The sequence below is a fragment of the Triticum urartu genome, chromosome 7A, assembly GCF_056163025.1.
Source record: "Triticum urartu cultivar PI428250 chromosome 7A, HENAU_Tu73, whole genome shotgun sequence".
In the NCBI taxonomy this organism is placed as follows: Eukaryota; Viridiplantae; Streptophyta; class Magnoliopsida; order Poales; family Poaceae; genus Triticum; species Triticum urartu.
In genome coordinates, this window is record NC_141879.1 from 490069552 (window position 1) to 490141640 (window position 72089).

At 47.6% G+C, this 72089-nt stretch overlaps 1 protein-coding gene across 1 annotated transcript; it reads right to left on the reverse strand.

Annotated features, from left to right (window-relative positions):
* Window positions 1–26032: 26032 nt before the first annotated feature.
* On the reverse strand, window positions 26033–35167 carry LOC125520422 (uncharacterized). Its single transcript, XM_048685337.2, has 2 exons — window positions 34759–35167; window positions 26033–27678 (listed from the first exon to the last, which is right to left on the reverse strand). The coding sequence occupies exons 1-2, from the start codon at window positions 35044–35046 to the stop codon at window positions 26266–26268; spliced, it is 1701 nt and encodes a 566-aa protein (XP_048541294.1). The 5' UTR covers window positions 35047–35167; the 3' UTR covers window positions 26033–26265.
* Window positions 35168–72089: the final 36922 nt, after the last annotated feature.

A 72089-nucleotide genomic window follows, 5' to 3' on the forward strand; every position in this document is an offset into this window, starting at 1 on the left:
AACGTACTTCCGTGATCACGCTTTCATGGAACACACTTTCCAGAGGGGAAGACATACTTTGAGGAATACACCTCCACTTAAAACGAGCTGGCACAGCGCTGGGTCACTGACAGTGGGCCCACTGGTCAGGCTTGACCAGTCCACGCGCGCGCCATCTCCTCCGGCCGAACAAAGGCGGCACTCCGGCAATGCTCGCCGGCGAACAGCGGCACCCCTCGGGGATCTGAGCACATGGGTGTGCTCAGGACGTCGAGGCGAACCCGTGGGTACCCGCAATGGTCGCTGAAGTGGACGGAGCCGCCGACGGCGAGCTCTCGGGCGGATGGCGGTGTCAGGTGAGATGGGGCTTTTGCTTACGATGAATCCCGATCAAAATCGAGCATGGTGATGGATTCGTGGGTGCTCCAGGGTGCTGTTGGTGAAGAGAGTGGAGAGGGGGAGGCCCTAGTGGCGTGGGAATGAACGAGACAGAAGCGGCGGCCATGCTTGCCAGAGTTGGGGAAGACGACCTCCTCTGGTCGTTCTACTGCTATGGGTGGGTCAGTGAGGGAGGGAGAGAGGTGGTGATGGACCGAGAGGGCTCGGGGGAAGCTTAAATAGGCGGGGAAGGGCGGTGCCGCAGCTTCCAGAGGGTGGACACGGCGGCGATCTCCATTAGTGAGGTAGAGAGGGTGGTTAGGGGTGGTGCTCGTGGCTGGTATGGACGGCAGCTCCCCGCAGTGATGACAGGGCTCGCTGGTTGGCTCGGAGACGTGCCAGGCACCCTGGACGGTGCCGTCCCGAGCTGAATGCGGCGGCGGCCATTGATGGCAGGCGAGGGCGGTGGCGAGTGAAGGAAATATGCCCTAGAGGCAATAATAAAGTTATTATTTATTTCCTTATATCATGATAAATGTTTATTATTCACTGACTGCTGTCTCTCCGACTCCTCCGGCCGTTCTGGATCATGCTGCTGCTGAGCTGGACTGGCTGCGGCAGGATCTTCTTGGCGCCGACCCTCACTTGGTTGCCGGGCGCTTGGAGCTGGCTTCAGGATGGATTCGCTCAGACGCTTCGATTCGGGCGGCGCTGGTCTAGGCCTCGTCGGCTTGCGATGAGGAGAGGTAGACCGTCCTCGAGGCGAAGGCTGCTCGTGACGTAGCCCTGGGGGAGGTGGTCGACGTCCATGGTCGCTGCAAGGCGCTGGAGGATGAACTGCAAGGCCTGCGGGACCAGCTCGTGGAAGAGGCCCGCCTTCGCCAAGAGCAGGAAGAAGGCGTGAAGGCTCGCGAGGCGGCCGTCAAGGAGAGGGAGGTCAAGCTCAGGAGGCGCCGTGACCGCCTAGGCGCGCTGGAGCAGGAGTTGGAGGCGAGGAAGGTCGAGCTGGACGACAAGGCCAAGGTTCTTGCCGAGGACCGCGTGGCCTTCGCGGGGATGGAGGCGAAGGCTCGCTCCTCGCTGAGGACGCTTTATGACAGCGGCCTGGAGAGCCCGCTCGCTGGCGCCGAGGATGGCCCCGCCAAGCTGCTTCCCTTCCTGGTTCGCGCTCTTGAAGATGTCGCCCTTGGCCTTGGCCCCACGGCCGAGGCTGAGGCGTGTGTCCTGTCTTTTGCAGCGCTGACGCGGGTCCTCACCCACATCTACCTTCGTGATCCCGGTGTCGACCTCGACAGCCTGTTGGAGCCAGTAAGCGGCGAGCGTGCCGCTGCCGCTGCCGAGGCCGTGAAGGGTCACGCGGAGGCTCTGCTGGGGAAGTTCTGGGCCTTCAGCACCAAGCCGAAGCAGGGCGCTGCCGACCCCGCTGCTCCATGAGGCGAACCCACTCCGCGCTGCTCCACCGCCGACAAGTGACTCCGTTGTGGCTCCTGTCCTGCCTTTAATTCCTGCACATGTATCATGCCTCGGGGAGGCGTTTAAACTTCCGTTTGGCATTGAGATAGCAGTGTGGACTGTAATATTTGCTTTTGAATTCCTTGAAATTTACACTTTTCCTTCCTACTTGCTTATGTTCTACGCCGGCAGAGCCCAGCCCCGCGCATACCTCAGCCGCCGTTAGCCCCGACCGGAAACCAGGATGGGACCAAGGAGTGAGGGGCTACGTGACAAGTTAGGCTCCTGAGTCACGATGCTCAGGAGTCCCCCTTGGCGCACGAACAGCAAGTAGGGAAGTGTGATGTGGGTGGATCTACCGTTCTACGTCTGCAGAGCCCGGCTGCACGCATACCTCAACCGCCTCTAGCCTTTTGGAACTAAGGAGTGAGGGGCTACGTGACCAGTTAGGCTCTTGAGTCGCGATGCTCAGGAGTCCCCCTTGACGCTCAAACGGCCTTCGTACCTTGGCTCCGCTCGGGGAGAGACGCGCGGCGAACCAGGCCTGGGGGGGGGGGGGCTGGCTGGGTGGCGTGCGTCTGGGCGTGACCCAGGCGCAACCCCCATGCCCAGCCCCCTCACGCGGCACTCCCGAGGGGAGGCGTTACGATGAGGCTAGACACTGAGCTCTGGGCTCCCTGAGGTTGATGTGGCCCGGGGGCCACCATCAGTTGTTTATCACCAGCGCGGAGCATAGCGCTTCCGTATGTGTACGGGCATAGCCGCTCCTCGGCAGTGTCGTCAGCCAGCGCGGAGCATGGTGCTTCCACTGGTACGTGGGAGGGGGATCCCCTCCGAGAGGAGCCCCCGGGGCATGTACAGCCCCGCCCTGACACGTGGCTGGCACGGTAGGGCCTGGCGAGGTGTATCTGGGCACCCGTGAGCCAGCGCGGGACTCACGGGGCCCTACCTCTAGGCGGGTTGCGCCTGGCACTGGGCCTTATCTTGTGATGTGTCCCTGCAAATTTGGTTAGATGCCGGCACTCTACGTCCTCGGGTCCCGGCCCTCGAGCTGGTCTTAGCCGTCGCTGGTATGCCAGGTCGCAATGCCGTGGACAAGGCCAGAGGGTGAGGGCTGGAGAGCCAGTAAGAGCCCTGAGTCGCGATGCTCAGGTACCCCCCCTTTAACGTGCAAGTCGTTGGCATGGAGAAGAAGAGGTGTCGTGGACAGGCATCAAATAATCAAGCATGGTGGGTCGAACGCATAGCCGGAAATAAACGCAAAAGGGATACATGCCGCTGGGTCTGGTCCGAGCGACTTGGGGATGATGCAGCCCGTGGAGCGCCCCCAACAAAGCAAGCTAACAACATGAAATAAAAGGGATACATGCCGCAAGGACGGACCCACGCGGCCTGGGAATAATGCGGCCCTGGGGGGCCCTCCTAGCTGGAAATGAAACTTGAAAGATGTCACCTGATGATGTTGAGGACGAAGGAGTGCTGGTGTAGCAGGCTCGGTGGGCTGCGGAAGCCGATCCTCACGAGCCCCCAGGCCCAGGGGCCTCGGGAGGCTCCGGAGGCGCTGGTGGCTCCTCATGGACCATCTCCATCTCCGCCAGGGCTGCGAAACGCCTGGCCTCTTGAGCCTCCATGATACCCCTCATGAGGCGCTGGTACGTGGCAGCCGCGTTCGGCAAGCTGTAAGGCATGCGAACGTAGCTGTGGGGTGGACCTTCGCAGCGCCCCACTCGCGAGGGCCAGAGGCGCTCCAGAGAGGCGACCCGATTGAGCCCTGGTATGTCGATGCAGATGCGCAGCCCACCATCCTCGCCTGGATGGGGAGCCACAGCTGGTAGGCGTTGGCCGCCTTTCATGACTCTTGACTCCTGTACCTCCTGAATGGCCTTGCTGACGAACTCCTGAGGGTCTGGCTCTCCTTGCCTTACTCCTTCTTGAGGGAAACGTGCTTCGAAGCACGCCTCCATGTGGTGCCCAAGCGCCTCCCTCGTGACCTTAGCCAGGTCGGTGGCCCTCCAGGGGAGAGCCCCCGAGCCCTGCCTGAGGAGGGCGCCGGGCGCGCTTTCCTATGCAATGGAAGGAGGTTCCCCTGGGCAGGCGCGGGCCCCGAGGGGCCTGCCTCCTGAGGGGCCGGGCCGGACGATGTCTTCTTCTTCTTGGGGGTGGTCTCGGGAAGCCTCCTGCTTCCGTGATCCGGGTCTTCCAGTGATGCGGCCTGAAAGGCTCGTTCTAGGGAACACACCGTGTCCTTCTCTTCACAGGGCACCGTGATGACTCCGCCACTTCCTGGCATCTTGAGGACGTTGTAGCCGTGGTGAGTTACGGCCATGAACTTGGCCAGCGCTGGGTACCCAAGGATGGCATTGTACGGCAGGCGAATGTGAGCGACGTCAAAGTCGATGGGCTCGGTGCGGTAGTTGTCGCATGCCCCGAAGGTGACAGGGAGGCGGACCTGCCCAATCGGGACCGTGGAGCCATCGGTGACTCCGAAGAAAGGCTTGGTTGGCTGAAGCTGGTTGTAGGGCACTTGGAGATTGTTGGTTGTTTCCACGGACAGGACGTTGAGCCCTTCCCCGCCATCGATGAGGGTCCTGGTGACCACCATGTTGCTGATGATTGGGGAACAAAGCATCGGGAGGACTCCGGCTGTAGCCGCACACTTGAGCTGATCTGCTGAGCTGAACGTGATGGCGCACGCCGACCACCTGAGAGGGCGCGTGGCTTCCAGCTTGGGGAGGACTGCATTCACTTCACGGGCGAACTGCTTGAAGATGCATTGGGAGGCTGGGGCTTGAGCCCCTCCCAGGATGCATGCGATCGCGCGCGGCTCCTGGAAGCCCCCAGCCCCCTCGTCCTGATGGCGGTCCTTGTTTCTTCTTGGCTGCGGCGGCAGCGGAGGGAGGCCTGCGTTGCCTTGCGGGCGATACTCGCGAGGCTAATCTCCAGTTTCCCTCGCGAGGCAGGTCTTGCCAGCGACCCTCGCGAGGTTGATCGCGCCACCCTTGGCGCGGGCAGTGGTCTTCCCAGCGTCCTGCGTCGGCCGATCCTTCCTTCTCGCACGGCTTAGAGCTCTTGACATTCGTTGGTGTTGTGGATGTGGTGGTCATGGTACACACAGTACCGACTGCCCTTGGAAGGTTCGGGCTGATCTCTGCCCCGCTTGGTGTCTGGTTCTGCGGCGAGCACGGCAGCCCCCTTGCGCTTCACATCCTTGGCCTTGGGCTTCTTCTCTTCTGGGTCTGCGGCAGGCAGCCCGTGGAGGGAGAGACGCCCTTCCTCAGCCCTAGCGCACTTGGTTGCCAAGTTGAACAACTCCAAGGAAGTGCACAGGTCTTCATGCATCACCAGCTCCTCCTTCATCTTGACATCGCGCACGCCGTCGGAGAAGGCTGAGATGATGGCCTCCTCAGTCACCTTGGGAATCTTGAGGCGTGCGTTGTTGAAGCGCTGGATGTACTTCTGCAGGGTCTCTCCGGGTTGTTGCTTGATGCGGTGCATGTCGCTCACGGCAGGTGGCCGGTCGCGAGTACCTTGGAAGTTGGTGATGAAGCGGGTGTTCCAGGAGGAGATCGTGCCTGGAGCCAGGTTCAGGAGCCAGGTGCGGGCCCCGTCCTTGAGCACCATGGGAAACTAGTTCGCCGTGACCTTCTCGTCTCCGTTGGCAGCTTCGATGCCCAGCTCATAGAGCTGGAGGAACTCCGCAGGGTCGGCCGTGTCATCGTAACGAGGAGGCAGGTCTGGCTTGAACTTGCCAGGCCATGCGACGCTGCGTAGCTCGGTGGTGAAGGCACGGCAGCCTGCCGTGGCCACGGGAGGCCTTGGGTGACGGAGAGCTTGGTCTTGCATGTCCCCACGCGCTGCAGCTGGGAGCAGCGCGGGGTCTTGACGTGCGGGAGCAGGAGCATGGTCGCGACGTGCTAGAGCAGGGAGCGCCCGGGCAGCTTCTTGCGGGCGAGGGACTTCTTGGCAGCTCTGCTCTTGACGCGCTGGCACCTGACGGAGCGGGTTCCGCCCAGGGGCCACGCGCCTTGGAGCCATGGCGCCTTCTTGAGGAGGAGGCGGCCGGGGAGCCGCCGGAGCTTCGTCGCCCGCGCGGGGCGGGGTGCGGTGCAGTAGAACGGACGGCGCAGGAGAGACCCCTGTGGCGCGGACGAGCTTGGCGACGCGGTCGAGCCATTCTTCGTAGACGTCATCGACGGGACGATAGCGCAGGAGCTCGTTTGCCGCGATGAGCGCAGCTCGAGCCTCCATGGGTGCGCGGAGCGCGCGGGACGAAGAACCAGCTGGGGTGAGCGAGGGAGTAGCGGTGCGGCCGTCTTGCCGCACGGACAGATGCTGAGACGACGCTTGCTGCTCGTCCCCCGCCGGGCCGGTGGCGGCGTTGACGGCAGGTGACGGGGAACGGCGAGGACACCCGCCGACAGGAGCCGTCTGGGCGACGCGGGAAGTGAGAGCGGCCCGGCGCTCGGCGTGGGCCCGACGAGCGTCAGACATGGACGCGATGGTCGGAGGAGAACGGGGTGGTGGAAGACGAATTCCGGCACACCCCTACCTGGCGCGCCAAATGTTGGATTCCGGGTTCCGGCAGACCGTTGAGGTTCGAACACTGGGGTACGCGCGGAGATTTCGCCTTCTACCTACCTGCGCCCCACCGCCACGCTAAGATCTAAGCTAAGGAAAGAACAGCACAAGAGACACAGGATTTATACTGGTTCGGGCCACCGTTGTGGTGTAATACCCTACTCCAGTGTGTGGTGTGGTGGACTGCCTCTTGGGCTGATGATGATGAGCAATACAAGGAAGAACAGCCTCGCGAGGGTCTGTTCTTGGCTAGGGCGATGAACTGCTGGGAGGAGTTCAATCACCCTTCTCTCTCTCTCTCTCTCTCTCTCTCTCTTCTCGGTTCTCTCTCCGATTTCGATCCCGGTCCTATCTCTTGATCGCCCTCCTATCTCTTGAATACCATCCTCCCTTCTCTGTGGGTGGCTAGTCCTATTTATAGGCAAAGGCCCTGGGCCTCTTCCCAAATATTGAGTGGGAAGGGCGCCAACAATTGGCCATTTCAAAGGGGAACATCTGGTACACTTATCCTGACTAAAGTTGGTCCTCGCATGCCAAAGACTCTGGTGGTGACGCTGGCTTGGGCTCCACAATGACTTCCTCCCTGCCGTTGGACTGGTCTTGGTCTCGTTGCACCAAAACGGGTGCCTTTGCTTGATGCTCTCGCCTGCGCTTGCTCCCTTTGCACCAAAGAGGAAAGGAGGACACTGTGTGGCTGGCGCCCGCCTGGCGCCTTCGGTCGTCATGGCTTGCGTCACGGGCACCTCGTGAGGTACCCCGCCTTGATCTCTCCGCCTCCTCGCGAGCCAGCCTGATGAGGCCGTGCCTGAGGAAGCTCCGTGTCGTCCGCCCCGTGAGGCTTGGCCCCTCGCGAGGGTCTTGGGTCTGCGTTGAAGAAGATGGGCCGCGCTGGGCCCCCTTTTGAGCCACGCCGCAGGCCGCAGGCAGGCAAGTCTGGGGACCCCCGTTCCCAGAACGCCAACACACTTTGGGTGTTAATCACATAGTGATGTGAACTAGATTATTGACTCTAGTAAACCCTTTGGGTGTTGGTCACATGTCGATGCGAACTATGGGTGTTAATCACATGGTGATGTGAACTATTGGTATTAAGTCACATGTCGATGTGAACTAGATTATTGACTCTAGTGCAAGTGGGAGACTGAAGGAAATATGCCCTGGAGGCAATAATAAAGTTCTTATTTATTTCCTTATATCATGATAAATGTTTATTATTCATGCTAGAATTGTATTAACCGGAAACATAATACATGTGTGAATACATAGACAAACAAAGTGTCACTAGTACGCCTCTACTTGACTAGCTCGTTGATCAAAGATGGTTATGTTTCCTAACCATAGACATGAGTTGTCATTTGATTAACGGGATCACATCATTAGGAGAATGATGTGATTGACTTGACCCATTCCGTTAGCATAGCACTTGATCGTTTAGTTTGTTGTTGTTGCTTTCTTCATGACTTATACATGTTCCTATGACTATGAGATTATGCAACTCCTGTTTACCGGAGGAACACTTTGTGTGCTACCAAACGTCACAACGTAACTGGGTGATTATAAAGGTGCTCTACAGGTGTCTCCAAAGGTACTTGTTGGGTTGGCGTATTTCAAGATTAGGATTTGTCACTCCGATTGTCGGAGAGGTATCTCTGGGCCCTCTCGATAATGCACATCACTTAAGCCTTGCAAGCAATGCAACTAATGAGTTAGTTGCGAGATGATGTATTACGGAACGAGTAAAGAGACTTGCCAGTAACGAGATTGAACTAGGTATTAAGATACCGACGATCGAATCTTGGGCAAGTAACATACCGATGACAAAGGGAACAACGTATGTTGTTATGCGGTTTGACCGATAAAGATCTTCGTAGAATATGTGGGAGCCAATATGAGCATCCAGGTTCCGCTATTGGTTATTGACCGGAGACGTGTCTCGGTCATGTCTACATTGTTCTCAAACCCGTAGGGTTCGCACGCTTAAGGTTTCAATGACAGTTATATTATGAGTTTATGAGTTTTGATGTACCGAAGGACTTCGTAGTCCCGGATGAGATCGGGGACATGACGAGGAGTCTCGAAATGGTTGAGACGTAAAGATCGATATATTGGACGACTATTCGGACATTGGAAAGGTTCCGAGTGATTCGGGTATTTTTCGGAGTACCGGAGAGTTACGGGAATTCGCCGGGGAGTATATGAGCCTTACTGGGCCATACGGGAATAGAGGAGAGAGGCCAAAAGGAAGGAGGCGCGCGCCCCCCCTCTGGTCCGAATTGGACAAGGGGTGCAGCCCACTTTTCCTTGTTCCTCTCCCCCTCTTTCCTTCTCTCCTACTCCAATAAGGGAAGGAGGAGTCCTACTCCCGGTGGGAGTAGGACTCCCCCCTTGGTGCGCCCTCCTCCTAGGCCGGCCACCTCCCCCCTTGCTCCTTTATATACGGGGGCAGGGGGCACCCCATGGAGACAACAATTGAACTCTTGATCTCTTAGCCGTGTGCGGTGCCCCCTTCCACCATAGTCCACCTCGATAATACTGTAGCGGTGCTTAGGCGAAGCCCTGCGTCGGTAGAACATCAACATCGTCACCACGCCGTCGTGCTGACGAAACTCTCCCTCGACACTCGGCTGGATCGGAGTTAGAGGGACGTCATCGAGCTGAACGTGTGCTGAACTCGGAGGTGCCGTGCATTCGGTACTTGATCGGTCGAATCGTGAAGACGTACGACTACATCAACCGCGTTGTGCTAACGCTTCCGCTTTCGGTCTACGAGGGTACGTAGACAACACTCTCCCCTCTCGTTGCTATGCATCACCATGATCTTGCGTGTGCGTAGGAAATTTTTTGAAATTACTACATTCCCCAACAGCGAGGACGTGGTGTGTCCGGTGTGTCGTTTGTGTGGTCGGTGAGCTGTGGATGAGCTCGAGCCGTTGGCATTCAAGCGAGAGGGGGCAGTATAGAGACTGGCCGTGTGGGACTCGTCGGGTGGCGGTCTTGGCCGTCGTGGATGGCGGTGGACGGTGCTAGGGGCCAAGTGAGGGTGTCGGTGAGCTTCCAGGCGGTCGAGCTGATCCAGAGGAGGATCGGGATGAGAGGGGGAGGCAACAGAGCGGTGGCAGCAGCTCGGTGCCGACGCGTGCCAAACGCGCGCTCTGGACGCGCTCCGGACGTGCACGTAACATGCTCGATAAAATGCTACAGTGGTCTACGATGCTCTAATGGAGTTGATATTTGACAGGATGATCAGTCCCAGTGTGGAAAGGGTGATGGACATGTTGGTTTGGCCAAATGACCAAGTGTCTGTTGAAGTTCAGAAAGCTTTGCCAAATCCTGTCATGAGCTGAAGGTGTTCGACAGAATGCTAGGGCAAGCTAGAGGACTTTCATGGATTTGAAACTTGGTAGGATGGGGTCTCTTTAGATGATAGAGATGGCGGTGGAGTTAGTTTGGCAAGGAGAGAAACTTGATAGTGCAAGTTTTACTAGAATTCAGTTTTGGACAAAACCTTCAGTGGCATGTTTGGTGGACTAAAAAGATTCCAATGGAGCTAATCTTCTGGAGTTAAGGTTTTGGTTGGAAGGACTAGAAGATGGCAGAGTTTCAGAATTAATGGAGCTAGGAAGATTAGGGTTGTAGTTGTAACTCAAAAATGGGACAGAACTGAAAAGAGTATGTTTCTCTCAAAATTTTCAAAAGACATAGTTAGGTTTTTGCTCAAAAGTGATTTTATAGGCATCATCTGACCTCTCATAATTTTTGTGGGATTTTGAAACAATTATTTAAAATACTTGTAGTGCAACAGAAGCATTCTAAGTATTGAAAATGCTTTTAAAAGAATTACTTGTGGCAAGTTTTATTATGAAAACATTTCCTTGAAATGATTTACACAACAAACAAGGACCACAACATTTCACAAAAATAATCTTCTATGGAGGGAAGAATTTTGTAAAACAGAAAATAGAAAAGCTCTGAAATTAATAACTGAGCTCATATAGCTCAAAAAATTTATTTCTGACCAAATTTTACTTACTGAAAATATGATTAAATTTTTGGGGTGTTACAAATGTTCCATCTCCTGTAAAAGGATTAGCTAGAAGTTTCTCTATCATACCCGAAGGAATTTCAAAGTAAACATTTTCAATAGTTCAGTAGGTTGAGGAACAACTCTTTGCTCTACTGGTCGGTGTAAAGATACCCTGAACAAGCCCCTCAAAGGATTACTTTCCATAGTAACAAGTGACAGTAAATTTCAGCACACTATATAAATTTTTCCTTACCAAATTCCACCTACCAAAGGCGCTTCCCTCCCCGGCAACGGCGCCAGAAAAGAGTCTTGATGACTGATACGTCTCCAACGTATCTATAATTTTTGATTGCTCCATGCTATATTATCTACTGTTTTGGACATTATTGGGCTTTATTATCCACTTTTATATTATTTTTTGGGACTAACCTATTAACCGGAGGCCTAGCCCAGAATTGCTGTTTTTTGCCTGTTTTAGGGTTTCAAAGAAACGGAATATCAAACGGAGTACAAACGGAATGAAACCTTCGAGAACGTGATTTTCTCACCGAATACAACTCAGGAGAGTTGGACCCTATGTCAAGCCACGTAACAGGAGCCCACGAGGTAGGGGGCGTGCCTACCCCCCCCCCCCCCAGGCGCGCCCTCCACCCTCGTGGGCCCCCTGTTGCTCCACCGACGTACTTCTTCCTCCTATATATACCCACGTACCCCCAAACGATCAGAACATGAGCCAAAACCCTAATTCCACCGCCGTAACTTTCTGTATCCACGAGATCCCATCTTGGGGCCTGTTCCGGAGCTCCGCCGGAGGGGGCATCGATCACGGAGGGCTTCTACATCAACACCATAGCCTCTCCGATGAAGTGTGAGTAGTTTACTTCAGACCTATGGGTCCATAGTTAGTAGCTAGATGGCTTCTTCTCTCTTTTTGGATCTCAATACAATGTTCTCCCCCTCTCTTGTGGAGATCTATTCGATGTAATCTTCTTTTTGCGGTGTGTTTGTTGAGACCGATGAATTTTGGGTTTATGATCAAGTCTATCTATGAATAATATTTGAATCTTCTCTGAATTCTTTTATGTATGATTGGTTATCTTTGAATTATCAGTTTGGTTTGGCCTACTAGATTGATCTTTCTTGCAATGGGAGAAGTGCTTAGCTTTGGGTTCAATCTTGCGGTGTCCTTTCCGGTGACAGTAAGGGCAGCAAGGCACGTATTGTATTGTTTCCATCGAGGATAACAATATGGGGTTTTCTTCATATTGCATGAGTCTATCCCTCTACATCATGTCATCTTGCTTAAGGCGTTACTCTGTTTTTAACTTAATACTCTAGATGCATGCTGGATAGCGGTCGATGAGTGGAGTAATAGTAGTAGATGCAGGCAGGAGTCGGTCTACTTGTCTCGGACGTGATGCCTATATACATGATCATACCTAGATATTCTCATAACTATGCTCAATTCTGTCAATTGCCCAACAGTAATTTGTTCACCCATCATAGAATACTTATGCTCTCGAGAGAAGCCACTAGTGAAACCTATGGCCCCCGGGTCTATCTTTATCATATTAATCTCCTACTACTTAGTTATTTACTTTTCTATTTACTTTGCCTTTATTTTACTTTGCATCTTTATCATAAAAATACCAAAAAATATTATCTTATCATATCTATCAGATCTCACTCTCGTAAGTGGCCCTATAGGGATTTACAACCATCTTTGCGTTGGTTGCGAGGATTTATTTGTTTTGTGCAGGTACGAGGGACTCGCGCGTAGCCTCCTACTAGATTGATACCTTGGTTCTCAAAAACTGAGGGAAATACTTACGCTACTTTGCTGCATCATCCCTTCCTCTTCGGGGAAAACCAACGCGGTGCTAAAAGAGGTAGCAAGAAGGATTTCTGGCGCCATTGCCGGGAAGGTCTACGCAAAAGTCAACGTACCAAGTACCCATCACATACCCTTATCTCCCGCATTACATTATTTGCAATTTTCCTCTTGTTTTCCTCTCCCCCCAATTCACCCTTGCCGTTTTATTCGCCCTCTCTCTCTCTATCCTCCCTCTCTTTCTCTATTTGCCCCTTTTTGTCTGCTTGCCTTTTTGTTTGCATGTGTGTTAGTTTGCTTGTTTGTCGCGATGGCTCAAGATAATACTAAATTGTGTGACTTCACCAATACCAACAACAATGATTTTATTAGCACTCCAATTGCTCCTCTTACCGATGCTGAATCTTGTGAAATTAATACTGCTTTGCTGAATCTTGTGATGAAAGATCCGTTTTCCGTCCTTCCTGGTGAAGATGCTGCTACCCATCTAAATAGATTCATTGATTTGTGTGACATGCAGAAGAAGAAAGATGTGGATAATGATATGGTTAAATTGAATCTATTTCATTTTTCGCTTAGAGATCGTGCTAAAGCTTGGTTTTCGTCTTTGCCTAAAAATAGTATTGATTCATGGAACAAGTGCAAAGATGCTTTTATCTCTAAGTATTTTCCTCCCGCTAAGATCATCTCTCTTAGAAACGATATTATGAACTTTAAGCAACTTGATCATGAACATGTTGCACAAGCTTGGGAGAGAATGAAATTAATGATACATAATTGCCCTACTCATGGTTTAAATTTGTGGATGATTATACAATTTTTTTATGCCGGATTGAATTTTGCTTCTAGAAATCTTTTAGATTCGGCCGCGGGAGGCACTTTTATGGAAATCACTTTAGGAGAAGCTACTAAACTCCTAGATGATATTATGGTTAATTATTCTCAATGGCATACTGAAAGATCTACTAATAAAAAGGTGCATGCGATAGAAGAAATTAATGTTTTGAGTGGAAAGATGGATGAACTTATGAAATTATTTGCTAATAAGAGTGTTTCTTCTGATCCTAATGATATGCCCTTGTCTACTTTGATTGAGAATAATAATGAATCTATGGATGTGAATTTTGTTGGTAGGAACAATTTTGGTAATAATGCGTATAGAGGAAATTTCAATCCTAGGCCTAATCCTAGTAATCCCTCTAATAATTATGGTAATTCCTACAACAATTCTTATGGAAATTATAATAAGATTCCATCTGATTTTGATTCTAATATTAAAGAATTGATTACTTCGCAAAAGAATTTTAATGCTATGATTGAAGAAAAATTGCTTAAGATTGATGATTTGGCTAGGAACGTTGATAGAATTGCTCTTGATGTTGATTCTTTAAAACTTAGATCTATTCCACATAAGCATTATATCAATGAGTCTCTCAAAGCCATGAAAATTTCCATTGACGAGTGCAAAGAAAGAACCGCTAGGATGTGTGCTAAAAAAGATGCCTTTATAAAAGCGTGTTCTTCTAGTTCCTATGAAAATAATGATGAAGATCTAAACGTTATTGATGTGTCCCCTATTAAATCTTTGTTTTGCAATATGAATCTTGATAATGACGGGACTGAATATGATCCACCTTTACCTAGAAGGCGTTCCAAGAATTCTTAATCTTTTGATCTTGATGCTAAATTTGATAAAAGTGGGGTTGAAGAAATTAAAACCCTAGATGTTGCTAAACCCACTATTATGGATTTCAAGGAATTTAACTATGAAAATTTCTCTTTGATTGATTGTATTTCCTTGTTGCAATCCGTACTAAATTCTCCTCACGCTTATAGTCAAAATAAAGCGTTTACTAAACATATCGTTGATGCCTTGATGCAATCTTATGAAGAAAAACTTGAATTGGAAGTTTCTATCCCTAGAAAACTTTATGATGAGTGGTAACCAACTATTAAAATTAAAATTAAAGATCATGAATTCTATGCTTTATGTGATTTGTGTGCTAGTGTTTCCACGATTCCAAAGACTTTGTGTGATTTGTTAGGTTTCCGTGATTTTGATGATTGCTCTCTAAACTTGCACCTTGCGGATTCCACTATTAAGAAACCTATGGGAATAGTTAATGATGTTCTTATTGTTGCAAATAGAAATTATGTGCCCGTAGATTTTATTGTTCTTGACATAGATTCCAATCCTTCATGTCCTATTATTCTTGGTAGACCTTTCCTTAGAACGATTGGTGCAATTATTGATATGAAGGAAGGAAATATTAGATTCCAATTTCCATTAAAGAAAGTCATGGAACACTTTCCTAGAAAGAAAATTAAATTACCTTATGAATATATTATGAGAGACACTTATGGATTGCCTATGAAAGATGGCAATACCTAGATCTATTCTTGCTTGTTATGCCTAGCTAGGGGCGTTAAACGATAGCGCTTGTTGGGAGGCAACCCAATTTTATTTTTATTCCTTGCTTTTTCCTCCTGCTTAGTAATAAATAAATTATTTAGCCTCTGTTTTGTTTGTGTTTTTTTTGTGTTTAATTAGTGTTCGTGCCAAGTAGAACCGTTGGGAAGACTTGGGGAAAGTCTTGTTGAACTTGCTGTAAAAAACAGAAACTTTAGCTCTCACGAGAACTTCTGTCATTTTTATTTGGAAAGTGATATTTAGTTAATTCTTTTTGAATATGATTAATAGATAAATTACTCATGTCCATCAATTTATTTTAGAATTTTGGTGGTTCCAGATCTTGCGCTAGCTACAGATTACTAAAGACTGTTCTGTTTTTGACAGATTCTGTTTTGCGTGTGTTGTTTGCTTATTTTGATGAATATATGGCTAGTAAATTAGTTTATAAACCATATAGAAGTTGGAATACAGTAGGTATAACACCCATATAAATAAATAATGAGTTCATTACAGTACCTTGAAGTGGTCTTTTGTTTTCTTTCGCTAACGGAGCTCACGAGATTTTCTACTTTAAGTTTTGTGTTGTGAAGTTTTCAAGTTTTGGGTAAAGATTTGATGGATTATGAAACAAGGAGTGGCAAGAACCTAAGCTTGGGGATTCCCATGGCACCCCCAAGATAATCTAAGGACACCTAAAAGCCAAAGCTTGGGGATGCCCCGAAAGGCATCCCCTTTTTCGTCTACTTCTATCGGTAACTTTACTTGGAGCTATATTTTTATTTACCACATGATATGTGTTTTGCTTGGAGCGTCTTGTATGATTTGAGTCTTTGCTTGTTAGTCTACCACAATCATCCTTTCTATACACACCTTTTGAGAGAGCCATACATGATTTGGAATTTGTTAGAATACTCTATGTGCTTCGCTTATATCTTTTGAGCTATATAATTTTGCTCTAGTGCTTCACTTATATCTTTTAGAGCACGATGGTGGATTTGTTTTATAGAAACTATTGATCTCTCATGCTTCACTTATATTATTTTGAGAGTCTTAATAGCATGGTAATTTGCTTAAAATCCTAATATGCTTGGTATGCAAGATTAATAATAAAACTTTCCTATGAGTGTGTTGAATACTAAGAGAAGTTTGATGCTTGATGATTGTTTTGAGACATGGAGGTAATAATATCGAAGTCGTGCTAGTTGAGTAGTTGGGAAATTGAGAAATACTTGTGTTGAGGTTTGCAAGTCCCGTAGCATGCACATATGGTAAACGTTATGCAACAAATTTGAAACATGAGGTGTTATTTGATTGTCTTCCTTATGAGTGGCGGTCGGGGACGAGCGATGGTCTTTTCATACCAATCTATCCCCCTAGGAGCATGCGCGTAGTACCAAGGTTTTTGATGACTTGTAGATTTTTGCAATAAGTATGTGAGTTCTTTATGACTAATGTTGAGTCCATGGATTATACGCACTCTCACCCTTCCATCCTTGCTAGCCTCTTCGGTACCGTGCATTGCCCTTTCTCACATTAAGAGTTGGCGCAAACTTCGCCGGTGCATCCAAACCTCGTGATATGATACGCTCTTTCACACATAAACCTCCTTATATCCTCAAAACAGCCACCATACCTACCTATTATGGCATTTCCATAGCCATTCCGAGATATATTGCCATGCAACTTTCCATCATTCTATTCATCATGGCACATTCATCATTGTCATATTGCTTAGCATGATCATGTAGTTGACATAGTATTTGTGGCAAAGCCACCGTTCATAATTCTTTCATACATGTCACTCTTGGTTCATTGCATATCCCGGTACACCGCCGGAGGCATTCATATAGAGCCATCTTTGTTCTAGTACCGAGTTGTAATCATTGAGTTGTAAATAAATAGAAGTGTGATGATAATCATTTTCTAGAGCATTATCCCAAGTGAGGAATATAAAAAAATAGAAACCTGCCATAAAAAAAGAGAAGGCCCAAAAAAAGAGAAAGGCCATAAAAATGGCCAAAGAAAAAAAATGAGAGAAAAATAGAGAAGGGACAATGTTACTATCCTTTGCCACACTTGTGCTTCAAAATAGCACCATGATCTTCATAGTAGAGAGTCTCTCATGTTATCACTTTCATATACTAGTGGGAATTTTTCATTATAGAACTTGGCTTGTATATTCCAACAATGGGCCTCCTCAAGTGCCCTAGGTCTTCGTGAGCAAGCAAATTGGATGCACACCCACTAGTTTCTTTTTTTGAGCTTTCATACATTTATAGCTCTAGTGCATCCGTTGCATGGCAATCCCTACTCCTTGCATTAACATCAATCGGTGGGCATCTCCATAGCCCATTGATTAGCCTCGTTGATGTGAGACTTCCTCCTTTTTGTCTTCTCCATATAACCCCCCTCATTATATTCTATTCCACCTATAGTGCTATGTCCATGGCTCGCGCTCATATATTGCGTGAAAGTTTATAGGTTTGAGATTACTAAAGAATGAAACAATTGATTGGCTTGTCATCGGGGTTGTGCATGATGATAGCATTCTTGTGTGACGAAAATGAAACATGACTAAACCATATCATTTTGTAGGGATGAACTTTCTTTGGCCATGTTATTTTGAGAAGACATAATTGCTTAGTTAGTATGCTTGAAGTATTATCATTTTTATGTCAATATGAACTTTTGTCATGAATCTTTCGGATCTGGATATTCATACCACAATTAAGAAGAATTACATTAAAATTATGCCAAGTAGAACTCCGCATCAAAAATTCTGTTTTTAGCATTTACCTACTCGAGGACGAGCATGAATTAAGCTTGGGGATGCTTGATACGTCTCCAACGTATCTATAATTTTTGATTGCTCCATGATATATTATCTACTGTTTTGGACATTATTGAGCTTTATATCCACTTTTATATCATTTTTGGGACTAACCTATTAACCGGAGGCCCAGCCCAGAATTGTTGTTTTTTGCCTGTTTTAGGGTTTCGAACAAAAGGAATATCAAACGGAGTCCAAACGGAATGAAACCTTCGGGAACGTGATTTTCTCACCGAATACAACTCAGAAGACTTGGACCCTACGTCAAGCCACGTAACAGGAGCCCACGAGGTAGGGGGCGCGCCTACCCCCCCCCCCCCCCCCGGCGCGCCCTCCACCCTCGTGGGCCCCCTGTTGCTCCACCGACGTACTTCTTCCTCCTATATATACCCACGTACCCCCAAACGATCCGAACAGGAGCCAAAACCCTAATTCCACCGCCATAACTTTCTGTATCCACGAGATCCCATCTTGGGGCCTGTTCCGAAGCTCCGCCGGAGGGGGCATCGATCATGGAGGGCTTCTACATCAACACCATAGCCTCTCCGATGAAGTGTGAGTAGTTTACTTCAGACCTACGGGTCCATAGTTAGTAGCTAGATGGCTTCTTCTCTCTTTTTGGATCTCAATACAATGTTCTCCCCCTCTCTTGTGGAGATCTATTCGATGTAATCTTCTTTTTGCGATGTGTTTGTTGAGACCGATGAATTGTGGGTTTATGATCAAGTCTATCTATGAATAATATTTGAATATTCTCTGAATTGTTTTATGTATGATTGGTTATCTTCGAATTATCAGTTTGGTTTGGCCTACTAGATTGATCTTTCTTGCAATGGGAGAAGTGCTTAGCTTTGGGTTCAATCTTGCGGTGTCCTTTCCCGGTGACAGCAAGGGTAGCAAGGAACGTATTGTATTGTTGCCATCGAGGATAACAAGATGGGGTTTTCTTCATATTGCATGAGTCTATCCCTTTACATCATGTCATCTTGCTTAAGGCGTTACTCTGTTTTTAACTTAATACTCTAGATGCATGCTGGATAGCGGTCGATGAGTGGAGTAATAGTAGTAGATGCAGGCAGGAGTCGGTCTACTTGTCTCGGACATGATGCCTATATACATGATCATACCTAGATATTCTCATAACTATGCTCAATTCTGTCAATTGCTCAACAGTAATTTGTTCACCCACCGTAGAATACTTATGCTCTTGAGAGAAGCCACTAGTGAAACCTATGGCCCCCGGGTCTATCTTTATCATATTAATCTCCTACTACTTAGTTATTTACTTTGCTATTTACTTTGCCTTTATTTTACTTTGCATCTTTATCATAAAAATACCAAAAATATTATCTTATCATATCTATCAGATCTCACTCTCGTAAGTGCCCTATAGGGATTGACAACCCCTATTTGTGTTGGTTGCGAGGATTTATTTGTTTTGTGCAGGTACGAGGGACTCGCGCGTAGCCTCCTACTGGATTGATACCTTGGTTCTCAAAAACTGAGGGAAATACTTACGCTACTTTGCTGCATCATCCCTTGCTCTTCGGGGAAAACCAACGCAGTGCTAAAAGAGGTAGCAATGACCCACAAGTATAGGGGATCTATCATAGTCCTTTCGATTAGTAAGAGTGTCGAACCCAACGAGGAGCAGAAGGAAATGATAAGCAGTTTTCAGTAAGGTGTTCTCTGCAAGCACTAAAATTATCGATAACAGATAGTTTTGTGATAAGGTAATTTGTAACAGGTAACAAGTAATAAAAGTAAATAAGGTGTAGCAAGATGGCCCAATCCTTTTTGTAGCAAAGGACAAGCTTGGACAAACTCTTGTATAAAGGAAAGCGCTCCCGAGGACATATGGGAATTATTGTCAAGCTAGTTTTCATCATGCTCATATGATTCGCGTTCGTTACTTTGATAATTTGATATGTGGGTGGACCGGTGCTTGGGTACTGCCCTTCCTTGGACAAGCATCCCACTTATGATTAACCCCTCTTGCAAGCATCCACAACTACAAAATAAGTATTAAGGTAAACCTAACCATAGCATGAAACATATGGATCCAAATCAACCCATTACGAAGCAACACATAAACTAGGGTTTAAGCTTCTGTCACTCTAGCAAACCATCATCTACTTATTACTTCCGAATGCCTTCCTCTAGGCCCAAACAATGGTGAAGTGTCATGTAGTCGACGTTCACATGACACCACTAGAGGAAAGACAACATACATCTCATCAAAATATCGGACGAATACCAAATTCACATGACTACTTATAGCAAGACTTCTCCCATGTCCTCGGGAACAAACATAACTACTCACAAATCATATTCATGTTCATAATCAGAGGGTTATTAATATGCATAAAGGATCTGAACATATGATCTTCCACCAAATAAACCAACTAGCATCAACTACAAGGAGTAATCAACACTACTAGCAACCCAGAGGTATCAATGAGGTTTTGAGACAAAGATTGGATAGAAGAGATGAACTTTGGTTTGAGATGAGATGGTTTTGGTGAAGATGTTGATGGAGATTGACCCCCTCCCGATGAGAGGATCGACGGTGATGACGATGGTGATGATTTCCCCCTCCCGGAGGGATGTTTCCCCGGCAGAACAGCTCCGCCGGAGCCCTAGATTGGTTCTGCCAAGGTTCCGCCTCGTGGCTGTGGAGTTTCGTCCCGAGAGCTTGCTTCTGATGTTTTCCATGACGAAAAACTTCATATAGCCAAAGATGGGCACCGAAGGCCTGCCAAGGAGCCCACGAGGCAGGGGGCGCACCCAGGGGGGTAGGGCGCGCCTCCCACCCTCGTGGACGGTGGGTGGCCCCCCTCCGGTGCTCTCTTCGCCCAATATTTTTTATATAATCCAAAACTGACTTCCGTGGAGTTTCAGGAATTTTGGGTTGTGCAGAATAGGTTTCTAATATTTGCTCCTTTTCCGGCCCAGAATTCCAGCTGTCGGCATGCTCCCTCTTCGTGTAAACCTTGTAAAATAAGAGAGAATAGGCATAAGTATTGTGAGATAATGTGTAATAACAGCCCATAATGCGATAAATATTGATATAAATGCATGATGCAAAATGGACGTATCATGGCACCTGGTCCTCCTCATCGCTGCAAGAGTTGGCGGACTCCTCCTCGTCGGAGGATCCAGATGTCGTTGAGAAAGATGGCCCCGGAGAGTGGCGGCAGTAGCGCCAATATGCGGAGGCGATCTGCAACCACAGCCGCCTGCCGGCGCAAAGAACCATGACTTGGGCATGGTGTGGAGACGGTGGTGTCACTGGCACCGGAGTAGAGAGGAGTGAAGAGGATTGGAGAGTGTTGTGGTGTGCATGGAGACGGAGTCCTGCTTAAATAGGCATGGCGGCCAGGTGAAGGGACTGGAAACCGTCTTCGAAGAGGTGCAGCGGCTGAAGTAGGCTTCTCGGTCTATTGAAGAAACACCTCTCGCTCGTCCGGTTGCGTCTTTGACCGGCATCAACGTCGTGAAGTGACGTCCGCTCTAGAGCGGCTTTGACGGCATGAATGCACAGCAGCCGCTTTGCGCTGGAGAGTTTTTTAGGCGGAAGGGTTTTCAGGTGGGACCGGGTTAACAGATACGTGCGTGGGAGCAGTCTGTACGCCTGCAAAGCCTCCGTGGTTTGCCTCCGATTTGCAGAAATCGGATGCCCGGACTAGTCTACGGACCGATGGGGGACCGTGTTGAATGGAAAAATGGGTTCGGACCACTTAGTCCAAACGGATGCGAACGGTTTGAGGGTTAAGGTTGGAGATGCCTTTAGTACAATAAGATGAAGGGCAAATAATGGAAATCTTCTTAAGACCATATTTTGCACAACTGTGACCAACCCCACTCAAATCTTTGTTGATATGATAGATCTTAAGGGAAAGAGCTCTGTATATGTTTCAGAGATTGAAAACATCCGACCTGGATTCCAATGGCCTGGATTTTAAAGAACATCCCCTGAAGTGGTAACTTCGGCAAGAATTTGGTTATCTGATAGAAGAGTTGTCACTGAAGACGGAGAGTTGAATCTATACAAGAAGCCAGTAGGAGGCCTTTAGTTTCAGCATGAGGAGGGGAGTTGACTGTGTCACATCAATCCAAGATCATAACATTTGATTTATGGCCCTCATTTTTGTTTTTGAAGAGCAAATGATTTTATTGTTGATAGGGATGGCAGTTTTACCCATGGGCATGGGTACCCGCGGGTACCCTACCCGAAAACAACGGGCATGGGCAAGACTTGGAGAGATTTTGTACCCACGGGTAATGGGTATCCATACCCGCAAAATGTATGGGTAGGGCATGGTTATGAACTTGTGCCCATGGGTAACCCAATGAATACCCATAAAATAATAATAAATGAAAATAATTCCTATGACATGTGGGTCAACATCCAACTCCTATGGCCCCACTCTAAATCTTGTATTCTTTAAACCGTCCATAGCTCACAGGCCCGTAATCACATACTCGACACTCCTCCTACGTCCTATGTGACTCCCCAAAAAGATGAAATATCAATTATCGAATCTTCTCTGTTGGACTGTTGTCCAACTCTCGATCAAGTGATCCCCAATTCCCACCACCGCCTGCCACTGTGTCGGCTTCCACCAACCGCTGCCCATACTCCCTTATGCTCCCAAGAGGCCACCCACGTGAGGAGGCCGTGGAAGTGATATACTGCTCACCCATCATCACTTAATTTTTAAACTCATTTCTCCACCTTTTAAAAATTTAAATGTTATACATTATATCCACTAGGTACCCATTGGGTATAGGATACCCGATGGGTATGAGCATGGGTGTCAATTTATGCCCATGTGTATTGAAATGGGTGGGTATAGAAAGTTTCTGTGGGTATGAGTTTGCGCTGAAGGAGGTTATTGTAGGGGAACGTAGCATGCGATTTCAAAAAAAATCCTACGGTCACGCAAGATCTATCTAGGAGATGCATAGCAATGAGAGGGGGAGAGTGTGTCCACGTACCCTCGTAGACCGAAAGCGGAAGCGTTAGGTTAACACGGTTGATGTAGTAGAACGTCTTCACGATCCAACCATCCAAGTACCGAACGTACGGCACCTCCGTGTTCAGCACACGTTCAGCTCAATTACATCCCTCAAACTCTTGATCCAGCAGAAGGTCGAGGGAGAGTTCCACGCAGGGCTTCGCCTAAGCACTACGACACTATGACCGTAGGAGTAGACTGTGGAGGGGGGCACCGCACATGGCTAAGAACAATTGTCGTGCCTTTGGGGTGCCCCCTGCCCCCGTATATAAAGGAGGGGAGGAGGAGGAGGCTGGCCATAGGGGTGGCGCGCCGTGGGGGGAGTCCTACTAGGACTCCACTCCTAGTAGGATCCCCCCTTTCCTTCCAACGGAGAGGGGAAAAGGGAAAAGGGGGAGAGGGAGAAGGAAAGGGGGTCGCGCCCCCACCCCTTGTCCAATTCGGATTGGGCAGGGGGAGGCGCACACCTCCTCCTGTGGCCTTCCTCCCTCTCTCCACTATGGCCCATTAGGCCCATTAACTTTCCCCGGGGGGTTCCGGTCACCCCTCCGGTACTCCGGTATGTACCCGATACACTCCGGAACCCTTCCGGTGTCCGAATACTACCTTCCAATATATCAATCTTTACCTCTCGACCATTTCGAGACTCCTCGTCATGCCCGTGATCTCATCTGGGACTCCGAACAAACTTCAGTCACCAAAACACATAACTCATAATACAAATCGTCATTGAACGTTAAGCGTGCGGACCTTATGGGTTCGAGAACTATGTAGACATGACCGAGACACATCTCCAGTCAATAACCAATAGCGGAACCTGGATGCTCATATTGGTTCCTACATATTCTACGAAGATCCTTATCGGTCAAACCGCAATAACAACATATATTATTCCCTTTGTCATCGGTATGTTACATGCCCGAGATTCAATCGTCGGTGTCATCATAGCTAGTTCAATCTTGTTACCAGCAAGTCTCTTTACTCGTTCCGTAATGCATCATCCCACAACTAACTAATTAGTCACATTACTTGAAAGGCTTATCATGATGTGCATTACCGAGAGGGCCCAGAATACCTCTCTGATACTCAGAGTGACAAATCCTAATCTCGATCTATGCCAAGCCAAGAAACACCTTTGGAAGCACTTGTAGAGCATCTTTATAATCACCCAGTTACGTTGTGACATTTGATAGCACACAAGGCGTTCCTCCGGTATTCGGGAGTTGCATAATCTCATAGTGAAAGGAATATGTATAAGTCATGAAGAAAGCAATAGCAATAAAACTTAACGATCATTATGCTAAGCTAATGGATGGGTCTTGTACATGTGATCCCGTTCATCAAATGACAACACATGTCTATGGTTAGGAAACTTAACCATCTTTGATTAACGAGCTAGTCTAGTAGAGGATTACTAGGGACACGGTGTTTTGTGTATGTATCCACATATGTATCAAGTTTCCGGTTAATACAATTCTATCATGAATAATAAACATTTATCATGATATAAGGAAATATAAAATAACAACTTTATTATTGCCTCTAGGGCATATTTCCTTCAGTTATACCCGCCCATACCCTATCCATTGCCATCCCTAATTGTTGAAAACACAGTTTAGGGATGCGCATGCAGGTGTTGGTGCTGATATTTCAAAAACCTATAACACATGTAGTTCTCTTATGCTCCTAAATTTCCTGTTAATTATGTATTGTGTGGCAGTAGTTCTAGACATCTATTAATTAAGGAGATGCACCCAGACTGCTTTTTAAGGCCCTCCTATTCGTTGCATATATATGGTCATTCTGTTGCATGTTATGCTAACAGAAAGGGGAAGGATGCTACCTAATACTCCCTCCGTCCGCAACACTTATTTTGGGACGGAGAGAGTATAAGAAGCACATAGCGTAACATTCTATGACTTCGACCATACTGTGAGGGCACGTTACACCTAGAATTGATGATAGAAAGCAGCCCTTATTTAGCATGATCATCAACACCTAATGAGCATAATATGCAACGGGACTTGTTTACCATGGACATGAATGAACTTCTGTAAGATGGAAAATTTGTAGGCATTGGTCTGCTTTTGATCCACATACCGGTGGGGTAGTTTGCTGTAATAGCAGGCGTGGAGAAAAGAACAATTCTTAGTTGCAAAAGATGAGAAGATCACATGAATCTGAAGGTACACATCATCAATAGGTTGGTCAAACTGCATAATGTCAAAATCAATAGCCTATCGTTATTTCAATCCGTTCACAATATAATGAAGAACAAAAGATAAGACGCGAGTATCGTTCACAATATATCCAAGGCACCAAAATATCAAGAAAATATACAATATTAAACCTGTGAAATTACCCGAGTGCCCAAATATACAAATGATAGAAGAAAATACAAAAAGGATAGAAATATGTATAATATTAGACTTTATTTCTCTATTTCATTGATGCACGTTAGACTACATCAAACCTCAAAAGTATGGCACCAACTCCAAACATGCCATTATCTGAAATATTTTTCACGCGGAAGATCCTTTCAACCCCATTCTTATCTATATAAAAGTTATTTTGCCCAAGTGTAAGGCCAATATCTAATTTTCAGAAATGCCTACCAGCTCTGTACGTGATTTTTGCCATGGCCCTTTTTATTTGCTGCCTAGGTTTCCTGGAGGGCCAAAAATCATAGTGGCATCCACGCCATCGTCCTGTGGTGCAAGGGAGGCATGAAGGTGTGTGTATGACCAAGGGAAAACAAATGGATTGCACTTTTTGTACGTGTGTACCTTGAACCTCCACCAATGATGATTTCATCGCCCGCCCATCTGAGTCGCCCAGAACCTTCCTGATCGTTCTGTTATTGCTTCATCTCCCAGTTTTCCCAGTTCTGCTTGCCCATGATTTTCGCTAAGCTTGGCACAAACCAAAGAGGGGATCGGCATATCGTCTTGTTATTGCTTCATCTCCAAACTTTTCCAGTTATGCTTGCCCATGATTTCCACTAAGCTGGGCACAAACCGAAAGAGGGAATCGACATATCGTTCTGTTATTGCTTTATCTCCAAGCTTTTTCATTTTTGCTTGCCTATGTTTATTTTTGCTAAGCTCAGCACAAAAAAAAGGGGGATCAGCAGAGCGAGAAAGCGTCGAGCTTTCTCAAGGAGCTCGACCAAGGGCATCGAAGATGGATGTGATTGTGGCACGAGGATGAGAATCCAAGACCTTTTTTAAGAGGGAATGAAATTCTATGACCTTTTAGGCCGCGGCAGTGTAGGGTTTAGACTCGTAATATCCTTCTTACATGTAGGCACGTGATGGATTAGGACTCTGTATCTCCTAATCAATACACTTGTCTTTTAGCCAAATAAACATGGTTTGCATGTACTTTTTTTTACGCCTTTTATAATCAATGAATCCCAATCAGTGCTTCCTTCCGTTTACGATGTACCTTATTTTAGATGCTTATTATGCATAGACGTGACGGTTCAATATCCTGGATCGCATATGCTAGCATGTTACCCAAATAATTTTAAACCTCAGCCATTATTATTCTGATCAAACGGTGGTAATAATATTAGCATATGTGGATAAATATGGTGTCTCGTTTGTCTTTTGTTTTCATAATATAATAGATAGATACTCTAAGCTTGTCTTCATCTTTGTATGTTTACCTGTTCCATTGGTTGATCTTGCTCTGTCACTCTTGCTCTGCCACACTAAATCAACTTGTATAATCTACCATTTCTAGTAAGGTGAGCTGCTACCTCCCCTCCATTTTAACTACTTTTCTTCTCACATCCTCTTCCCTCGCAGCCATCTCCCTCTCCTCCTTGGCGGTGAACGGCGGCGGCAACGTGCATGGCTCGTATCCGGCCACATACATCTCCCTGGACTCCATCATGAACTCCCTGTCCCGGCCTTGGGCGGAGCAGGCCATGGACTCGGGGCAGAGCTCCACGGCGTTCTCCGGCACGGTGGGCTTGTACCGGAGCAGGGCAGCGTACTGGGTGAGCACGTGCAACATGTAGTCGTAAACGTAGTCCATGCTCATCTCCTCCCTCGCGAACCCGCTGCCCTCCTTGCCCATGCGCTGGGCCAGCGCCGGATGCCCGTTCCCCCAGTCGACGGCGAACTTGACCGCGCGGCACTTGTCCCTGGGGTCGATGGGCCAGTAGTGGCGGCCGGCGACGAGCCCCCGGGAGAAGAAGTCCTCGAAGGGCGTGTCGATGGCCAGCATCGGCGAGTCGCATGCGAGAATGTACTTCTCGCTCACCGACCACGACCGCCCCTGCACGTAGATCTTGTACCTGTACCGGCACTGCTCCGCCAGGTTGGAGCCCTTGAAGCCGTTCCGGTTGGCGGCGCCCCAGTCCAGCGCGAACAGCCGCGCGTTCCAGTCTTTGCCGGCGGCGGAATCGTTGCTGCAGCGGAAGAGGTCGCGGCGCGCTTCCGACACGTGAGGGTTGCCCTTCCAGAACGCGTACGGCTCCCTGTCCGGCCAGGGGAGCCGCGCGTTCTCCTTGGCGATCTCCTTCATGAGCGGCCCCCATGGACGGATGTTGACCTCCGGCCAGCCCCAGAAGGACCAGTCCGGGAAGAGGACCTCGACCGAGGTGCCGTCCTTGCAGTAGCGGAAGAGCGGCGGCGCGGCGGAGGTGTCCGGGTAGTCGGCGGCGCGCAGCTCCGGCATGTCCTCGCAGTTGAACATGAGGTCGAGGTCCGGGACGCGGCCTGGGTAGCGGGCGAGCAGCTGCGCGATCCCCCACTGCGTGAATAGGTCCCGCGTCTGGAACACGCGGTGGTACGTCTCCACGTACGCGCGCCCGGAGACCACCGTCAGCCGGAACGCTGCGTTCGGCTGGCCGTGCTCCACCGCCTCCCTGCTGATCCCCTTCTCGCGCCACGGCGCAAGGTCCGAGTGGATGTGCCTGAAGTAGTCCGGGCACGAAGGCGGCCGCGGCACGGGCCGTTCCGGCGCCGCTGGAGATGGCGATGCAGCCGGTGGTGGCATTGCCCCACGGGGGCGACGGCATAGTGGCGTAGACGACGATGACGTCCCGTTGCCGCAGCTGAAGGGTATGGGCACGGGCGGTGACGAGCGTTGGCGGCGGGGAGGATGGCGCCAACGACGGCTGGTGCCGCCGGTGCCGCTGCCGTTGCCCCGCAGGAACGACTGGCCGATCGTTTCAGCACGCATGTACAAGAGCAGAGGGATGAGTACAGCACATTGTAGTATGATGAGAAATTTTAGGGCTGTCCCAGTTAATATGAACAGTCTATATTTCACGTCATCCGATGGCTTGTTGTATTACTATTACCTCTTGAAAGTTGAAACGTAAAATATGAACGAGAATCCTATTGGGTTATTATATGGACTTTGAAAGGTAAATATGGACAACAATCCTATAGGGTTATTATATGGACTTTTTTCCTTTTTTCCTTTATTTATACATATATAAGGAAAAAATATTTTGTGTCATTAAAGCATTGTGCTACCTACGGAAATGTATCTTGCATAGTTCTAAAATTTTCATGTGTGGTGCCTAAGGAATCTGCCCACACGCCGATAACTGCCACACGTATGGGCGTTAACAAATCTGCCCATATGTTTTGTGTGGTGTTTAAAAGGACCAGCCCACACGTCTGTGTGTGGGCAAAACAATTAACGCCCACACGTCTTTTTTTCCCTCCCGGTTCCTCTTACACGCGTGCGTGTGGGCGAAATAGATAACGCCCATACGTCCGGTACGTCAGGCCTCGTACCTCGTGGTCCCGCACGCCCCACGTGACACTTTACCGCGCGCCCCGCAGTTGCCATGGGCCGGACCCTCGTACATGTTCGTTTAAGTGCAGTTGTCATGTCGCTGAACTACGGTTGCCATGTCGGACAACTACAGTTGCCATGTTTACTCAACTGCAGTTGCCATCTCAGGTCAAAGTTCCAGATTGCCATTTTTTGGACAACTACAGTTGTTGCCATGTGTGGTCTGGTCTACTGCAGTTGCCATGATTTCAAAACTTTAGGAGTTGCCATCAACTAACACTAGGCAGTTGCCATGTAGCGCTACAAAAAAAGGCATGGCAAAAAACATGTTCGGGTAAAAGAGAGAGTTGATATGTGCTCACAAGCACGCTAGGGCAGTTGCCATTTAAAAAGAAAAAGTTGCCATCTGCTTACGTGCACGCTAGGGCAGTTTGCCATATACCATGCAAAACATATGGCAACTGACATGTTCGGGTAAAAAAAAAAGAGTTGCCATCTACTTGCAATCATATTAGGGCAGTTGCCATGTACGCTGTAAAACGCATGGCAACTGGCAGCTTGGGTGTGGGAGAGGAGGCGGGTGTGTGGGCGAGATGACAAACACCCACACACCAGCCCTTGTGCGTGACTGAAAAACTGGTGTGTGGGCGAACTGCTAAACGCCCACACACCGGCCCCTTCGTGTGGTAAAATGGATGTGTGGGCGACCTCTCTCACACACCACACACGCGAATTGTCCTACGTGGCGTACAAAATCAGCTAATTTGTGCCAAGATTCATGCAGAAGTTACTGGACGGTGATGGAGACGTGTGGACGAGTTGGCTAACGCCCACACGTGTGGGCGTTAACATTTTCGTTTTTTAACATCAGTATGAACACAAAGCACTCATACACACGCGCATACACTCATCCCTATGAACGCACACACGCACACCCTACCCTTATGAACACCTTCGAAAGACTGAGCCGGCATATCATGTTGAAATTTACAAAGTCACCGTAGGCAGCTTATCGTCGACGGGAACATCTCCTCTAAAATTTTCATGTTATTCTCTGCATGTCACGCTCTCTAACATTATATCATTCTCGAGCGTGAAATGTTATTGTGCTACAAAAGGAAATATACGTGGATAGTGAACAGATGTGCCATTTTTATCACATAAAAAATGTAAATTTCATATGAGCAGTGTCACGCGTCGACTAACGTTTTTTTTAAGATTCATCGCCTCGCGAGCCGTCAGATCTGGCTGATTAAATAGTTCTCTCACCTCGTGGGAGGTAAGAGGGACCATCTTAAAAGAATTCTTGTTGTAATCATTACGGAACTCATTTGCTTAATCTAGGAGTAGTTCATATGTAACCAAATTAACTAGCTAGGTGTGCTTAAGAGTTACTTCGCTTTTGAGCTTGCATGCTCCGATTATGTTATACAGTATCTTGCAAAGTGCAGACGGCTACAGTAAGTCGGCAGAACTTAGCCATCAGCTGATGGACTGAAAAGAGGCAACAGTTTCCACGGGCACGCAAGAGTTCTACGTGTCCTCCTGTAGTTAGGCAATGCATGATGTTACGCACGGTGCACTTGGCCACTAGCTAGAATCAGAACCTTGCTGGAATATCTTCTGTGAAGTAGAGCTAAACACGTCGTCGTCCAGTCCTTTGGTGCCGTACGTTGTGCTGCCTGGTCTGCTCATTCCTCGTACTAATCAGGGATTCAGGGGTCATCTTTACGTATACACATTGGCCGTCAAGGCCTGCAGCCTGCTGTTTTTGGCACTTCGTCTTGCAAGTGGGGGAGCATGCATATGGGCCCAGGATTAATAGCCGATCACTTCCGGATTGATCTAGCAGGTCATCGGTTTTAAGTGGCGGTGGTTCAAGGGAAGCTGATTTTGACCGCAGCTATGAAATTTCCTAGCACTTGCAGGTACACCCTCCCCACACACGTTTTCTGTTAAAGGTATACTCATTATATACTTGGTGGAACTTTTTGCTGATTTCGCCATCAATATATCGTTTACATCGCTCTCAGGACTCTTATCACAAAGTCAAGACAATGGACCATATTTTGTGGAACTTCCATGCGTACGTGGGCTGGTACAACTGGAAGTTAGATCGCACAAAACTTAGCGAGTACTCTCTCCGTCATAAAATAAGTATAGTTAATTTAGTATAAAGTTGCACTAAATTAATGACACTTATTTTGAAAAGAGAAAGTACTACTCCCTTCGTTTCTAAATATTTGTCTTTTTAAGGATTTCAAATGGACTATCACATATGGATGTATGTAAACATATTTTACAGTGTAGATTCACTCATTTTGCTCTGTATGTAGTCACTTATTGAAATCTTTAGAAAGACAAATATTTAAGAACGGAGGGAGTAGTTAGCATAATTAACGTATAAGAAAATTCTAGATGGGTTTCTCCATGCACGCGTGGTTAATTTAGACAAGAAGTAACTTAAACATGAATTGATATGTCGAAATGTTGCAAACACTCGACTCCACCTGTCAAGAGACTTAGCGATCGGATGATCTCAATGTCGGAATATAGAGTAGTAATTTGCACGGTCACGCATGAACTCTACTACGTGTCTTCTTATTCTTAGCCAGCCTGGCACGTATTACGCATGCAGCTGACTTGACTGAGACTTTAGTTTACTTGCTGCCAAGAAGAATTAGACACCTCACTATGCATGTCGTCACTTGGATCTCCTAATTCAGAATTACTACGCTTACGTTTGGTCATCTAATGCAATCTATGGGCACGCGGCGGTCTGACGTTTGGTCCATGTTTTTTGCCGTAGTATTTGAAAAGAAACTACGTATTGCGGCTTCTCCATCCTTCTCAGCTCCAGTTCTAGAGAACCAAGTCATGGCTCGCAAAGTCAAAGCAACGGAATATTTTGTCAGTTTCCATGCCCATGTCCGGGCCGGATCTTCTATTGGAGGGTACATTTATTCGAGATTACAATAGCACAAATATGTAGCTATAATTAATATGCAAATTCACCCGCAAAAAAATTAATATGCAAATATATTCGTATGATTCTTTTTTTTAACAATATTCGTATGATTCTGTTAATTGCAGAGTGAATGATACAGCGATTGCTTTAATACCTAAAGTTCCTCACCCTAAGGAGCTGAAGGACTTTAGGCCAATTAGCCTATGCAATGTTGTTTATAAGATCGTGTCCAAGTGCTTGGTTAATCGACTCCGACCTCTGCTTGCAGAGCTGATTTCGGTGAACCAAAATGCATTTATTCCGGGTCGCCTCATCTCGGACAACTCTATTATTGCTTTTGAGTGTATCCATCACATTCAGAGCTTGAAGGATAATGGTCGGGCGGCTTGTGCGTATAAACTTGATCTTTCGAAGGCATACGAGCGTGTTGATTGGGCATTCTTGGAACAGGCCCTAGGTAAATGGGGTTTTTCGGACCAGTGGATAGCATGGATTATGACATGTGTTAAATCAGTAAGATACTCGGTAAAATTCAATGGGAAACTTTTGGAGGTGTTTACCCCTTCTAGGGGACTTCGACAAGGTGACCCACTATCCTCGTTTTTATTCCTATTTATTGCTGATGCCTTGTCTGCCCTGATCTCTAAATCAATGGATGAGGGGAATTTGAAGGGGGTGAGTATTTGTCGTGGTGCGCCGATCATATCTCACCTCCTGTTTGTGGATGACACTATGCTGTTTTTCGAAGCTTCAGACGAACAAGCAAATATTGTAAAAGGTCTGTTGAACACTTATTCCTCGGCGACGGGTCAACTCATTAACCCCGAGAAATGTTCCATTCTTTTTTCGGACAATTGCAATGAGCCGGTGGCGGAAGAGGTGAAGAGCATTCTGGAGATAACACAACACGTGTTCGAGCCAAAGTATTTAGGCCTTCCTGTGCCAGAGGGAAGAGTGCACAAGGGGCCGTTTGAAACGATACAGGAAAGGCTAAGAAAGAGGCTAGTTGACTGGAGTGAACAATACATGTCAGTTGGAAACAAGGAGATCTTGATAAAGGCCGTGGCTCAAGCAATCCCCACTTATGTCATGAGCGTGTTCCGGTTACCTGCATCAGTATGTGACAACCTTACCAAGATGATGAGGCAGTACTAGTGGGGTGTGGAAAACGGTAAAAGGAAAACGGCTTGGCTAAGCTGGGAGAAAATGATGCTACCAAAAACTATGGGGGGCATGGGGTTTTGGGATATGCGGGCGTTCAACCAAGCGCTGCTGGCAAAGCAAGCGTGGCGCCTATTGGACTGCCCGGACAGCCTTTGTGCTCGCTTATTGCGAGCTAAATATTACCCACGGGGTAATTTACTCGACACTGTGTTTTCCTCAAGCTCGTCAGCGGTCTGGAAAGGTATTGTTCATGGGCTGGAACTTCTAAAGAAGGGTATTATATGGCGTGTTGGCGATGGTACCTTAATCAAGACTTGGAGGGATGCTTGGATCCCAAGAGGACATAATTTTAGACCGGTCACACCAAAGAGGAACTGTCGGTTTAATTGGGTGGCTGACTTTTTGAATGAACACGGGGCATGGAATGTACAAAGGTTGAGGGAACACTTTTGGGAACTCGATGTTCGTGAGATTTTGAAAATCCGTACTTCACCACGGAATGGCCAGGATTTCCTTGCTTGGTTCCCGGAGCGGAGTGGTCAATTTTCGGTCCGGAGTGCTTATCACCTTGCAACAAAAGTTCAGTATACGGTGGGTTTAGGCTCTTCGAGTGGGAACCCATCAGGCCGCAGACCGATTTGGCAGCGGATTTGGAGTGCAAATGTCCCTCTCAAAATGAAAATCATGACCTGGAAAGCTGCGTCGGGGGCGCTGGCAACGAACGAATGCAAAAAGTTCAGACATATATCTATACAGGATAGTTGCCCGATCTGTGGAAGGGAGAAAGATACTAGCTTTCATGCCCGGGTGTCATGTATGCATGCAAGGGCAGTCTGGACACAAATGAGAAATATATGGAGGCTGCCCCACCACGATTTGTTAAGGGACACAGGGAAGGACTGGCTGCTGAATGTTCTGGCAAATTGTGATGACATGATGCGGGACTGTACAATCATGTTAATATGGAGGATCTGGAACCTAAGATCGGACTTAACGCATGGGAAAGAGTCGCCTCCTCTAGCGACTACGGCTGAATTTTTTGCAGAGTTATATGAACTCGCTGAATATTTGCAGGCGTTATTCCACAGAAGAAGTTATCAAGGGCAAGATGCCCATGCTTTAGGAAGCGGACACGGTGGATCCTGCACCGTGCATTACCTTGCCGTGGCTGAGGCCGCCGCCTGGCCGAGCGGCTCTGTCTGTGGACGGAGCGTTCATGCATGCGGATGGCACGGCGACGGCGGGTATGATACTGCGATGACATGACGGGAGCGTGATCTTTGCGGCATACAGATGCATATTCAATTGCAACGACGCTCTCAAGACAGAATTACATGCGATAATGCAAGGCATGGCTCTTGCCCTGCAGCACTCCACTAATCCGATCGTGGTGTAGTCCGATTCTTCACTGGCGCTTGGGGCAATGACTGGAGAAAGCTTATCCAGATCGGCATATGAACATTTAGTAGCTGAGATTTGGCATCACATGGGTGTTCGAGAGTTTATTCCTACAAAAATTAGGCGTGAGCAGAATAGGATAGCACATCGGTTGGCATTGTATAGCCGTACAGAAAGTACAACTGTTGTATGGCTTCGTAGTGTTCCACCATGTATTGAGGAGTTGGTGTCTCTCGAGCGTAACCCTACCCTTTTGAAATAAAACTCTCTTACCATCGCAAAAAAAAAAGTTAGCTAAGCAAAAGGAAAATTAAGAAAGAAGAAAAATACTGATATGCTGACACGTATTACTACTATGGTATCATGCGCGTGCATCCCGCGAGGCACTTTCCTCGACCGTGAGCTCAAAGCTATACACGTATTGCCATCACAGGCCGACTTGGAACGACCACTTCTGTCCCGTCACTGGTCGAGGTTGACGCTGCCTAAAATACGAATTGATTTTTCTACACAGATGGTCTGTTTTTCTGCTCCTATGCTCAAAGTCCATCGTGAAAGCTTCCTTTGATAGGAACCGGTGCGCGCTCATTGGTCCAGCGAGCTAGTGATCTCCATGGAGAGTACTGATTTGACTCCTAGCGCGTGATTCCGTTTGCCCGTCGCGGACGGCGTATGGAATAGTAGTACGAGTGTGCTTGACCTTGGAATCGGTCGAAAAAATATCTCATCATATCCTCACGTATCAATGCACTCCATTAGTCCATTTAATTTGCTGTTCCATTAGCTCGGCTCACTGCGCGCGTGGTTAATTCTACTCCATGTGTGTGTCTGACTCCTAGCACGCATGTGTGTGTCCTGACCTTGGAACGGCGCACGGAGTAGTAGAATGATCGACCGAAATAGATGGATAGTCGCACGCACGTGTGTGTCTGACTCGATGGGGTGTAGGGTGTACTTACGGCGTCGAGGTCGATCCATCTGGCGCCGGCGAGCAGCGCGAGGAGCACGAGGCCGCCGATCACCAGCCCCACGGCGCCCTTCGTCGGAGACAGCAGCGAGGCCTTCCACCACGGCTTCTTCGTCGTCGTCGCTGTTGATGGCGAAGACGGCGACGAGCGTTCAACCGCCGTGTCAGCAGCTTTGCCGCCGTCGACGACGACCTTGCGCGGCGCCTCGCCGTCCTCCTGAGGCGGCACCAACGCCGCCCCCTCTTCCTCGTCGCCGGAAGGGACCAGGAAGCTCTTCATCGGCGGGCGATCAAAGCTTACGTTGGCGTTGTGTTAGTGGGGTTGCGAGTTGCGACTCTGCCTCCCTCTTTCTCTGTGTGTGTCTGTGCATATATAGGTGCGCGGTTGCGCCGTCCGGCCAAAACAAATACGCCACACTACTAGTCGTAGTGACACGGTGAGCCAGATGGTTCAGTAATCCCTGGTTTCCGTTCCGAGCTTCCGTTTCTTCGTGTGGGGCCCTCGCAACGTACTGCGTACGTCGACCCGAAATGAACCGTAAAATTCTGCGATTCGTCGGAAAATGAATAGCATTAGCGAGATTCAGAGCACATATGCTTTTGACATTTCAGCCACAACTTTGTCCGGTCGATCGAGGGTGTGGAATGTGGACGAGACTTGCCTACTCCTTCGGCGTGTGCCCATCCGTGCTCTCGTGTACGTGACTTGATTTAATTGAAATAAAATAAGGTTCAGCCCCAATTCCTTAAAATTAGAGGGAGATGATTAGATTAGAAAGAAAAAAGGAAAAAAGACAACCACGGGATGAAGTGGGAGCACAGATGGGAGCATGGAGAGAGAGCAGGCAAGCCAGATCCGTGGAATGTTCCTCAGATCCTACACGGTGGCATCCCCGGGTAATCTACCCTGTCACACGATCTCCCCTCATAGGAGGTGTTTGCTTCGGGAGAAATCCCCGATACCTTTTTACGGTGTAATCAGAAAGCGATACGCATGTTTGGTACGTGTACACTATAATCGCTTGCCTCCATTAATGACTCTGGGCCAGCTTTGGATTGATACCACCCACACTCCCCTGTAAACGATTCTGTTACCACACCTCCTCCCACGACCCCCTCCACCTCAACCAGCGCCGCCGCCTCCCTGGTCCCCTTCGCCTCTCCTCGACCCTCTTCTCCAGGTCCGGCGCCACCGCATCCGCGGCACGCCCGCCGGCGGGGACGACCTGCATCTCATCTAGGGATTCTGAATCTCGAGTGTTCCTCTGCTCTCTCCTGAAAAAACCCAGCGCCGCCAGGCTTGAGCCAGCTCTTCCCGTGTCCGATGGCCCGCGAGTCACCCTTCTCCTCCCCCGGGTGCGGCCCTGTCGCCTAGTAGCCATCGCCGCCGCCACCCCCCCCTCCCCTTCTCCCTCGATTGCTTTTCCGTCCCAGATTCCTTTACAGGCATGAACCAAACAAAACAAGGATTTCTCCATTACATCCTTGTTACCAGCGTGATCTCATTCCTTTACCATTGACGTTACCACTCTCTAATCCAAACACCTCCATAAAATCTACTAACTGGTTTTGGCATTGGCAATAAAGAAAAAGGAATAACTTCTGTAATACAACATTTTAATCACGGTTGTATGTACGTGGGTGGGTCAACAGTCTGTCAGCTACACGTACGTCAGGTGCCGTCTGTTTACTTAACCATAGTGATGGAGGTCGGCCAATACACCTACTTTTCGTGCATGCATGAATCCGTTGGAGAAATTGGTTCAGTCTTCAGAGATAGGCACGTGACATCATCGGCCATAGCAGTTTCATATTACAAGGCTACATGGCGTATTTTGCTGTGTTAGAGCATCTACAACCGGGCGCCTTAAACCTGTCTCATACGTGTGATTATTGTCCGGTCGTGAAATTTCGATCGAGACAGGTGCCTCAAACGGGCCTCAAACGCCCGGGCTGATCGGCACCCCTTCATATCCAGCCCAAATATGCGGCGGATATGGAACGCCCGGGCACGCCCGTCACGTCAGACTTGACAGGCTGACCCTACGGTAAATTGCACTCCACCCCAAGACTTGCTGGATCCATTTGCTATCTCCTCTCTTATTCCTCCTCCCCGTCGTGTGTCTCACAGCTCTACCGCTGCGCGCGCTCCGCAGCCGTTCCTAGCCTCTGTGTCGTCAGCTCCGGCAAAGCAGTCCTCACCGCGGGGGACGCCGTCGCCGGCCCGGATGCCACCGGGGTACATCCGGCAACTCTCTGCCTCCGCCATGCGTTTGATGTGTTCGACACATTGTCTGATCGGATTTTTTGTGATTTTATTCGGGTAAAACGATGGATTTTGTTGTTTCGCCGGACGAGCAGTATGGACCGACGGAGCTTGATCAGATGATTCAAGATGATATCTTTGATTCCTCGGATTCGGACGAAGAAGTGGACATGATCATGCTCATGAGCATGCAAGAGAAAATGGACCGAAGAGTGTAGCATATTCTCAACTTCAAGGGATCAATCAAAGGGAGAAGAGTGATTAAGAGGGATAGGTTGTCCGGAGCAAAGCTATTGCACAACGACTACTTTGCTTCCAATCTACTTTCCCGGATGATCCATGGTTTCGTCGCTGTTTTCGCATGCGAAAACCATTGTTTTTGCGCATTGTGGAGGGAGTGGAGGCACACGACGACTACTTCAAGCACACAAGGGATTGTTGTGGACAACTCTCTTTCTCTACCAAGCAGAAGTGCACGACTGCTAAGGAATCTTGCACTTGATACTGCTGCAGATGCCGTTGGTGGGATGGTCAGGATGGGGGGAGTGTTGGGGAACGTAGTAATTTCAAAAAAAATTCCTACGCACACACAAGATCATGGTGATGCATAGCAACGAGAGGGGAGAGTGTGATCTACGTACCCTCGTAGACCGACAGCGGAAGCGTTATGACAACGCGGTTGATGTAGTCGTACGTCTTCACGGCCCGACCGATCAAGCACCGAAACTACGGCACCTCCGAGTTCTAGCACACGTTCAGCTCGATGACGATCCCCGGACTCCGATCCAGCAAAGTGTTGGGGAAGAGTTCCGTCAACACGACGGCGTGGTGACGATCTTGATGTTCTACTGTCGCGGGGCTTCGCCTAAGCACCACTACAATATTGTCGAGGACTATGGTGGAAGGGGGCACCGCACACGGCTAAGAGAACGATCTTAGAGATCAACTTGTGTGTCTAGGGGTGCCCCTGCCCCCGTATATAAAGGAGCCAAGGTGGGGTGCGGCCGACCCTAGGAGGAGGCGCGTAGGAGGAGTCCTACTCCTACCGGGAGTAGGACTCCCCCCTTTTCCTAGTTGGATTAGGACTTGGGGAAGAATGAAGAGAGGGAAGAAAGGAAAGGGGGGGGGGCGTCGCCCCCCCTCCTTGTCCAATTCGGACTTGGGGGGGGGGGAGGGGCGCGCAGCAGCCCCTAGGCCTCCTCTCCTCTTCCTCCACTAGGCCCATTAAGGCCCATTAGGTTACCGGGGGGTTCCGGTAACCTCCCGATACTCCGGTAAAATGCCGATTTCACCCGGAACACTTCCGATGTCCAAACATAGGCTTCCAATATATCAATCTTTATGTCTCGACCATTTCGAGACTCCTCGTCATGTCCGTGATCACATCCGGGACTCCGAACTAACTTTGGTACATCAAAATATATAAACTCATAATGAAACTGTCATCGTAACGTTAAGCGTGCGGACCCTACGGGTTCGAGAACAATGTAGACATGACCGAGACATGTCTCCGGTCAATAACCAATAGCAGAACCTGGATGCTCATATTGGCTCCCACATATTCTACGAAGATCTTTTATCGGTCAGACTGCATAACAACATACTTTGTTCCCTTTGTCATCGGTATGTTACTTGCCCGAGATTCGATCGTCGGTATCTCAATACCTAGTTCAATCTCGTTACCGGCAAGTCTCTTTACTCGTTTCGTAATACATCATCTCACAACTAACTCATTAGTTGCAATGCTTGCAAGGCTTATGTGATGTGCATTACCGAGAGGGCCCAGAGATACCTCTCCGACAATTGGAGTGACAAATCCTAATCTCGAAATACGCCAACCCAACATGTACCTTTGGAGACACCTGTAGAGCTCCTTTATAATCACCCAGTTACGTTGTGACGTTTGGTAGCACACGAAGTGTTCCTCCGGCAAACGGGAGTTGCATAATCTCATAGTCATAGGAACATGTATAACTCATGAAGAAAGCAATAGCAACATACTAAACGATCGGGTGCTAAGCTAATGGAATGGGTCATGTCAATCACATCATTCTCCTAATAATGTGATCCCGTTAATCAAATGACAACACATGTCTATGGTTAGGAAACATAACCATCTTTGATTAACGAGCTAGTCAAGTAGAGGCATACTAGTGACGTTTAGTTTGTCTATGTATTCACACAAGTATTATGTTTCCAGATAATACAATTCTAGCATGAACAATAAACATTTATCATTATATAAGGAAATAAAATAATAACTTTATTATTGCCTCTAGGGCATATTTCCTTCAGCCTCCCACTTGCACTAGAGTCAATAATCTAGATTAGACAGTAATGATTCTAACACCCATGGAGCTTTGGTGCTGATCATGTTTTGCTCGTGGAAGAGGCTTAGTCAATGGGTCTGCTACATTCAGATCCGTATGTATCTTGCAAATCTCTATGTCTCCCACCTGGACTAGATCCCGGATGGAATTGAAGCATCTCTTGATGTGCTTGGTTCTCTTGTGAAATCTGGATTCCCTTGCCAAGGCAATTGCACCAGTATTGTCACAAAAGATTTTCATTGGACCCGATGCACTAGGTGTGACACCTAGATCGGATATGAACTCCTTCATCCAGATTCCTTCGTTCGCTGCTTCCGAAGCAGCTATGTACTCCGCTTCACATGTAGATCCCGCCACAACGCTTTGTTTAGAACTGCACCAACTGACAGCTCCATCGTTTAATGTAAACACGTATCCGGTTTGCGATTTAGAATCATCCGGATCAGTGTCAAAGCTTGCATCAACGTAACCATTTACGATGAGCTCTTTGTCACCTCCATATATGAGAAACATATCCTTAGTCCTTTTCAGGTATTTCAGATGTTCTTGACCGCTGTCCAGTGATCCACTCCTGGATTACTTTGGTACCTCCCTGCTAGACTTATAGAAAGACACACATCAGGTCTGGTACACAGCATTGCATACATGATAGAGCCTATGGCTGAAGCATAGGGAACATCTTTCATTTTCTCTCTATCTTCTGCATTGGTCGGGCATTGAGTCTTACTCAATTTCACACCTTGTAACATAGGCAAGAATCCTTTCTTTGCTTGATCCATTTTGAACTTCTTCAAAACTTTGTCAAGGTATGTGCTTTGTGAAAGTCCAATTAAGCGTCTTGATCTATCTCTATAGATCTTAATGCCCAATATGTAAGCAGCTTCACCGAGGTCTTTCATTGAAAAACTCTTATTCAAGTATCCCTTTATGCTATCCAGAAATTCTATATCATTTACGATTAGTAATATGTCATCTACATATAATATCAGAAACGCTACAGAGCTCCCACTCACTTTCTTGTAAATACAGGCTTCTCCAAAAGTCTGTACAAAACCAAATGCTTTGATCACACTATCAAAGCGTTTATTCCAACTCCAAGAGGCTTGCACCACTCCATAAATGGATCGCTGGAGCTTGCACACTTTGTTAGCTCCCTTTGGATCGACAAAACCTTCCGGCTGCATCATATACAACTCTTCTTCCAGAAATCCATTCAGGAATGCAGTTTTGACATCCATCTGCCAAATTTCATAATCATAAAATGCGGCAATTGCTAACATGATTCGGACAGACTTAAGCATCGCTACGGGTGAGAAGGTCTCATCGTAGTCAATCCCTTGAACTTGTCGAAAACCTTTTGCGACAAGTCGAGCTTTGTAGACAGTAACATTATCGTCAGCGTCAGTCTTCTTCTTGAAGATCCATTTATTATCAATTGCTTGCCGATCTTGTGGCAAGTCAACCAAAGTCCACACTCTGTTCTCATACATGGATCCCATCTCAGATTTCATGGCTTTAAGCCATTTTGCGGAATCTGGGCTCACCATCGCTTCTCCATAGTTCATAGGTTCATCATGATCTAGTAGCATGGCTTCCAGGACAGGATTACCGTACCACTCTGGTGCGGATCTTACTCTGGTTGATCTACGAGGTTCAGTAGTATCTTGTTCTGAAGTTTCATGATCATCATCATTAGCTTCCTCACTAATTGGTGTAGGTGTCACAGAAACCGGTTTTTGTGATGTACTACTTTCCAATAAGGGAGTAGGTACAGTTACCTCATCAAGTTCTACCTTCCTCCCACTCACTTCTTTCGAGAGAAACTCCTTCTCTAGAAAGTTTCCGAATTTAGCAACAAAAGTCTTGCCTTCGGATCTGTGATAGAAGGTGTATCCAATAGTTTCCTTTGGATATCCTATGAAGACACATTTCTCCGATTTGGGTTCGAGCTTATCAGGTTGAAGCTTTTTCACATAAGCATCACAACCCCTAACTTTCAGAAACAGCAGCTTAGGTTTCTTGCCAAACCACTGTTCATAAGGCATCGTCTCAACGGATTTTGATGGTGCCCCATTAAACGTGAATGCGGCCATCTCTAAAGCATAACCCCAAAACGATAGCGTTAAATCAGTAAGAGACATCATAGATCGCACCATATCTAGTAAAGTACGATTACGACGTTCGGACACACCATTACGCTATGGTGTTCCGGGTGACGTGAGTTGCAAAACTATTCTGCATTGTTTCAAATGTACACCAAACTCGTAACTCAAATATTCTCCTCCACGATTAGATCGTAGGAATTTTATTTTCTTGTTACGATGATTTTCAACTTCACTCTGAAATTCTTTGAACTTTTCAAATGTTTCAAACTTATGTTTCATTAAGTAGATATACCCATATCTGCTTAAGTCATCTGTGAAGGTGAGAAAATAACGATATCCGCCACGAGCCTCAACATTCATTGGACCACATACATCTGTATGTATGATTTCCAACAAATCTGTTGCTCTCTCCATAGTACCGCAGAACGGTGTTTTTGTCATCTTACCCATAAGGCACGGTTCGCAAGTACCAAGTGATTCATAATCAAGTGGTTCCAAAAGTCCATCGGTATGGAGTTTCTTCATGCGCTTTATACCGATATGACCTAAACGGCAGTGCCACAAATAAGTTGCACTATCATTATCAACTCTGCATCTTTTGGCTTCAACATTATGAATGTGTGTGTCACTACTATCGAGATTTAATAAGAATAGACCATTCTTCATGGGTGCATGACCATAAAAGATTTTACTCATATAAATAGAAAAACCATTATTCTCTGATTTAAATGAATAACCGTCTCGCATCAAATAAGATCCACATATAATGTTCATGCTCAACGCTGGCACCAAATAACAATTATTTAGGTCTAATACTAATCCCGAAGGTAGATGTAGAGGTAGCGTGCCGACCGCGATCACATCGACTTTGGAACCATTTCCCACGTGCATCGTCACCTCGTCCTTAGCCAATCTTCGCTTAATCTGTAGTCCCTGTTTCGAGTTGCAAATGTTAGCAACAAAACCAGTATCAAATACCCAGGTGCTACTGCGAGCATTAGTAAGGTACACATCAATAACATGTATATCACATATACCTTTGTTCACCTTGCCATCCTTCTTATCCGCCAAATACTTGGGGCAATTCCGCTTCCAGTGACCAGTCTGCTTGCAGTAGAAGCACTCAGTTTCAGGCTTAGGTCCAGATTTGGGTTTCTTCTCTTGAGCAGCAACTTGCTTGTTGTTCTTTTTGAAGTTCCCCTTCTTCTTCCCTTTGCCCTTTTTCTTGAAACTAGTGGTCTTATTTACCATCAACACTTGATGCTCCTTCTTGATTTCTACCTCCGCAGCTTTCAGCATTGCGAAGAGCTCGGGAATAGTCTTATTCATCCCTTGCATATTATAGTTCATCACGAAGCTCTTGTAGCTAGGTGGCAGTGATTGGAGAATTCTGTCAATGACGCAATCATCTGGAAGATTAACTCCCAATTGAATCAAGTGATTATTATACCCAGACATTTTGAGTATATGCTCAATGACAGAACTGTTCTCCTCCATCTTGCAGCTATAGAACTTATTGGAGACTTCATATCTCTCAATCCGGGCATTTGCTTGAAATATTAACTTCAACTCCTGGAACATCTCATATGCTCCATGACGTTCAAAACGTCGTTGAAGTCCCGATTCTAAGCCGTAAAGCATGGCACACTGAACTATCGAGTAGTCATCAGCTTTGCTCTGCCAGACGTTCATAACATCTGGTGTTGCTCCAGCAGCAGGCCTGGCACCCAGCGGTGCTTCCAGGACGTAATTCTTCTGAGCAGCAATGAGGATAATCCTCAAGTTACGGACCCAGTCCGTGTAATTGCTACCATCATCTTTCAACTTTGCTTTCTCAAGGAACGCATTAAAATTCAACGGAACAACAGCACGGGCCATCTATCTACAATCAAACATAAACAAGTAAGATACTATCAGGTACTAAGTTCATGATAAATTTAAGTTCAATTAATCATATTACTAAAGAACTCCCACTTAGATAGACATCCCTCTAATCCTCTAAGTGATCACGTGATCCAAATCAACTAAACCATGTCCGATCATCACGTGAGATGGAGTAGTTTCATTGGTGAACATCACTATGTTGATCATATCTACTATATGATTCACGCTCGACCTTTCGGTCTCCGTGTTCCGAGGCCATATCTGTATATGCTTGGCTCGTCAAGTATAACCTGAGTATTCCGCGGGTGCAACTGTTTTGCACCCGTTGTATTTGAACGTAGAGCCTATCACACCCGATCATCACGTGGTGTCTCAGCACGAAGAACTTTCGCAACGGTGCATACTCAGGGAGAACACTTCTTGATAATTAGTGAGAGATCATCTTAAAATGCTACCGTCAATCAAAGCAAGATAAGATGTATAAAAGATAAACATCACATGCAATCAATATAAGTGATATGATACGGCCATCATCATCGTGTGCTTGTGATCTCCATCTTCGAAGCACCGTCATGATCACCATCGTCACCAGCGCGACACCTTGATCATCATCGTAGCATCGTTGTCGTCTTGCCAATCTTATGCTTCCACGACTATCGCTACTGCTTAGTGATAAAGTAAAGCATTACAGTGCAATTGCATTGCATACAATAAAGTGACAACCATATGGCTCCTGCCAGTTGCCGATAACTCAGTTACAAAACATGATCATCTCATACAATAAAATTTAGCATCATGTCTTGACCATATCACATCACAACATGCCCTGCAAAAACAAGTTAGACGTCCTCTACTTTGTTGTTGCAAGTTTTACGTGGCTGCTACAGGCTTAGCAAGAACCGTTCTTACCTACGCATCAAAACCACAACGATAGTTTGTCAAGTTGGTGCTGTTTTAACCTTCGCAAGGACCGGGCATAGCCACACTTGGTTCAACTAAAGTTGGAGAAACTGACACCTGCTAGCCACCTTTGTGCAAAGCACGTCGGGAGAACCGGTCTCGCGTAAGCGTACGCGTAATGTCGGTCCGGGCCGCTTCGTCCAACGATACCGTCGAACCAAAGTATGACATGCTGGTAAGCAGTATGACTTATATCGCCCACAACTCACTTGTGTTCTACTCGTGCATATAACATCAACGCATAAAACCTGGCTCTGATACCACTGTTGGGGAACGTAGTAATTTCAAAAAAATTCCTACGCACACGCAAGATCATGGTGATGCATAGCAACGAGAGGGGAGAGTCTGATCTACGTACCCTCATAGACCGACAGCGGAAGCGTTATGACAACGCGGTTGATGTAGTTGTACGTCTTCACGGCCCGACCGATCAAGCACCGAAACTACGGCACCTCCGAGTTCTAGCACACATTCAGCTCGATGACGATCCCCGGACTCCGATCCAGCAAAGTGTCGGGGAAGAGTTACATCAGCACGACGGCGTGGTGACGATCTTGATGTCCTACTGTCGCAGGGCTTCGCCTAAGCACCACTACAATATTATCGAGGACTATGGTGGAAGGGGGCACCGCACACGGCTAAGAGAACGATCTTAGAGATCAACTTGTGTGTCTAGGGGTGCCCCCTGCCCCCATACATAAAGGAGCCAAGGGGGGTGTGGCCGGCCCTAGGAGGAGGCGCGCAGGAGGAGTCCTACTCCTACCGGGAGTAGGACTCCCCCCCTTTCCCTAGTTGGATTAGGACTTGGGGAAGAAGGAAGAGAGGGAAGAAAGGAAAGGGGGGGCGCTGCCCCCCTCCTTGTCCAATTCGGACTTGGGGGGGGGAGGGGCGCGCGGCAGCCCCTAGGCCTCCTCTCCTCTTCCTCCACTAGGCCCATTAAGGCCCATTAGGTTACCGGGGGGTTCCGGTAACCTCCCGGTACTCCGGTAAAATGCTGATTTCACCCGGAACACTTCCGATGTCCAAACATAGGCTTTCAATATATCAATCTTTATGTCTTGACCATTTTGAGACTCCTCGTCATGTCCGTGATCACATCCGAGACTCCGAACTAACTTCGGTACATCAAAATATATAAACTCATAATGAAACTGTCATCGTAACGTTAAGCGTGCGGACCCTACGGGTTCGAGAACAATGTAGACATGACCGAGACATGTCTCCGGTCAATAACCAATAGCGGAACCTGGATGCTCATATTGGCTCCCATATATTCTACGAAGATCTTTTATCGGTCAGACCGCATAACAACATACTTTGTTCCCTTTGTCATCGGTATGTTACTTGCCCGAGATTCGATCGTCGGTATCTCAATACCTAGTTCAATCTCGTTACCGGCAAGTCTCTTTACTCGTTTCGTAATACATCATCTCACAACTAACTCATTAGTTGCAATGCTTGCAAGGCTTATGTGATGTGCATTACCGAGAGGGCCCAGAGATACCTCTCCGACAATCGGAGTGACAAATCCTAATCTCGAAATACGCCAACCCAACATGTACCTTTGGAGACACCTGTAGAGCTCCTTTATAATCACTCAGTTACGTTGTGACGTTTGGTAGCACACAAAGTGTTCCTCCGGCAAACGGGAGTTGCATAATCTCATAGTCATAGGAACATGTATAAGTCATGAAGAAAGCAATAGCAACATACTAAATGATCGGGTGCTAAGCTAATGGAATGGATCATGTCAATCACATCATTCTCCTAATAATGTGGTCCCGTTAATCAAATGACAACACATGTCTATGGTTAGGAAACATAACCATCTTTGATTAACGAGCTAGTCAAGTAGAGGCATACTAGTGACGTTTAGTTTGTCTATGTATTCACACAAGTATTATGTTTCCAGATAATACAATTCTAGCATGAACAATAAACATTTATCATTATATAAGGAAATAAAATAATAACTTTATTATTGCCTCTAGGGCATATTTCCTTCAGGGAGCATGTGCTTGAAGACTACTGCAATTTTGCCCGTGCTGTGGTGGAGGTGTTTGGACCTGAGTACCTCAGAGAACCAAATGAACATGACACGTAGAAGTTGTTGGCTATTAGAGAGGCAAGGGGATTCCCAGGAATTTTCAGATCAATTGTTTGCATGCATTGACAATGGAATAACTGCCCGAAAGTTTTGCGAGGAATGTATCAAGGTCACACCAGAGAGGCCACCATCATATTAGAAAGCAGTGGCATCACATGACTTATGGATTTGGCATGCTTTTTTTGGAATGTCAGGTTCTCACAACGACATCAACGTGCTTTAGCAATCTCCGGTGTTCAGGAGTCTTTGCAATGGGGAATCACCTCCGTGCAACTACACCATGAACGGTCGAGAGTATAACATGGGATACTATCTTGCCAATGGTATCTATCCTCAGTGGGCGGCGTTTGCGAAGACCATATCCGAACCACATGGCAATAAACAGAGCCACTTTGCAACAATGCAGGAAGCGGCTAGGAAGGATGTGGAGAGGGCATTTGGTGTACTTCAAGCTCGTTGACGAATTATGTGGAGCGCTGCAATGATGTGGGAATCAGAAACTTTGTGGTAGCTGATGACATGCTGTGTTATTCTGCATAATATGATTGTTGAGGATGAGGGTGATGGTGTAGCCCAAACCAATGATTTTGAAGCACCTGGAGAACAGGTTGAAATCTTGGAAGATCAAGATGCGGCTCAGCTTATGAACTTTCTGCAGATGCATTAGAATCTTTGAGATCATCAGGTGCACACGCACCTACTCAATGATCTTGTGGAGCACATTTAGACCCACAATGGAAACCAAGGAGATAATGCTTGAGGTGTGCACTTAAAATAAATTTTATGTAAACACTATCTATGCTCGGTACCAACATTTGTTATTTACGTGCGACATTGACTTTTATGATCAATGTGCATGGATTGCATGGATTTGAGGGTCCATATTTGAGATATGTGGATGCAGGGAGCGAAATATGAGGGGCCTTCCAGATGCGCCTGCGGGCGTGCTCGGGCGCGTCCGCAGACATATAGGGGGTTGGTTTAGCCAAGTCTAGATTTAGATGCTCTTAGGAGTCAGACCAAAATTTTCACACACAGTTGAAATATTTAGTTTTTAGTGGAATACTTTTTTTATATATACTTCATTCATGTCCTATTAGTTTTGCCATTATATTTGTATTAATAAATTACTATTGTTTTTATATGCTATTAAAGGGGAGTTGACAATAGCATGAAAGAGAAATAATCACAACACAACAGACCTCTCGTTCCCCCTAACCCTAGATAACAAGGGTAAACTTTCCCTTCCAGACTTCTTGGGTGAGCCTGTCAATTCGCCTCCCCTCTGCCCGTCACTCTAGCTGGTGAAGGCGACTGGAATCCCGGTGCCTCCACTCCAATTAGTAATTTAGGTTAGGGTTTTTATTCCTCACACGCGCGGCGTTCAGGTAGATGGCTCTGCTTCTCCTTTGAGTTTGTCTACCGGGCTTCGATCCTGCTCGAGTTCGTCTATCTGGATGTAGTCGACGAAGCTCATGCATAGATTCCCGTCCTCTCCTTGCGGCAGTGAGGTTAGGGTTTCTCGTCATGTGACAAGATTTGGTGTCAGATGCTCCAGATCTATGCAAGGGTTTAATTACAATGACTGCTCCAGGGCGCTGGTCCTTAGGGGCACATGCACGAAGACTTTCCAGTTGTCATTGACAAGGTCAACCCAACCGCGGTAGGGGAGTGGCTGCAGTGGTCGTTCGGTGGTCTCAGAATCTCGATGTTATTTTTATTATCTTTGAAATGCTTTGTACTTTCTATGAACTTATAATAGATCTGATGCTTTTTGCAGAAAAAGGGAGTTGGTAGCTTCGCCTCCCTCGGGTTTTTCCTCGCCACACCTCGTTCCTTCTCTGGTTTTTGTTGGACATTTTAGTAATCTCAATTAATGGCACACAAAATGAAAAGCAACACAAAAATAATAACTTGGAATAATCTAAACTAAAATCGATACTTTGCCAAAACCATGTCATGCATTAACTCAATTTAATCGAATCTTCGAAAAATCTCCACTAAATCCAAAGTTTTCCTGCTACAACTACTCATAGCCAAATGAAATCAAATCTTACCAAACCCTCAACTAAATCAATACTTTCTTTATCTTCTCTTATCCATACTCATATCAATTAAATCTTACCAATATCTAAATATGGTTGACGTCCAAAAACAATAGAAAACAGGAAATGACATTTGGCATTGCATTAATAAGTTAGTCAAAATAAAAATGATATAAATTATGTGTCGTATGTTATTACCATAAGACTCAACTGCCAAAGAATATTTGTTTAGTGGGTTGAAATAACATATCTCATGGTTTTGTTAGGTCTAACAAAGACCCGAGTCGTACTTTGTGTGCAACTATGTCCCTAGAGCTATTACAAGTGCACTTACCAAGGCTGCGATATTGAGAAGCACATTGAGAGACCTTCCCAGGAACCACATGTTGTGATAAACACATGTGAACTAAATAAAGGTGTACTTGATCTTCATGAGATCTTTCACTCTAAAAAAGGGATATATTTTAAAAAAATATGTTGCATTGGGCATCTAGAGTTTAGGGTTTTAGAGTTTTCTACTAGCACCAGTTTTATGGCGTTGTAAAAAAACATGATTCAAGATAAATGAAACATTTCCTATATACAATCAGCTTAATATTGAAGGTTGTGTCGATAGTTTATTGGTTCTTCTTGTAGGAAATATACCCTAGATGTAATAATAAATGTTATTATCATTTCCAAGTTCATAATTATGTTTATGTTCCGTGCTATAGTTATGTTTATGTTCCGTGCTATAGTTATGTTTATGTTCTGTGCTATATCCAAGAGGCTTAGAGGAAAACCCATGTGCATGTGTAGAATAATAAACATTAATATATATTACTAGTCATACCTCTATGAGTAGCTTAAGTGTTGCATGATGGTCATGTTTTCCTGATCATGGGCATGAGAATGCCGGCAAATTCGAGGAGACAATTTGTTAAATGTCATCTATAATAGGGTGACTATTACGACAGCTTGCGACTTCATGGAAAAGTATGACAAGGGATTAGGTAGCTAAAGACTAGGATTTGCTCTTCTGACAATGGAGAGATATTCTTAGGGCCATGTTGGTGTTACGGTATCCATCATTGTATGGCCAAACACAGTGTTATTTCATAACAGGATGCTGGAACACGAGAACGAGAAAAGAAAACAAAACTGCTAACGAGAAAACTGGGATACTGAACAAGTTGTTGATTCACGAGGATGTCGATAAATCTCACGTCAGGTTTTATAGCATATCGCGAAGCAAAAGGAATAACACATGATAACTATAGGTTCACTCTAATATCCATTCTTATGGGTATAGGGATCGATATGGATGTCCACGGTTCCGTTTTTGATCATTAATCAGAAAGAGTTCCTGTCATGTCTATATTTCACCGAACCTGCAGGGTCATGCTACGTATTGAGTTTGCGTTGGTTTTCCCCGAAGAGGAAGGGATGATGCAGCAGAGTAGCGTAAGTATTTCCCTCAGTTTTTGAGAACCAAGGTATCAATCCAGTAGGAGCCCACACTCAAGTCCCTCGTACCTGCACAAAGCGATAGCTATTGGCAACCAACGCGATTAGGGGTTGCCAAGCCCTTCACGGTCACTTACAAGAGTGAGATCTAATAGATATAATACTTTTGGTATTTTTGGTATAAAGATGCAAAGTAAAAAGTAAAAGCAAAGTAAAAAGCAAAACAAGATTAAAGTGATGGAGATTGATATGATGAGAATAGACCCGGGGGCCATAGGTTTCACTAGTGGCTTCTCTCGAGAGCATAAGTATTCTACGGTGGGTGAACAAATTACTGTTGAGCAATTGACAGAATTGAGCATAGTTATGAGAATATCTAGGCATGATCATGTATATAGGCATCACATCCGTAACAAGTAGATCGAAACAATTCTGCATCTACTACTATTACTCCACTCATCGACCGCTATCCAGCATGCATCTAGAGTATTAAGTTAAAAACAGAGTAACGCCTTAAGCAAGATGACATGATGTAGAGAGATAAATTCATGCAATATGAAATAAACCCCATCTTGTTATCCTCGATGGCAACGATACAATACGTGCCTTGCTGCCCCTTCTGTCACTGGGTAAGGACACCGCAAGATCGAACCCAAAGCTAAGCACTTCTCCCATGGCAAGAACTACCAATCTAGTTGGCCAAACCAAACGGATAATTCGAAGAGACTTGCAAAGATAACCAATCATACATAAAAGAATTCAGAAAAGATTCAAATATTATTCATAGATAGACTTGACCATAAACCCACAATTCATCGGTCTCAACAAACACACCGCAAAAAGAAGATTACATCGAATAGATCTCCACAAGAGAGGGGGAGAACTTTGTATTGAGATTCAAAGAGAGAGAAGAAGCCATCTAGCTACTAACTATGGACCCGAAGGTCTGAGGTAAACTACTCACACTTCATCGCAGGGGCTGGGATGATGTAGAAGCCCTCCGTGATGACGGCCCTCTTTCGGCGGAGCTCCGGAACAGGCCCCAAGATGGGATCTCGTGGATACAGAAAGTTGCAGCGGTGGAATTAGGTTTTTGGCTCTTGTTCTGATCGTTTGGGTGTACGTGCGTATATATAGGAGGGAGAAGTACGCCGGAGGAGCAACAAGGGGCCCACGAGGCAGGGGCGTGCCCTAGGGGGGGCGCCCCCACCCTCGTGACCGCCTCTTTTGTTCCTTGGAGCAGGGTCCAAGTCTCCTGGATCACATTCGGTGAGAAAATCACGTTCCCGAAGATTTTATTCCGTTTGGACTCCGTTTGATATTCCGTTTATCCGAAACACTGAAATAGGCAAAAAACATCAATTCTAGGTTGGGCCTCCGGTTAATAGGTTAGTCCCAAAAATAATATAGAAGTGGAATATAAAGCCCAATATAGTCCAAAACAGTAGATAATATAGCATGGAGCAATCAAAAATTATAGATACGTTGGAGACGTATCAGGCATCCCCAAGCTTAATTCCAGCTCGTCCTCGAGTAGGTAAATGATAAAAAGAGAATTTTTGATGCGGAGTGCTACTTGGCATAATTTCAATGTAAATCTTCTTAATTGTGGTATGAATATTCAGATTAGAAACATTCAATACAAAAGTTTATATTGACATAAAAATAATAATACTTCAAGCATACTAACAAAGCAATTATGTCTTCTCAAAATAACATGGCCAAAGAAAGTTATCCCTACAAAATCATATAGTCTGGCTATGCTCCATCTTCACCACACAAAGTATTTAAATCATGCACAACCCCGATGACAAGCCAAGCAATTGTTTCATACTCTAACTTTTTCAAAACCTTTTCAATCTTCACGCAATACATGAGCGTGAGCCATGGATATAGCACTATAGGTGGAATAGAATGGTGATTGTGGAAAAGAGAAAAAGGAGGGGAAGATAGTCTCACATCAACTAGGCGTATCAACGGGCTATGGAGATGCCCATCAATAGATATCAATGTGAGTGAGTAGGGATTGCCATTCAACAGATGCACTAGAGCTATAAATGTATGAAAGCTCAACAAAAGAAACTAGTGGGTGTGCATCCAACTTGCTTGCTCATGAAGACCTAGGTCAATTTGAGGAAGCCCATTATCGGAATATACAAGCCAAGTTCTATAATGTAAAATTCCCACTAGTATATGAAAGTGACAACATATGAGACTCTCTATATGAAGAACATGGTGCTACTTTGAAGCATAATATATGAGATTCGCTATATCATGGTGCTACTTTGAAGCACAAGTGTGGAAAAAAAGATAGTAGCATTGCCCCTTTTTATTTATTTTCTTTTTTTGGGCCTTCTTTTTTTTATTTGGACTTTCTCTTTTTTTATTAGGACAATGCTCTATTGAATGATGATCATCACACTTTTATTTATTTATAACTCAATGATTACAACTCGATTCTAAAACAAAGTATGACTCTATATGGATGCCTCCGGCGGTGTACCGGGATATGCAATGAATCAAGAGTGACAAGTATGAAGAAATTATGAACGGTGGCTTTGCCACAAATACTTATGTCAACTACATGATCATGCTAAGCAATATGACAAGGGTGAATGTGTCATGATGAACTAGATGGTGGAAAGTTGCATGGCAATATATCTCAGAATGGCTATGGAAATGCCATAATAGGTAGGTATGGTGGCTGTTTTGAGGAAGGTATATGGTAGGTGTATGATACCGGTGAAAAGTGCGCGGTATTAGAGAGGCTAGCAAATGTGGAAGGGTGAGAGTGCGTATAATCCATGGACTCAACATTAGTCATAAAGAACTCATATACTTATTGCAAAAATCTAGAAGTTATCAAAGCAAAGTATTACGCGCATGCTCCTAGGGGGATAGATTGGTAGGAAAAGACCATCGCTCGTCCCCGACCACCACTCATAAGGAAGACAATCAATAAACAAATCATGCTTCGACTTCGTTACATAACGGTTCACCATACGTGCATGCTACGGGAATCACAAACCTTAACACAAGTATTCTTTAAATTCACAACTACTCAACTAGCACGACTTTAATATTATCACCTCCATATCTCAAAACAATTATCATGCTTCAATCTTTTCTTAGTATTCAACACACTCAAAAGAAAGTTTCACAAATCTTGAATACCAAGCATATTATTATTAAGCAAATTACCATGCTATTAAGAGACTCTCAAAATAATTTAAGTGAAGCATGAGAGATCAATAGTTTCTTTAAAACAAATCCACCACCGTGCTCTAAAATATCTAAGTGAAGCACATAGAGCAAAATTATAACACTCAAAAGATATAAGTGAAGCACATAGAGCAAAACTACTTAGCTCAAAAGATATAAGTGAAGCACATAGAGTATTCTATCAAATTTTAATTCATGTATGGCTCTCTCAAAAGGTGTGTACAGCAAGGATGATTGTGGCATACTAAGACACAAAAACACAAATAATACAAGATGCTCCAAGCAAAACACATATCATGTTGGTGAATAAAAATATAGCTCCAAGTAAATTACCGATGGAAGTGGACGAAAGAGCGGATGTCTTCCGGGGCATCCCCAAGCTTTGAATTTTTGGTATCCTTGGATTATCTTGGGGGTGCCATGGGCATCCCCAAGCTTAGGCTCTTTCCACTCCTTGTTCCATGATCCATCAAAAGAATTCACCCAAAACTTGAAAACTTCACAACACAAAACTCAAAATAGAAAACTCGTAAGCTCCGTTAGCGAAAGAAAACAAAATACCACTTCAAGGTACTGTAATGAACTCATTATTTATTTATATTTGTGTTAAACCTACTGTATTCCAACTTCTCCATGGATTATGAACTATTTTACTAGTCATAGATTCATCAAAATAAGCAAACAACACACGAAAAACAGAATCTGTCAAAAACAGAACAGTCTGTAGTAATCTGTATCTAGCGCAAGATCTGGAACCCCAAAAATTCTAAAATAAATTTCTGGAAGTGAGGAATTTATCTATTGATAATATTCAAAAATAATTAACTAAATAGCACTCTTCAAATAAAAATGACAGCAGTTCTCGTGAGCGCTAAAGTTTCTGTTTTTTTTACCGCAAGTTCAACAAGACTTTCCCCAAGTCTTCCCAATGGTTCTACTTGGAAAAAACACTAATTAAACAAAAAAAACACAACCAAAACAGTGGCTAAATAATTTATTTATTACTAATCAGGAGCAAAAAGCAAGGAATAAAAATAAAATTGGGTTTCCTCCCAACAAGCGCTATCGTTTAACGCCCCTAGCTAGGCATAAAAGCGAGGATAGATCTAGGTATTGCCATCTTTGGTTTTGGGGAAAAAGAGAGCAAACTTGTTATCTATGGAATTAATCTTCCTATTTTGGTAAGAAAGCAAGAGAGATGTAATTTTAGTTTTCTCATTAATGGGGTGCCCAAATATAGTTTTAATCCTCTCATAGGTATCTATGGGGTCTCCTTCAAGAAAACCCCCCTCGAAAATAGAATCTAAGACTTGTTTGAACGAAGCGGGTAGCCCAACATAAAAGCTTTTCAAGTAAACCTCAATTTGATATTGGGGTACATAGCTAGCCCGGATCCTTAACAGCCTATCCCAAGCATCTTTCAAAGATTCATCAATTAAATAACGAAAAATTCCAGAATCATCTTCATCAAAATTACTAAGGTTCTCATTGATAACTCCGGCAAGTTGTTCTATAGCATTCCGATTTATGAGTTTAGATAAGATAGCAGGATTGTCTAAAGCACTAGAACTTGGGAGAGAACCCCCAACTCTTTTTGGTTTTGACATGGCGAGGGAAAAGAGGCAAATAGAGAGGGAGGATAGGGAGAGAGAGGGCGAATAAAACGGCAAGGGTGAATTGGGGGGGGAGAGGAAAACGAGAGGCAAATGGCAAATAATGTAATGCGGGAGATAGTGATTGCGATGGGTACTTGGTATGTTGACTTTTTGCGTAGACTCCCCGGCAACGGCGCCAGAAATCCTTCTTGCTACGTCTTGAGCTTGCGTTGGTTTTCCCCGAAGAGGAAGGGATGATGCAGCAGAGTAGCGTAAGTATTTCCCTCAGTTTTTGAGAACCAAGGTATCAATCCAGTAGGAGCCCACGCTAAAGTCCCTCGTACCTGCACAAAGCGATAGCTACTCACAACCAACGCGATTAGGGGTTGTCACGCCCTTCACGGTCACTTACGAGAGTGAGATCTGATAGATATAATATTTTTGGTATTTTTGGTATAAAGATGCAAAGTAAAAAGTAAAAGCAAAGTAAAAAAGCAAAACAAGATTAAAGTGATGGAGATTGATATGATGAGAATAGACCCGGGGGCCATAGGTTTCACTAGTGGCTTCTCTTGAGAGCATAAGTATTGTACGGTGGGTGAACAAATTACTGTTGAGCAATTGACAGAATTGAGCATAGTTATGAGAATATCTAGGCATGATCATGTATATAGGCATCACGTCCGTAACAAGTAGATCGAAACAATTCTGCATCTACTACTATTACTCCACTCATCGACCGCTATCCAGCATGCATCTAGAGTATTAAGTTAAAAACAGAGTAACGCCTTAAGCAAGATGACATGATGTAGAGAGATAAATTCATGCAATATGAAATAAACCCCATCTTGTTATCCTCGATGGCAATGATACAATATGTGACTTGCTGCCCCTTCTGTCACTGGGTAAGGACACCGCAAGATCGAACCCAAAGCTAAGCACTTCTCCTATGGCAAGAACTACCAATCTAGTTGGCCAAACCAAACAGATAATTCGAAGAGACTTGCAAAGATAACCAATCATACATAAAAGAATTTAGAGAAGATTCAAATATTATTCATAGATAGACTTGATCATAAACCCACAATTCATCGGTCTCAACAAACACACCGCAAAAAGAAGATTACATCGAATAGATCTCCACAAGAGAGGGGGAGAACTTTGTATTGAGATTCAAAGAGAGAGAAGAAGCCATCTAGCTACTAACTATGGACCCGAAGGTCTGAGGTAAACTACTCACACTTCATCGGAGGGGCTAGGATGACGTAGAAGCCCTCCGTGATGACGGCCCTCTTCCGGCGGAGCTCCGGAACAGGCCCCAAGATGGGATCTCGTGGATACAGAAAGTTGCGACGGTGGAATTAGGTTTTTGGCTCCTGTTCTGATCGTTTGGGGGTACGTGTGTATATATAGGAGGAAGAAGTACGCTAGAGGAGCAACGAGGGGCCCACGAGGCAGGGGGCGCGCCCTAGGGGGGCGTCCCCCACCCTCGTGACCGCCTCTTTTGTTCCTTGGAGCAGGGTCCAAGTCTCCTGGATCACGTTCGGTGAGAAAATCACGTTCCCGAAGATTTTATTCCGTTTGGACTCCGTTTGATATTCCGTTTATCCGAAACACTGAAATAGGCAAAAAACAACAATTCTGGGCTGGGCCTCCGGTTATTAGGTTAGTCCCAAAAATAATATAAAAGTAGAAAATAAAGCCCAATATAGTCCAAAACAGTAGATAATATAGCATGGAGCAATCAAAAATTATAGATACGTTGGAGACGTATCAGGTCACACGCTTAAGGGTCATCTATCTGTTGAGTACTGGGGAAGGAGTCTAAGAGAAAGTCACTGGAAAGTTTCGGAGACACTAAAAATATTTTGGTGAAAAAATCGGAAGTGTTTCAGAGAAACCATCAAGCCGAGAGAGTTTTAGAATGTGTCTGGAATTTTTTGGAGCATGCTGGAAATGTTCTGGGACCTTCTCGAATATTTTCAAAGAGAACGTGCGCAAAAAACACCATGTTACCGCAAGGCGGACAAGATCCTGATAACCCACAAGTGTAGGGGATCGCAACAGTTTTCAAGGGTAGAGTATTCAACCCAAATTTATTGATTCAACACAAGGGGAGCCAAAGAATATTCTCAAGTATTAGCAGCTGAGTTGTCAATTTAACCACACCTGAAAGATTTCATATCTGTAGCAAAGTAATATGGAAGTAATGGTAACGGTGGCAAAAGTAACAGTAGCAGTTTTGTAGCAATCGTAACAGTGGCAACGGAAAAGTAACTTAGCAAAGATCAATATGAAACGAGCTCATAGGCAATGGATCAATGATGGATAATTATGCGGATGGCATTCATCATGTAACAGTTATAACATAGGGTGACACAGAACTAGCTCCAATTCATCAATATAATGTAGGCATGCATTCCATATATAGTCATATTTTTTGGAAAAGAACTTGCATGACATCTTTTGTCCTACCCTCCTGTGGAAGTGGGGTTCTATTGATAACTAAGGGATATTAAGGCCTCCTTTTAATAGAGTACCAGACCAAAGCATTAGCACTTGGTGAATACATGAACTCCTCAATCTACGGTCATCACTGGGAAGTGTCCCGACTATTGTCACTCCGAGGTTGCTGGATCAGAGCATGTATTAGGTGACTATTACTTGGAAGATAGGATCAAGAACACAAATATATTCATGAAAATATAATAGGTTCAGATCTGACATCATGGCACTCGGGCCCTAGTGACAAGCATTAATCATAGCAAAGTCATAGCAACATCAATCTTAGAACATAGTGGATACTAGGGATCAAACCCTAACAAAACTAACTCGATTACATGGTAAATCTCATCCAACCCATCACCGTCTAGAAAGCCTATGATGGGATTACTCACGCACGGTGGTGAGCATCATGAAATTCGTGATGGAGGATGGTTGATGATGACGATGGCGTCGGTTTCCCCTCCCCGGAGCCCAAAACAGACTCCAGATCCGCCCTCCCGGGAAGAACAGGAGGTGGTGGCGGCTCCGTATCGTAAAACACGATGAATCCTTCTCTCTGATTTTTTTCTCCCCGAACGTGAATATATGGAGTTGGAGTTGAGGTCGGTGGAGCCTCACGGGACCCACAAGACCGAAGGGCGCGCCCTAAGGGGGCGGGGGGCGCGCCCTCCACCCTTGTGGACAGGTGGTGGGTCGCTTCTGGTTGATTCTTTCGCCAATATTTTTTATTTATTCCAAAAATAATCTCTGTGAAGTTTCAGGTCATTCCGAGAACTTTTATTTCTGCATAAAAATAACACCATGGAAATTCTGCTGAAAACAACGTCAGTCTGGGTTAGTTCCATTCAAATCATGTAAATTAGAGTTCAAAACAAGGGCAAAAGAGTTTGGAAAAGTAGATACGATGGAGACGTATCAACTCCCCCAAGCTTAACCCGTTGCTTGTCCTCAAGCAATTCAGTTGATAAACTGAAAGTAATAAAGAAAAACTTTTACAAACTCTATTTGATCTTGTTATTGCAAATTGATACGTCTCCAATGTATCTATAATTTTTGATTGTTCCATGCTGTTATTTTATCAATCTTGGATGTTTTATAATCATTTTATAGTCATTTAATATCATTTTTTGGTACTAACCTATTGACATAGTGCCAAGTGCCAGTTCCTGTTTTTTCCGTATTTTTTACATTTCAGAAAATCAATATTAGACGAAGTCTAAATGCCACAGAACTTTACGGATATTTTTTATGGACCAGAAGGAACATGTTGGGCCCTCGTTGCACCCGGGGGGAGTCCCGAGGAGGGGACAACCCACCAGGGCACGCCAGGAGGCCCAAGCGCGCCCTTGTGGGTTGTGCCCACCTCGGGTGCCCCCCAGACCGCCTCTTTGCTCTATAAATACCCCAATATTCCAGAAACCCTAGAGGCATCAACGAAATATTCATCCAGCCGCCGCATAGTCCAGAACCACCAGATCCAATCTAGACACCATCTTGGATGGGGTTCACCACCTCCATTGGTGCCTCTTCAATGATGCGTGAGTAGTTCTTTGTAGACCTTTGGGTCCATAGTTAGTAGCTAGATGGCTTCATCTCTCTCTTTATTCCCAATACAATGGTCTCTTGGAGATCCATATGATGTAACTCTTTTGCGCTGTGTTTGTTGGGATCGATGAACTTTGAGTTTATGATCAGATCTATCTTTTTATATCCATGAAAGTATTTGAGTTTCTTTGATCTATTTTATGCATGATCTCTTATAGCCTCGTATTTCTTCTCTGATATTTGGGTTTTGTTTGGCCAACTTGATCTATTTATCTTGCAATGGGAAGAGGTGCCCGGTAGTGGGTTCGATCTTACGGTGCTTGATCTCAGTGACAGAAGGGGAACCGACACGTATGTATTGTTGCTACTAATGATAAAACGATGGGGTCTATCTCTACATAGATAGATCTTGTCTACATCATGTCATCGTTCTTATTGCGTTACTCCATTTCTCCATGAACTTAATACACTAGATGCATGATGGATAGCGGTCGATGTGTGGAGTAATAGTAGTAGATGCAGGCAGGAGTTGGTCTACTAATCTTGGACGTGATGCCTATGTAATGATCATTACCTGGATATCGTCATAATTATTTGAGGTTCTATCAATTGCCCAACAGTAATTTGTTTACCCATCGTTTGCTATATCTTTCTCGAGAGAAGCCACTAGTGAAACCTACGGGCTATGACCCTCGGGTCTTATTTCTCATATATTTGCTTGCGATCTACTTTTCCTTTGCATTTTTATTCAGATCTATTAAACCAAAAATACAAAAATACTTTGCTGCACTTTATTTTATTTATGATCTATTATTTCAATCTACTACAAAATTTTGGAATCGTTACCCGAAAGGGATTGACAACCCCTTTAACACGTCGAGTTGCGAGGTGTTGTTATTTGTGTGCAGGTGATATTTACGTTGTGTTGCTTGGTTCTCCTACTGGTTCGATAACCTTGGTTTCATCACTGAGGGAAATACCTACCTTCGCTGTGCTACATCATCCCTTCCTCTTTGGGGAAATACTGACGTAGTCCTAGCAGACAGGAGTTTTCTGGTGTTATAGTCAAGGAACAATCAAAAGGAATTTCTGGCGCCATTGCCGGGGAGGATCTTCAACATAACGAGGTTCCTAATCACAAACCTCATCTCCTCGCAATTTACATTATTTTCCATTTTCCTCTCGTTTTCCTCTCCCCCACTTCACAAAATTTGACGTTTTATTCGCCTCTCTTTTTCCGTTCGCCATTTTCTCGCCATGTCCGATCTTAGAAGAGCTAAGAGTTTTCTCCCGAGTCTTAATACTTTGGATAGCCCCTCTGTCCTCTCTAAGCTCATAAACAATGATGCTATGGAAGGATCTACCGGGGTGGTTAAGGAAAATCTTAACCAATATGATGAAGATGATTCCGGAATTTTTCGTTATTTACTTGATGAATCTTTGAAAGATGCTTGGGATAGGTTGTTGAGAATTCGAGGTAGCTATGTGCCCCAATACCAGATAGAGGTATATTTGAAATTTTTTTATGATGGTTAACCCTCTTCCTTAAAGCAAGTTCTAGATTCTATATTTGAAAATGATTTTCTTGAAGGGGATGCCGTTGACACTTATGAGAAGATGAAAGATATATTTGGGCACCCCGAAGGAGAAAATGTTGAATCTAGCACTCTTATGTGGTTTTATCAAAATGAAACAATTAAAGAGATGAAGGCTAGTTTAGATAAGAATTTTCGCGACATGCTCAATCTTTCTTCTGCTATCAATGGCCATGTGCTTTCACAAAATAGAAAATTAAATGCCATTGATAGAAATTTTCCCCTTTTCCAAAGTACAAGGATGACAAAACTTAGATCCTTGCTTTATGCCTAGCTAAGGGCGTAAAACTATAGCGCTTGTTGGGAGGCAACCCAATGGATAAATTTTATTTTTTTTCTTTCTGTTCTTGTGTGCTAGCACAATTATGCTACTATAATGATTGTGTTTTTATGTTTTAATTAGTGTTTGTGCCAAGTAAAGCCTTTAGGATCTTCTTGGGTGATAGATATTTGATCTTGCTGAAAAAACAGAAACTTTTACGCTCACGAAAATAATTTTCACTTTTTTCTAGAGAGCGATAAAATACCAATTCCAATTGAAGTAGATCAATATACAAATTTCTCAGGTTTTCCTAATTTTTCAGAATTTTTGGATTTACAGAAGTATTCGAAATAGTCAGACTGCTACAGACTGTTCTGTTTTGACAGATTCTGTTTTCTTTGTCTTGTGTGCTTATTTTGATGGCTCTATGGTTTTCTTTGATGAGTTTTTGCCATAGAAAAGTTGGAATACAATAGATATAATACAAAAACAAAATATTAATTGGTTTGATACAACACTTATAGTAGTGATTTATTATTCTTATACTAACGGATCTCACGACGGTTTTGTTGAGTTTTGTGTGATTGAAGTTTTCAAGTTTTGGGTTATCTTTTGATGGATGAAGGAAGGATGGAAGAGCCTAAGCTTGAGGATGCCCTGGCATCCCAAGCTATTATCCAAGAATGAGCAACCAACTAAGCTTGGGGATGCCCCAGAGTGGCATCCCCGCTTTCTTCCAACGACAATCAGTATTTTACTCGAAACTATATTTTTATTCGTCACATGATATGTGTTTTGCTTGGAGCGTCTTGTATGATATGAGTCTTTGCTTGTTTTATTATGTGTTTTAATTCATCAATCCTTGCTGGACACACCTATTTGAGAGAGCCAAAATTATTTCATGAGTTGTTAGAATTACTCTCTATGCTTCACTTAAATCTTTTATGAGCAATGGACTTGCTCTAGTGCTTCACTTATATCTTTTTGAGCATGGTGTGCTTAGTATTTTTGAAGAAATGCTCTCTTGCTTCACTTAGATTTATTTGAGAGTTAGTAAAATTTTGAAGAAATTCTCTCTTGCTTCACTTAAATTATTTTGAGAGAAAGAGAAAATTTATTATGCTCATGATCTTCACTTATATTTGTTTGAGCTTATTAAAAGCAACATGAAAATTAGTCCCAAAGTGATAAATATCCAAGAAGGATAAAGAAAAAAATATGTCATGAAGATCATTGGACAAAATAAACTTGATTCGCAGTAATAGTTTTGAGATATGATGATGTGATATGTGAGTTATGTTGTTGAGTAATTGTGCTCTAGTAAGAATATTGGTGTTAAGGTTTGTGATTACCTATGCAAGTACGAAAGTCAATAGTCATGCAATGAAATTATATCCTACTTATGGTGCATTATTCGGTGTTATTTATGCTTAATGCTTTCTTATGAGATTATCTATTTCTTAGTTGGTTGCTTCCCAATCTTTTGCTAGCCTTCATTTTGCACTAAGTATGATCACCACTTGTGCATCCAAAAATCTTTAACCCAGTTTTGCCACATGAGTCCACTATATCTACCTATATGGGGTATTCTTTTGCCATTCTAAGCAAATTTGCATGTGCCATCTCTAATTTTCAAAATAAACTTCTCTTGTGTGTGTTTGTTTCACTCGCGGAGCGGTGAGGGGTGGCTAATATTTTCCATGCTAGATGTGTTATTCTCAAGATGAGTGTTTATTCACTTGTCATTGCATGAGAGTAAGGCAAAGGTCTTAGGGATGCCCAGTCCCGAAATGCAAAAAAATGAATTTACTTTATGTTGTCAAATAATAAATTCCTGGGTAAGTGTTGGTATGGAGGGTGATACGTCTCCGACGTATCTATAATTTTTGATTGTTCCATCCTATTATATTATCAACCTTGGATGTTTTATATGCATTTATATGCTATTTTATATGATTTTTGGGACTAACCTATTAACCTAGAGCCCAGTGCCAGTTTCTGTTTTTTCCTTGTTTTAGAGTATCACAGAAAAGAAAAATCAAACGGAGTCCAATTGACCTGAAACTTCACGAAACTTATTTTTGGACCAGAAGAAGCCCATGGAGTATCGGAGTTGGACTAGGAGAGTCCCGGGCTGCCCACGAGGGTGGAGGGCGCGCCCACCCCCCTAGGCGCGCCCCCTACCTCGTGGACAGCCCGGAGGTCCACCGACGTACTTCTTCCTCCTATATATACCCATATACCCTAAAAACTCTGAGGAGCACAACAGATCGGGAGTTCCACTGCCAGAAGCCTCCGTAGCCACCGAAAACCAATCTAGACCCGTTCTGGCACCCTGCCGGAGGGGGGAATCCCTCTCCAGTGGCCATCTTCATCATCCCGGTGCTCTCCATGACGAGGAGGGAGTAGTTCTCCCTCGGGGCTGAGGGTATGTACAAGTAGCTATGTGTTTGATCTCTCTCTCTCTCTCTCGTGTTCTTGAGGTGGTATGATCTTGATGTATCGCGAGCTTTGCTATTATAGTTGGATCTTATGATGTTTCTCCCCCTCTACTCTCTTGTAATGGATTGAGTTTTCCCTTTGAAGTTATCTTATCGGATTGAGTCTTTAAGGATTTGAGAACACTTGATGTATGTCTTGCGTGGGATACCCGTGGTGACAATGGGGTATTCTATTGATCCACTTGATGTATGTTTTGGTGATCAACTTGCGGGTTCCGCCCATGAACCTATGCATAGGGGTTGGCACACATTTTTGTCGGCGTTCTGGGAACGGGGGTCCCCAGACTTGCCTACCTGCGGCCTGCGGCGTGGCTCAAAGGGGGCCCAGCACGGCCCATCTTCATCAACACAGACCCAAGACCCTCGCGAGGGGCCAAGCCTCGCGGGGCGGACGACACGGAGCTTCCTCAGGCACGGCCTCATCAGGCTGGCTCGCGAGGAGGTGGAGAGATCAAGGCGGGGTACCTCACGAAGTGCCCGTGACGCAAGCCATGACGACCAAAGGCGCCAGGCGGGCGCCAGCCCGCGCAGTGTCCTCCTTTCCTCTTTGGTGCAAAGGGAGCAAGCGCAGCCGCGGAGTACCGAGGCATCAGGCAAAGGTTGCCATTTCGGTGCAACAAGACCAAGACTAGGAGGACTGCAAGACGGAGGTCATTGTGGAGCCCAAGACGGCGTCACCACCAGAGCTTTGTGCAGGCGAAGACTACTTTTGTCAGGATAGCTAGTAGTAGCTGCCCCCCTTCAAATTAGCCTGCCATTGTTGGCTCCCTTCCCGCTCGATATTTGGGAAGAGGACCAGGGCCTCTATAAATAGGACCAGCCACCCACAGGGTAGAGAGAGAGAGAGAGAGGTTTTAGGGGGATCGAGACCAACGAAAGGAGAGGGAGGTTCAGGGAGACCGAGATAAACAATCGAGGAGAGAGAGAGAGAAGGGTGACTGAACTCCTCCTAGCAGTTCGTCCCCCCAGCCAAGAATAGACCCTCGCGAGGCTGTTCTTCCTTGTATTGTTCATCATCATCAGCCCAAGAGGCAATCCACCACACCACACACTGGAGTAGGGTATTACACCACAACGGTGGCCCGAACCAGTATAAACCCTGTGTCTCTTGTGTTGTTCTTTCCATGGCTTAGATCTTAGCGAGGCGGAGGGGTGCAGGTAGGTAGGAGGCGAAATCTCCACGCGCACCCCAGTGTTCGAACCTCAAGGGTCTGCCGGAACCCGAAATCCGACATTTGGCGCGAGGTAGGGGTGCGCCGGAATTCGTCTTCCACCACCCCGTTCTCCTCCGACCATCGCGCCCATGTCTGACGCTCGTCGGGCCCGCGCCGAGCGTCGAGCCGCTCTTGCTTCCCGCGTCGCCCAGACGGCTCCTGTCGGCGGGCGTCCTCGCCATTCCCCGTCACCTGCCGTCAACACCGGCCCGGCGGGGGACGAGCAGCAAGCATCGTCTCAGCATCCGTCCGTGCGGCAAGACGGCCGCACCGCTACTCCCTCGCTCACCCCAGCTGGTTCTTCATCCCGCGCGCTCCGCGCACCCATGGAGGCTCGAGCTGCGCTCATCGCGGAAAACGAGCTCCTGCGCTACCGTCCCATCGACGACGTCTATGAAAAATGGCTTGACCGCGTCGCCGAGCTCGTCCGCGCCGCAGGGGGCTCTCCTACGCCGTCCGTTCCGCTGCACCGCACCCCGCCTCGCGCGGGCGACGAGGCTCCGGCGGCGCCCCGGCCGCCTCCTCCTCAAGAAGGCGCCATGGCTCCAATGCGCGTGGCCCCTGGGCGGAACCCGCTCTGTCAGGTGCCAGCGCGGCAAGAGCAGAGCTGCCAAGAAGTCCCTCGCCTGCAAGAAGCTGCCCGGGTGCTCCCTGCTCCAGCACGTCGCGACCATGCTCCTGCTCCAGCACGTCTAGACCCCGCACTGCTCCCAGCTGCAGCGCGTGGGGACATGCAAGACCAAGCTCTCCGTCACCCAAGGCCTCCCGTGGCCACAGCAGGCTGCCGTGCCTTCACCACCGAGCTACGCAGCGTCGCGTGGCCCGGCAAGTTCAAGCCAGACCTGCCTCCTCGTTACGACGACATGGCTAACCCTGCGGAGTTCCTCCAGCTCTACGAGCTGGGCATCGAAGCTGCCAACGGAGACGAGAAGGTCATGGCGAACTAGTTTCCCATGGCTCTCAAGGATGGGGCCCGCACCTAGCTCCTGAACCTGGCTCCAGGCACGATCTCCTCCTGGGACGAGATGCGCACCCGCTTCATCGCCAACTTCCAAGGTACTCGCGACCGGCCACTCGCCGTGAGCGACATGCGCCGCATCAAGCAACAACCCGGGGAGACCCTGCAGAAGTACCTCCAGCACTTCAACAACGCACGCCTGAAGATTCCCAAGGTGACTGAGGAGGCCATCATCTCAGCCTTCTCCGACGGCGTGCGAGATGTCAAGATGAAGGAGGAGCTGGCGATGCATGAAGACCTGTGCACTTCCTTGGAGCTGTTCAACTTGGCAACCAAGTGCGCCAGGGCTGAGGAAGGGCGTCTCTCCCTCCTCGAGCTGCCTGCCGCAGACCCAGAAGAGAAGAAGCCCAAGGCCAAGGATGTGAAGCGCAAGGGGGCTGCCGTGCTCGCGGCAGAACCAGACACCAAGCGGGGCAGAGATCAGCCCGAACCTTCCAAGGGCAGTCGGTACTATGTGTACCACGACCTCCACACCCACAACACCAACGAATGTCAAGAGCTCCGAGCCGTGCGAAAAGGAAGGATCGGCCGTCGCCCCGACCGCGGTGACCGATGCTACAGTCGAGGAGGAGGAAGGAACGCAGGACGCTAGGAAGACCGTGGCCCGCGCCAAGGGTGGCGCGATCAACCTCGCGAGGATCGCTGGCAAGACCTGCCTCGCAAGGGAGACTGGAGGGATCAGCCTCGCGAGGATCGCCCGCAAGGCAACGCAGGCCTCCCTCCGCTGCCGCTGCAGCCAAGGAGAAACGAGGACCGCCACCAGGACGAGGGGGCTGGGGGCTTCCAGGAGCCGCGCGCGATCGCCTGCATCCTGGGCCAGGCTCAAGCCCCAGCCTCTCAACGCATCTTCAAGCAGTTCACCCGCGAAGTGAATGCAGACCTCCCCAAGCTCGAAGCCACGCACCCTCTCAGGTGGTCGGCGTGCGCCATCACGTTCAGCTCAGCAGATCAGCTCAAGTGTGCGGCTACAACCGGAGTCCTCCCGATGCTTTGTTCCCCAATCATCAGCAACGTGGTGGTCACCAGGACCCTCATCGATGGCGGGGCAGGGCTCAACGACCTGTCCGTGGAAACATTCAACAATCTCCAAGTGCCCAACAGCCAGCTTCAGCCAACCAAGCCTTTCTCCGGAATCACCGACGGCTCCATGGTCCCGATTGGGCAGGTCCGCCTCCCTGTCACCTTCGGGGCACGCGACAACTACCGCACCGAGCTCATCGACTTCGGCGTCGCTCACATTCGCCTGCCGTTCAACGCCATCCTTGGGTACCCGGCGCTGGCCAAGCTCATGGCCGTAACTCACCACGGCTACAACGTCCTCAAGATGCCAGGAAGTGGAGGAGTCATCACGGTGCCCTGTGAAGAGAAGGACGCGGTGTGTTCCCTGGAACGAGCCTTTCAGGCCGCGTCACTGGAAGACCCGGATCGCGGAAGCAGGAGGCTTCCCGAGACCGCCCCCAAGAAGAAGAAGACATCGTCCGGCCCGGCCCCTCGGGAGGCAAGCCCCTCCAGGCCCGTGCCTACCCAGGGGGAACCTCCTTCCATCACACAGGAAAGCGCGCCCGGCGCCCTCCTCAGGCAGGGCTCGGGGGCTCTCCCCTGGAGGGCCACCGACCTGGCTAGGGTCACGAGGGAGGCGCTTGGGCACCACATGGAGGCATGTTTCGAAGCACGTTTCCCTCAAGAAGGAGTAAGGCAAGGAGAGCCAGACCCTCAGGAGTTCGTCAGCAAGGCCATTCAGGAGCTACAGGAGTCAAGAGTCATGAAAGGCGGCGGCCGCCTACCAGCAGTGGCTCCCCATCCAGGCGAGGATGGTGGGCTGCGCGTCTGCATCGACATACTAGGGCTCAACCGAGTCACCTCTCTGGAGCGCCTCTGGCCCTCGCGAGTGGGGCGCTGCGGAGGTCCACCCCACAACTACGTTCGCATGCCTTACGGCTTGCCGAACGCGGCTGCCACGTACCAGCGCCTCATGAGGGGCATCATGGAGGCACAAGAGGCCAGTCGTTCCGCGGCCCTGGCGGAGATGGAGATGGTCCGCGAGGAGCCACCAATGCCTCCGGAGCCTCCCGAGGCCCCTGGGCCTGGGGGCTCGTGAGGATCGGCTCCCGCAGCCCACCGAATCTGCTACACCAACACCCCTTCGCCCTCAAAGTCATCAGGTGACATCTTTCAAGTTTTCACTTCCAGCTGGAAGCGCCCCCCAGGGCTGCATTATTCCCAGGCCGCGTGGGTCCGTCCCTACGGCGTGTATCCCTTTTATTTCATGTTGTTAGCTTACCTTGTTGGGGGCGCCCCTCGGGCTGCATGATCCCCAAGTCGCTCGGGCCAGACCCAGCGGCATGTATCCCATTTGCGTTTATTTCCGGTTATGCATTTGACCCACCATGCTTGATTATTTGATGCCGGTCCACGTCACCTCTTCTTCTCCATGCCGACCACTTGCACATTAAAGGGGGGGTACCTGAGCATCGCGACTCAGGGCTCTTACTGGCTCTCCAGCCCTCACCCTCTGGCCTTGTCCATGGCATTGCGACCTGGCATACCAGCGACGGCTGAGACCAGCTCGAGGGCCGGGACCCGAGGACGTAGAGTGCCGACATCTAACTGAATTTTTAGGGACACATCACAAGATAAGGCCCAGTGCCAGGCGCAACCCGCCTAGAGCTAGGGCCCCGTGAGTCCCGCGCTGGCTCACGGGTGCCCAGATACACCTCGCCAGGCCCTACCGTGCCCGCCACGTGTCAGGGTGGGGCTGTACACGCCCCGGGGGCTCCTCCCGGAGGGGGGCCCCCTCCCACGTACCAGTGGAAGCACCATGCTGCGCGCTGGCTGACGACACTGCCGAGGAGCGGCTATGCCCGTACACATACGGAAGCGCTATGCTCCGCGCTGGTGATAAACATCTAAGGGTGGCCCCCGGGCCGCATCAACCTCAGGGAGCCCAGAGCTCAGTGTCTAGCCTCATCGTAACGCCTCCCCTCGGGAGTGCCGCACGAGGGGGCTGGGCACGGGGGCTGCGCCTGGGTCACACCCAGACGCACGCCGCCCAGCCAGGTCCCCCCGGGCCTGGTTCGTTGCGTGCCTCTCCCCGAGCGGAGCCAAGGTACGAAGGACGTTTGAGCGTCAAGGGGGACTCCTGAGCATCGCGACTCAGGAGCCTAACTGGTCACGTAGCCCCTCACTCCTTGGCCCCATCCTGGTTTCCGGTCGGGACTAATGCTGGGTGAGGTATGCGCGGGGCCGGGCTCTACCGGCGTAGAACATAAGCAAGTAGGAAGGAAAAGCGCAAATTTCAAGGAATTCAAAAGCAAATATTACAGTCCACACTGTTATCCCAATGCCAAACGCAAGTTTAAACGCCTCCCCGAGGCATGATACATGTGCAGGAATTAAAGGCAGGACAGGAGCCACAACGGAGTCACTTGTCGGCGGTGGAGCAGCGCGGAGTGGGTTCGCCTTATGGAGCAGTGGGGTCGGCAGCGCCTTGCTTCCGCTTGGTGCTGAAGGCCCGGAACTTCCCCAGCAGAGCCTCCGCACGACCCTTCACGGCCTCGGCAGCGGCAGCAGCACGCTCGCCGCTTATTGGCTCCAGCAGGCTGTCGAGGTCGACGTCGGGATCGCGAAGGTAGATGTGGGTGAGGACCCGCGTCAGTGCTGCAGAAGAGAGGACACGCGCCTCGGCCTCGGCCGTGGGGCCAAGGCCAAGGGCGACATCTTCAAGAGCACGAACCAGGAAGGGAAGCAGCTTGGCAGGGCTGTCCTCGGCGCCAGCCAGCAGGCTCTCCAGGCCGCTGTCGTAAAGCGTCCTCAGCGAGGAGCGAGCCTTCGCCTCCATCTCCGTGAAGGCCACGCGGTCCTCGGCAAGAACCAGGGCCTTGTCGTCCAGCTCGGCCTTCCTCGCCCCCAACTCCTGCTCCAGCGTGCCTAGGCAGTCGCGACGCTTCCTGAGCTTGACCTCCCTCTCCTTGATGGCCGCCTCGCGAGCCTTCACGCCTTCTTCCTGCTCTTGGCGAAGGCGGGCCTCTTTCATGAGCTGGTCCCGCAGGCCTTGCAGCTCGTCCTCCAGCGCCTTGCAGTGACCACGGACGTCGACCACCTCCCCCAGGGCTGCGTCACGAGCAGCCTTCGCCTCAAGGACAGCCTGCTTCTCCTCGTCGCAAGCCATCGAGGCCTGGACCAGCACCGCCCGAATCGAAGCGTCGGAGCGAACCCATCCTGAAGCCAGCTCCAAGCGTCCGGCCACCAAGCGAGGGTCGGCGCCAAGAAGATCCTGCCGCAGCCGGTCCAGCTCAGCAGCAGCACGATCCAGAACGGCAGAAGGAGTCAGAGAGACAGCAGCCAATGGAGCAGGAGGAGAAGGCGGCAGCGCGGCCACAACATCCTGAGGCGGAGTCTGCTGCGCCCCAACGGCTGTAGTGGCGGCAGCAGGCAAAGGCACCTCGGGAGTCACTTGGGCCATGGGGGCTGAGCTCGCCCCAGCCAGCTCAGCCAGGCCTCGCGAGGACGACCGGGCAGGAGAAGCCCGTGCGTCGCGGTCACCCTCCTTCGCGGGCAGAGGTGCTGCCACGGATGGAACCTCGGGAGCTCCCTTCGACTTCTTTGCTGCGGGCGCCAGCCTATCAAAGAGATGCGGACGTCAAGCCTCAGAAGCAGAACAAGAAATAAAGACAAGAATCAAACGCTTACGGGTCATCGCCAGTGAGCTCGAGCGGCCTCCGGCCAAATTTGAAGCCTGAAAGCCGGCTGGAAGGGTCAACCTCGGGGAGCTTGGAAGCGGAAGGTGCGTCTGCGGTCCGCCTCGGTACCAGGGCAGACCCGCGGGAGATCATCCCGGTCCTGTCCTTCTTCGGGATCGGGGGCAAGCTCCCGCCGTCCTGCTCGTCGTCATCCTCGTCGTCATCGCTCGGAGAGAGGCGGAGAACGCGGGACCTGCGCCGGGGGAGGGGAGCCCTCGACTCTCCGTTAGTCGCCTCGGAGTCAGGCCCTTTTTCCCGCTCCCCTCCTTCCTCCTCTTCGCTGGAGTCATCGGAGGGCACGTCCACCGGTTCCTCGGGAGTTTCCATTGGCACGGGCCCATCCCCGTTGAAGACGGGCATGGACTCCACTACCTGCTCCCAGTCGTCGCGGAGGAACAAGGGCGTAGGAGCGCCCTCCAACCTTGCCACATCGCCCCCGACCAGAGATTGGAGGACCGCAGCCAGATCTCCGTCGGCCAAGGCCGCGGGGCTCGGATGGGGCCTCCACATCGGAAGTGAGTACTGCCGAAGCGGAGCCAGATGGTGCTCCAGGAATTCCCTCAGCAGCGATGTGCTGGTCAGCTTCGCCGCCGCCATGTTGGCCGGCCTCAGATCCGCGTCCATCTTCTCCAACACCAGCTTCGCGCGGGGGTCCGCGAGCTCCGCTCGACCCCAATCGCTGGAGCTCGTGGGCTGCTCCGTGGGCAAGGTCAGCCGAGGGTGGATGCGCCCAGCGTCCGCCAAGACCCACTTGCTCCTGAAGCCCTCAATCCTTTTCCCGGGGTTCGATATGGCAATGGCGCCACCGTACGCGATGAAGCTCGCGCACACGGAAGCAAGACCACGAGAGGTCCGGAGGTAGAAGTAGTGGCGCAGCAAGGCCACTGAGGGCTGCACCCCTATGTGAGCCTTGTAGTAATAGGCGAAGATTGCCAGGAGAAGGACGGAGTTGGGGTGGAGATGCAGAGCCTGTAGCTTATAATGGCGGAGGACAAAGAAGAAGAACTCGGAGAAGGGAGGCACCAGGCCAGCAGCAATGGCGCTTACGAAGAACGGATAGAAGGTGCTCCCTTGACCCTCAGGGGTGGTGGAGCCGGCCTTGAACACCTTCGCCCCTTCGGTGCCCCGCGCCGCCCCATCCGGCGCAACCGGGCAAGGCTCGCCTTCGACACGTTCAGCGAGTCCGGGGCAGACGAGTACCAAGCTACGACCGGGGGCTGACGAGGCGCCATGGCTTCCTAGGTCTCATGGTCGGAGTAGATCTGGAAATTTTGGAGGAAGGAAGGAGAGGCGCAAGAAAGGGATCTGAGCAGCAACCGGAGAAAGAGAAAAGCAAAGCCTAGGCGGATGCCGCTCCTTTATCAACTCGTGCGGTTGCTAAGGCGCCCACGTCCAATCAACCGCCACGCGGCGCCCAAGGCCGCAGGCTGTTAGGGCCCGCGGCGCTTCGCTCTTGCCTTCCGCCTCCCTGCACGGCCAAGTCCGGGCGCGCCTTGGGCCCAGGGGCTACTGTCGGCGTTCTGGGAACGGGGGTCCCCAGACTTGCCTGCCTGCGGCCTGCGGCGTGGCTCAAAGGGGGGCCCAGCACGGCCCATCGTCATCAACACAGACCCAAGACCCTCGCGAGGGGCCAAGCCTCGCGGGGCGGACGACACGGAGCTTCCTCAGGCACGGCCTCATCAGGCTGGCTCGCGAGGAGGCGGAGAGATCAAGGCGGGGTACCTCACGAGGTGCCCGTGACGCAAGCCATGACGACCAAAGGCGCCAGGCGGGCGCCAGCCCGCGCAGTGTCCTCCTTTCCTCTTTGGTGCAAAGGGAGCAAGCGCAGCCGCGGAGTACCGAGGCATCAGGCAAAGGTTGCCATTTCGGTGCAACAAGACCAAGACCAGGAGGACTGCAAGACGGAGGTCATTGTGGAGCCCAAGACGGCGTCACCACCAGAGCTTTGTGCAGGCGAAGACTACTTTTGTCAGGATAGCTAGTA

What these genes read in the sequence shown, in the direction of transcription:
- LOC125520422 (XM_048685337.2), bottom strand. Translation starts at nt 35,046, where the DNA reads ATGAAGAGCTTCCTGGTCCCTTCCGGCGACGAGGAAGAGGGGGCGGCG. An exon ending in GATGGATCGACCTCGACGCC is followed by an intron (nt 27,679 to 34,758) that starts GTAAGTACACCC and finishes ACGATCGGCCAG; the next exon opens with TCGTTCCTGCGGGGCAACGG.